This window comes from Anas acuta, chromosome 26, assembly GCF_963932015.1.
Source record: "Anas acuta chromosome 26, bAnaAcu1.1, whole genome shotgun sequence".
Taxonomy (NCBI): domain Eukaryota; kingdom Metazoa; phylum Chordata; class Aves; order Anseriformes; family Anatidae; genus Anas; species Anas acuta.
The window spans coordinates 422,646-484,589 of NC_089004.1; the positions used below are offsets into that span (position 1 = coordinate 422,646).

The window sequence follows — 61,944 nt, forward strand, 5'->3', positions numbered from 1 at the left end:
TTGGGAGCACTTTTTGATGGGAGAAAGTGGCACCATACGTTTTTTAGGGTCTAACTAAGGTTCGGCTTATTCTTTTGCTTAAGTTACATTTAGTGTTATTTAGAAATAGAGAAAGTGCAGAGTCCTCCTGTTCTGTGTGGGGTTGCAAAAGGCTCCCCAAGTGAATTCAGGTGTACCCAAAGGCTTCCCTTGGGAGCACTTTTTGATGGGAGAAAATGGTGCCATACGTGTTTTTTAGGGTCCTAATTACACTTAGGTTTAGGGTTATGTTTAGGGTTGTTTGGAACAAGAGAAGGCGCAGTCGTGTTGTGTGTGGGGTTGCGTAAAGGCTCCCAAAGGGAGTTCAGGTGTACCCAAAGGCTTCCCTTGGGAGCACTTTTTGATGGGAGAAAATGGCGCCATACATGTTTTTTAGGGTCTTAATTAGTGTTCGGCTTAGTGTTCCTGTTAGGGTTACGTTTAGTGTTGTTTGGAAAGAGAGAAGGTGCAGAGTCCTGTAGCATGTGGGGTTGTGTAAAGGCTCTCCAAGGGTTTCAGGTGTACTCAAAGGCTTTTGCTTTCCTTTGGCCATCTCAGAATTTTTCTGTTGCTGCCATACATAGCTTATTGTAGGATAGTTGTGCTGAGTCAGTCTCTGGAGTTGCCCCTTTCTCCCTGTTGCCCATAGGCCACTACACTGACCTTGAAAATTTAGCCTACACGTGTTATTCCAAGGTGGTTAAGATTAGGGGAGAGACATCCTGAGCAGGGAGTAAATTCTGAGTCAATTAATCAAATGCAAAAGCATTTTACATTGAAATTTAATTCCCTTGGAGTTTTACTGATGTGAATAACGTGTTTCTAAGGCTATTTATACAGATCACTTATTCTCATTACCAGTCTTTTTCTTTTTTTTTTTACGTTGGTTAAAACTTGGTCACACACATAGTGCCCATATTTAAATTTTCAGTGTTGAGTGCCTCAGTCTAATGGATTTTGATAAGACATTGCTAAAATGACTCAGGTGCTTGATATAATAAATTTACCCAAAATTCATTGTTTTCATTAAAGATATATACAATTTATTTTTAGTTTACTGCAGACATAAAAAAAATGCTTAAAATTAGTCATACTTGAAAAGCTACACTAAAAAAAATAACATTGTAAAGCTGACATTGCGTTTAGACCTAGGTGCCTAGGGGGCTACATGGCCTGTGTGAAAGAATATTTTTCATTTATCATGTAATAAATAACTACATTGCAATGCACAAACAGAAAGGGTTGATAGCTTTTAAATTCTTTAAATAAATTCTAAGAAATATTCCTTAAAATAGGTTCTTGTGGCTGTAATCATTTCTAAGAGGCTATATTTGATATTTAGAACAAAGCTCACAATGGTAGAATTATTAATCATTAATCTTTATCAATTTGATGGCAGGATGACAAATTAATAAAAATCAAAACAAAAGAAATGAGGAAACATAAATTTTGAAGGCTTTAAGAATGGAAAAAAATGTTGAAATTGAATATATATGCAAGAAAAATGACTGACCTTTGTCTGACGTAAGGAGTAAGCCAGACTTGGGAAAATGTAGGTTGGAGGACGATGGGGGGACATTGAGAACAGAATCAAGTTTATTTTCATGCAGTGTTGTTTGCTTGCAATAACAGTAAGAAACAATGTCTTTACATTCAAGCCCCGTGAGTCTTTAACTCCAATGCTCTCACAATTTGGTTTCCTCAAAGCAATGTTCTGAGCACTTATTAGCAATATTGTTCAATTTCTACCAGTGATTTATCCTTTTCTTCCATTCCAGATACAAAATCTTATTCTTACAGCTCATATTGGACATTAACTTTTATCTAAAAATTGATTAAAATTTAAAAATAGATAATTTTCCATTTGGGCTGTTACATGAATGAATAAAAAGAATAAGCAACCAATTTAAAATGAACTTGAACTGGAATGTAGTCGCTTTCCTGCTTCAAATCTGTTCTTAAAACTCATCTCTTCAGCTAGCATTCCCTTCTTAATCTCCATTCTTATGCTACTCAGTGAAACTGACTGCTTTTGATCATACTGAATTGTTAAACAAAAGATCAAGTAAGCAAAGACTCAAACATTCTCAGAAGTTAACCTAAGGTAACAAGTTGAACGATCCAAGTACTAAACTTCTGTGTGCATAAAAAAAAGGAGGGAATGGTTGATCACTTTCTTTCTCTTTGACTTGTATTATCACTTCATTTTCTTCCCCTAGGGTATGATTCATTTATCCATGCCATGTAAAATATATGTGCATGGTGTGAGGCTAGATATTTAGCTGAAAGGCATCACCACGGAGTGACATCCAGTCCTGACAGATGAAATCATCTCTTTCTCTTTTCATCAGCTGTAGAGGGAACATAAAACTAAAATTTAGATTCCATATTTAATTTTTAGTTTAATAAAATTAGGTGAAATGAATCTCATGCATACTGTTGAGATTAATTGTTTGGAGATAATTCTGATTCTTTTGAGTTGAGAACCTTATTTTCTTATCTGTGGTGCATCATAATTCAGCAATGGCAAACACCTCAGAACAGTCTATGCAGTAATTAGCGCTTTGCTTAGTATTGCTTCATTCAGGAACCTCAGTCACTTTAAAGTGAAGAACAGATACGTAATGCACGTGTGGGAGACCAGATTTTCACTTGGGTAGCAGTGTAGTTTACAACTCTTACAACAGAAGAGATTTCAGGACAGAGAAGGGTACATATTTTTGCTTAAGGGTTAGTCTCTTTTTAATTGAATATCCATGGATTCTTACAGAAACATACAAAGCAAAAAATAATACATATTTAACGGCAATCTATGTCTTCTAGCATAAACCATCTAATTACAAACACTTTAGAAAAATGACAGTTCACACATTTTTACGTGTAGGTTTGGGTTAAAAGGTCCCACTACAAAGGAAAAAAAACTGAGATAGATTATCTTATATTGCCATGGTGACTTTTTAAAATTCACTTTATCAGTAGCATGCTGTATTTTTGACTGTCAGTAAATATGGAATTACAAAAGAGAAAACATGTGCTTTTGTTTTACAGCAATTTTGCCTGTATTTTTCATCTGCTGCCAGGCCAATCTGAGTTAAATGCCACCAGCATTTTATTAACTCTTTCCTTTTTTAATTCCTAGATATGTAAAATAAAGAATGTGTTGCTTTTAAAACCATTGCCACTTAGGTTTTCTTATACACATGTATATATACCTGGAACCAAATAATCTTTGGAAAAAGTAGATGGAAAAATTGCAATGAGGTATACTCTAACCACTCACATTTCCACAGTACTGTACATAAGAAATTATATTAACTATCCAACTTGAATATAGAGAGCAGCATCTCAGTTTTATTTCCTATGTCTTCCTTGTGAATCAAAATGAAAATTATTGGTCAATTCCAAAACTTGGTGATTTGTAAATATGCCAAAACAAAGTGGTTTGACTGTATAAATATGATGGTTGCTGCATAATATGTTGAAAAGTGCTCACATTTCAGAAGGCTAGACTGACCTCTGTTACTACCTTAAAGAGATGGGAAGGTATTTCCTAGTCTGTTATTAATATAGGAAGGACTCCGATTTTTCTTCCTGTAGGTTGATGCTGGGAGGATGCTGAAATTGTTATTAATTAGACTGTGAATAAGAATACAATGATTTTTGTGAATATGCCATCATAGGGATAAAATCAATTTTCTGCAGCCAAAATATTGCTATATATGGATTCACTGTTAGAACTAAGTAAATCTCATGAAAGGTAAAATCCAAGGCAAGAAAAATGTTGATAATACCTGCTGTTTGATATAATACAGTGCATTAATTAGTCAAAATATTTATCCTTCAGAGATGTTTTCATGAGACAGAAACAACGTCTGGTCTACATTTGGAACATTGACTAGTATACCAATGTTGCAATTTATTTCATTTTATTTTTTAGACATACGACTGGCAAAAGTCCTACTGTAAATGCACTTGTAAATGCACTTTCACTAGCAAAAGTTTTTGCTGGTACAGCATATTTTCTTTGAAGATCTTTTATAAAATGCATCTGATTTTGCTTGAAGCCCATGCTAGTCTATCAGACTCAAACTTAGATATCTTGCTGCATGATCAGTAAAGGGACACTGCCAACATGATCACTGTGTTTCTTTCAAAGAATTTGCAGCTACTTTGGTTTCAAGTAGCATCCAAAATCACTGTCCGAAATAAGTTAATGATGCTTTTCTTTGTTGCTATAAAAACACACTTTTTACTTTTAGCTATATTTTATCAATCATGGGTTCAAAGTTCTTTTCTATGTTGAAAAAACTTATAGCCATCCAGGAATAAAAATAATTACACACTCATAAAGATTTTTTACAAATTAAAACATAGTGCATACTATTTAGAGTGCTCTATCAGAAAGTGCACTTTTTGAAAAATTATTTCAAAGAAGTTACAAATTGACTTTTGTATTCAAACTCCTACCTTCATAGGAATTACACAGTTATAAAATTATAATGAAATCGGTGATAGGTACATTTTCACAAGTGAACTATTAACTTTGGCCTGAAGGAATTACTTGAGCAAATAGGAAGTTACGTCTCCAGGTCTTATTATTCTGTAGTTTGTTTGTTTGTTTGTTTGTTAAATGTAGACACAGTGTCTTTTCTTTGGAAAGGAAAAAAAAAAATCTTCTGGTATGGCTACTGCTCAGGATCAAGAAGTAGTCTGTTTCTTCAGGTCCCAATGCTAAATCTAATCTGGATTTCTTATTCTCCATGTCCACATGTTCCATAACAGCAGTATTTTCTATTATGTTATGAACATTTTTCACTGAAGTGTTCAGAAACTAAAGATGCAAAAAAGATTTTGAGCTGTACTTTGAAACACTATTAAATGTCCTACTAATTTTGTTCACTATATAATTGTAGATTCCCTTTTCAGTGTCTAATTGCATGGCATTCTTTTTTGGAAAGCATAGCAATTGCATTTTGTCTAAATGCATAAAAACAGTCTCAAAAGGAAAATCTAGCTTTAAGTATTACCAATGGGAGATAGTGAATTCACATACTCTGTGCTACAAAGAGATCTGTGATTATTTATAGTCTGAGCTAAAATTTGTTTGATCAGAATAGGCCTTTCTTCATTTTTTGTTTGAGTTTGTTGAGTCCATCTGACAGACTCTATGAAAAAGGCTGCCCGGCTTTGCAGATCAATTTAACATATGAAGATTTCAAAATTTCTGACTCCTACTTCTGTCTTGAAATGTATGTCTGCTGTCTGGAAGGCTTACTACAGAATGTTTTTTGATGGGCATAAAACATAAACTCCAAAAGTGCTGTTTTTTCCTTGTAGCATGGAATTCACATTGCCAATAATGGGCTCATAATAAAATTTCTAGAAAGCCTTGTCAGTTGATGCTTGTTTGGTGCTTATTATAAACATGCCAGTGAAACAGAATATCAAGTTTTCATCTTCAGCATCAAGGGTTAATGTTAAGGGTGCAGTTCTCTCTTTTTCATGTAAAGGCCTGTTTGGTAAATACATCTATGACCGAAGAATATGGGAAAAAAAAAAAAAAACATATATGTACATTAAATGAGAAGTAAAGTTAGCAAACATATTTGGTGCTTCTTTGTAGCATTCAGGAAAATAAAGATCTCATCTGCAACAGTATTATGCACTGAGAAGAAAAAAGACAATTTTTAGGAATACAGAGAAGCCATCACTATGTTGAAGAAAACCTTGCTTTGCCAGAATTGTCCTCTGGGGGATTTCACAGCAGAGTGAAGTTAATTTTAAATAGCCGTGGATTGAGGTTGCCAGCCTGAAATATTCTTTAAGTGGTGAAACCTGCAGATAATTCTTCATCTTCATTTGTCTGCAAGGGGTAGATACAACAGATTATGTATGCTGGCTTTGATGAAATCAGGAGTTTCCAGATGATTTTGCCAGTTGGTTGTTTCCTAAATTTTCTTCTCTCTTTGGTTAAAGAATCCTCATGGGTCCGAACAACAATTTTCAGAGTCTCAATATCACATCTGCATCTCTTGGATAACTGAGAAGCTAACCCAGATACAATGTCCTGCAGCATTCTCCACCCAGGTTTTTCCCAGGCATGTATATTAATAGATGAGACCCTCATTACCCAGGGACAGAAAGTAGGAAATTTCAAACGTTTAGCAGCTTGACTCTGCAATAGGAGGTATTAATACTGAATGATTGTCCGATGTCATGAAATCAATATAAAGACAAGGCATGAAAGACTTCCCTGTCCATAAGGCTCCTTCTTAAAACATGTGTGCATGTGTGCATTGACTTTAGCAGATGCTCATAAAAAGGTTCTGTCATATGGGACCCTTTTTAAAATTACCAGTGCCTTGCAAACCGAGACAGAACAAATAAGAAAAATCATGGCATTTACTCATAGGAAAGGTTCACTATGAGTTAATCAGAGAAACTGTCAATAGATTAACTGAGGAGGTCAAGGCTGGAAGAAATGTATAGACCAGAGCACTTGGGATTTATGGGAAGAAACATACAGTGAATAGAGGAAGGAAGAAAATGTACTTTTTTCATTTCCTGCTTTAGGTATTTCCTGGGGCAATGGCTGTTGTAACACCTGTGTAGAGGAAACTGGGTGTACAGTTTAAAGAAAAATGTCTCAGTGCTGGCCAGCAGCAAGTTAGGGGAAGGGTTTATAATTTAAACAAAAAACGTTTCTTTTCCATGCTGATAGCTAATGGGCTACAGGATGCCCTTAACTTACTTACAGGAAATATGTTACCTATTTGCACTACTTAGAGCTCTCCACAGACCATTGTTGAACACACTGGAACCTGACCTGAAAAGTGCTATTCTCTGCTTTGTTTATCTGTTCTTTCTTCTTGTTGTTTAAAGCAAAATGTTTCCAAAATTTTGAAGAACTTGGCATCTTGGAGATGGGGGAGGCACGCTCCATGATCTTTCAGAACTCAGAATAAGATGATGACAAGGTCTTATACCAAAAGGTCATTTACATGGGTGACTGCCAGACCACATCATTCTTCTGCTCCATTTGTTCAACTGTCCTTTGATTCATGACATACTGTGAAGGAACAGAAATAGAGAGTTATTCTTAGAAAGCAAATTGCAGTAAAAAATTTCTTATCCCCGTAATATCTAAAAATATGAGTATGTTTGGATGTAATCCTCTACCAAATACTATCAGGGCCAAAGATAAAGCCATTCATAGTTTTAATGGGCAATCATCTTCTCTGAGTATATAGGTCCATGAAGAAGTTACTGTAGGGTAATGGAAGGCAGCTCTGCAGTAACTTCCCGTGCACACATGTTTATCATGTGGCAAATGCCAGGTAATTTACTCCTTTTATTGAGAGGCAGCTTTCCCCAAGTGACTGCGTAGTCGTTGCAGTTCTGACAAGTCAGTGCTTTGGGGCAAGCTGCAGTCTGTGGTTGTGGTTGCAACTGCAACCACATTGCAGTGGGGGTGAAGGTGTTAACAGCTTCCTGATTTGTACACGTCTGCTGCAAAATGGATGATGCCTCTGTTGTGTTTGGTGAATGGCACTGGGCTAAAGAGGTCTTGTGTTTAGCTCAGTCTTGCCTTTCCTGTTAAAGCATTACAAATGCAACGGAATCCATCCCATAGCAGAGAAAAGACAAACAAAAGAGTGAGGTACTAGTCAAACCTGGTTTCTGGATCCTCTGCAGAGGGCACAGTCCTGCTTGGAAGAAAACCATCAAAGCAGTAAGTGAATCTCCACCACAAATTTATCATCCTGTCTTTTGGTCCTGAGGTCCCATGTGGTTCTTTGGAACAATTCAGATTGCTCAAATGGACCTTGGCAAATTTGATCAAAGCTCCTGCTTCTCTGCGAAGAGAACAGCAGAAATATCCACTGTTCCCCCTCAGGAGCTAGTTAGACAGAATAACGAAGACAGGCTATGTCAGCAGCAGAGCCGAAATCAAGCCAAATTATCCTGGCATGGCATTTTGACAGTGTTTTCAAAACCTTCCTAGTATTTTCCTTCCCATCTAATGTTACAGTCTTGTATCTAGCCTTTATGTACACCCAAGATGTGCTTGACAGCGGTATTTGGCCCTCTGCATTGCTCCAATGTGCAAATGCAAAAACTGAGTGTCAGGAAAATGTTCTACAGTGCCGCTGGCTCTGTTCCATGACCCAGTGGATTTGCCAGCTTTATGGAGGTTAAAAGCAGAGTCAGGAATCCATTCACATAAATAAAGGTCAATAACTAAGTAACAAAACAAAAGTAGGGCTCTCTGTGATCACAGAAGTGATGGCACAGTGAGATCTTAGGGAAAAGAGAGGGTTTATCAATTCCCAAGTACTTCAGAAATACCCTGTTGGGTCCAAACATCTCCTGAGAGTGGAGAGCCTGGCTCTCCAGAAGGTGATGCCAAGCAGTAAGACCATTCTTGTGACAAAAGATTGTTCCAGGTATTTTGTAAGTGAAGGATATGAAATATATCCTTAGGATATGAAATATATCCTAATATGTTTCATATAAAATAAAAAAGAATAGTTACCTTTCCTTTTCAGCCATGTCTTGTTTGTCTTCTGCCCTGCAAAAACAAATTACATTTAAAGCCTATCATCTAGGGTTTAGCAGTGTGAAAGAGTGGAGTATCTAAGGCCTTTGTAGGGAGATAGCTGGTACTCAGAGTTTCACATCTGTTTAGAAATGTCTGCATTAGCTTCTCCACAGAATCATCTAGGTTGGAAGAGACCTCCAAGATCACCTAGTCCAACCTCTGACCTAACACTAACCAGTCCTCCACTAAACTTTTTGCCGAGGCGATCGGCTCCAGGGCAGATGCGTTCTGCAGCGGAGCGGGGATTTGGGCCAGGCAGGGCTATTTTTTCCAGCATCGAGCCTACTTGCGGGAGCCGCCAGGACCCGGCAGCCCTCGTGAGGGAGGCTGACGAGGCGTAGGCGGAGCCAGCAGCGCTCCCTCCCCAGCCATTCAAAAACTGCCCCTAGGGAGCACGGCAACCAGGACGGACAAACAGGGCGTGGCGCGGCAGTTAGCGCAGGCAGGGCGAGCAGGAAGGCCAGAGCGTTTCCCCCTCCCATACGAACACCTCCTTAACAACAGCCATCAGCTAGGTGATAATGGTCTCCACCAGGCACGGTGCGCTCTCCAGGAAGTCGGTAAACACTCAGACCGACTACCCGTTAAAAAATGCAGCAGTTCAGGTCACCGGGTGCGGGGAGTGTCTGAGCCTGTTGCTGCCATCGGCGGGAGGCAGAGAAACTGCGTGCATGAGGTGCGAGCAGGTGGATGACCTGGTCCGCATGGTGGCGGAGCTCAAGGAGGAGGTGGAGAGGTTGAGGGATATCAGGGAGTGTGAGAGGGAGATAGACTTGTGGAGTAACACCCTGCAGGGCCTCAAGGAGAGGTATCGAGGTGAGACACCCCAAATGGGGGTGGACCCCCTGCCCTGTCGCCGTTGGGCAGAGGGAGGGGATGGAGAGTTGAGGAGGAATGGAAACAGGTCCCTGCTCGACATTGCAGGCGATTCCCTCCCCTTCCAGCCCCACCTTCCCAGGTGCCCTTACGCAACAGGTTTGAGGAGCTCGAGAGACCAGTGGGTGAGGATGAGGTAGCAAGTGTTCCCAGGAGGATGCCGAGGGTGAGGAGGTCAACTCCACGCCTCAGGACTGCCTCCACCAAGACAGAAAGAAGGGTTATTGTTGTGGGAGACTCTCTTCTTAGGGGAACAGAGGGCCCTATTTGTCGGCCTGACCTTACCCGTAGGGAAGTCTGCTGCCTCCCTGGGGCCAGGGTCAGGGATGTTGTCAGGAAGCTTCCCAACCTGGTTCGCCCCTCTGACTATTATCCTGTTTTGATAGTCCAGGCAGGTAGTGACGACATCGAAGAGAGAAGCCTGAAGACTATCAAACAAGACTTTAGGGGGCTGGGACGGTTAGTGGATGGAGCAGGAGTGCAGGTGGTGTTTTCATCCATCCCTACAGTGGCAGGGAGGGGTACAGAGATGACACGGAAAGCCCACCTGTTAAACACGTGGCTCAGGGGCTGGTACCAACGCAGAAATCTTGGGTTTTTCGACCATGGGGCACTTTACTCGGCACCCGGCCTGATGGCCGCAGACGGGTCCCTATCTTTTAGGGGAAAAAGGATCCTGGGCCAGGAGCTGGCAGGGCTCATTGAGAGGGCTTTAAACGAGATAAGAAGGGGGATGGGGCTGAAGCAAGGATTGTTGGAGCTGTGCCAGGGGGAACAATAGCAAGGTTGGGGGACAAGGCAATGGCCCAGCTGAAGTGCATCTACACCAATGCACGCAGCATGGGTAACAAACAGCAGGAGTTGGAAGCCATCATGCGGCAGGCAGGCTACGACTTGGTTGCCATCATGGAGACATGGTGGGACCAGTCTCATGACTGGAGTGCTGCAATGACTAGCTATAAGCTCTTCAGAAGGGACAGGCAGCACAGAAGGGGTGGTGGTGTGGCTCTCTATATTAGAGAGTCTTTAGATGTTGTAGAACTCGAGGCTGGGAATGACAAGGTCGAGTCCCTTTGGGTTAGGATCGGCAGGGACAACAAGGCTAGCGTCCTGGTCGGGGTCTGTTATAGTCCGCCAAACCAGGATGAGGAGACGGATGAGGAGTTCTACAGGCAGCTGACAGAAGTTGCGAAATCTTCAGCGCTTGTTCTTGTGGGGGACTTCAACTTCCCTGACATATCCTGGAAGCACAACACAGCCCAGAGAAAGCAGTCTAGGAGGTTTCTAGAGAATGTGGAAGATAGCTTCCTGACGCAGCTGGTTAGTGAGCCTACCAGGAGTGGCGCCCTGCTAGACCTCCTCTCCACAAACAGAGAAGGACTGGTGGAGGATGTGATTGTCGGGAGCTGTCTTGGGCAGAGTGACCACGAAATGATGGAGTTCTCTATTCTTGGCGAGGCCAGGAAGGGGACCAGTAAAACTGCTGTATTGGACTTCTGGAGGGCTGACTTTGTGCTGCTGAGGACACTGGTTGGTAGAGTCCCTTGGGAGGCGGTTCTGAAGGGCAGAGGAGTCCAGGAAGGCTGGGCGCTCTTCAAGAAGGAAATCTTAATGGCGCAGGAACCGTCTGTCCCCACGTGCCCAAAGATGAGCTGGCGGGGAAGAAGACCAGCCAGGCTGAACAGAGAATTGTGGCGTGATCTTAGGAGAAAAAAGAGGGTTTATAATCTTTGGAAAAGTGGGTGGGCCACTCAGGAGGACTATAAGGATGTTGCGAGGCTGTGCAGGGACAAAATTAGAAAGGCCAAAGCTCATCTGGAGCTCAATCTGGCTACTGCTGTTAAAGATAACAGAAAATGTTTTTATAAATACATCAGCACAAAAAGGAGGACTAAGGAGAATCTCCATCCTTTACTGGATGTGAGGAGAAACTTATTTACAAGAGATGAGGAAAAGGCGGAGGTGCTTAATGCCTTCTTCACCTCAGTCTTTAGCGGCAATACCGGTTGTTCTCTGGATACTCAGTACCCTGAGCTGGTGGAAGGGGATGGGGAGTAGGATGTGGCCCTCACTATCCACGAAGAACTGGTTGGTGACCTGGTACGGCACTTAGATGTGCACAAGTCGATGGGGCTGGATGGGATCCACCCAAGGGTACTGAGAGAACTGGTGGAGGAGCTGGCCAAGCTGCTTTCCATCATTTATCGGCAGTCCTGGCTATCAGGGGAGGTCCCAGTCAACTGGCAGTTAGCAAACATGACGCCCATCTACAAGAAGGGCCAGAGGGCAGACCCGGGAAACTAGAGGCCTGTCAGTTTGACCTCAGTGCCAGGGAAGCTCATGGAGTAGATTCTCTTGAGAGTCATCACGCAGCACTTGCAGGGCCAGCAGGTGATCAAGCCCAGTCAGCATGGGTTTATGAAAGGCAGGTCCTGCTTGACAAATCTGATCTCCTTCTATGACAAACTGATGTGCTCAGTGGATGAGGGAAAGGCTGTGGATGTGGTCTACCTTGTCTTCAGTAAGGCTTTTGACACCGTCTCCCACAGCATTCTCCTCAAGAAACTGGCTGCTCTTGGCTTGGACTGGCGCACGCTTCGTTGGGTTAGAAACTGGCTGGATAGCCGGGCCCAAAGAGTCGTGGTGAATGGAGTCAAGTCCAGTTGGAGGCAAGTCACTAGTGGAGTCCCCCAGGGCTCAGTACTCGGGCCGGTCCTCTTTAATATCTTCATCAATGATCTGGATGAGGGCATTGAGTGCACCCTTAGTATGTTTGCAGATGACACCAAGTTAGGTGCGTGTGTAGATCTGCTTGAGGGTAGGAAGGCTAGGCAGGAGGATCTGGATAGGCTGCACCGATGGGCTGAGGTCAACTGCATGAAGTTTAACAAGGCCAAGTGCCGGGTCCTCCACCTGGGGTGCAATAACCCCAAGCAGAGCTACAGGCTGGGAGATGAGTGGTTGGAGAGCTGCCTGGCAGAGAAGGACCTGGGAGCGATGGTTGATAGTCGGCTGAATATGAGCCAGCAGTGTGCTCAGGTGGCCAAGAAGGCCAACGGCATCCTGGCTTGCATAAGAAACAGTGTGACCAGCAGGGCTAGGGAGGTGATCGTCCCCCTGTACTCGGCTCTGGTGAGGCCGCACCTCGAGTACTATGTTCAGTTTTGGGCCCCTCGCTACAAGAAGGACATCGAGGTGCTTGCGCGGGTCCAGAGAAGGGACACACGCACCTAACTTGGTGTCATCTGCAAACATACTAAGGGTGCACTCAATGCCCTCATCCAGATCATTGATGAAGATATTAAAGAGGACCGGCCCCAGTACTGAGCCCTGGGGGACTCCACTAGTGACTGGCCTCCAACTGGACTTGACTCCATTCACCACGACTCTTTGGGCCCAGCTATCCAGCCAGTTTCTAACCCAACAAAGCGTGCACCAGTCCAAGCCAAGAGCAGCCAGTTTCTTGAGGAGAATGCTGTGGGAGACGGTGTCAAAAGCCTTACTGAAGACAAGGTAGACCACATCCACAGCCTTTCCCTCATCCACTGAGCACATCAGTTTGTCATAGAAGGAGATCAGATTTGTCAAGCAGGACCTGCCTTTCATAAACCCATGCTGACTGGGCTTGATCACCTGCTGGCCCTGCAAGTGCTGCGTGATGACTCTCAAGAGAATCTACTCCATGAGCTTCCCTGGCACTGAGGTCAAACTGACAGGCCTCTAGTTTCCCGGGTCTGCCCTCTGGCCCTTCTTGTAGATGGGCGTCATGTTTGCTAACTGCCAGTTGACTGGGACCTCCCCTGATAGCCAGGACTGCCGATAAATGATGGAAAGCAGCTTGGCCAGCTCCTCCACCAGTTCTCTCAGTACCCTTGGGTGGATCCCATCCAGCCCTGTCAACTTGCGTATATCCAAGTGCTGTAGCAGGTTGCCAACCATTTCGTCATAGATTATGAGGGCCACATTCTGTTCCCCATCCCCCTCCACCAGCTCAGGGTACTGAGTATCCAGAGAACAACTGGTCTTGCTGCTAAAGACTGAGGCACAGAAGGCATTAAGCACCTCAGCATTTTCCTCATCTCCTGTCACTAGGTTTCCCCCCACATCCAGTAAAGGATGGAGATTCTCATTAGTCCTCCTTTTCATGTTAATGTATTTATAAAAACATTTTCTGTTATCTTTAACAGCAGTAGACAGATTGAGCTCCAGATGAGCTTTGGCCTTTCTAATTTTGTTCCTGCACATCCTTACAACATTCTTATAGTCCTCCTGAGTGGCCCGCCCTCTTTTCCAAAAATCATAAACCCTCTTTTTTTTCTATGCTCTAGCCACAACTCTCTGTTCAGCCAGGCCGGTCTTCTGCGCTGACTTGTCTTTGGGCACGTGGGGACAGACCACTCCTAAGCCATTAAGATTTCCTTCTTGAAGAGTACCCAGCCCTACCATAGAATCATAGAATATCCCGAGTTGGAAGGGATCCATAAGGATCATCATGTCCAACTCCTGGCACCACACAGGTCTACCTAAAATTTTAGACCACGTGACTAAGTGCACAGTCCAATCGCTTCTTAAATTCAGACAGGCTTGGTGTGGTGACTACTTTACTGGGGAGCCTGTTCCAGTGTGCGACCACCTTCTCAGTGAAGAACCTTTTCCTGATGTCCAGCCTTAACTTCCCCTGCCTCAGCTTAACACGGTTCCCACCGGTCCTATCACTGGTGGTTACGAAGAATAGGTCACCTGCCTCTCCACCTCCCCTCATGAGGAAGTTGTAGACCACAATGAGGTGTCCACTCAGCCTCCTCTTCTCCAGGCTGAACAGGCCCAGTGACCTCAGCTGCTCCTCATGTTTTCCCCTCTAGGCCCTTCACCTGAACAGGCCTAGTGACCTCAGCTGCTCTTCATGTTTTCCCCTCTAGGCCCTTCACCATCTTTGTCGCCCTCCTCTGGACACTCTCCAACAATTTAACGTCCTTTTTGTACTGGGGTGCCCAGAACTGCACACAGTACTCGAGGTGTGGCCGCACCAGTGCAGAGTAGAGCAGGACAATGTCATGCTTGATGCATGCCAAGATACGGTTGGCTCTCCTGGCTGCCATGACATACTGCTGGCTCATATTCAAGTTGCTCTCAACCACAACCCCCAGATCGGAGCCTTCTTGGACTCCTCTGCCCTTCAGAACTGCCTTGTCCCTGTAATATGCAGCCTTAATAATTATAACGCTCTTGGTATACTCCTGTTGGTCCCATAAGGTGGTAGCTGAATGATTTTGGCTGGGTGACTTGTTTTTCAGCAGCTAATGCTGAACTGAATGGAATCCCCCAAACTGGCATCTCACATTCAATTCACCAGCTTAAGGATGGTGAATTGAATGTGAGATGCCAGTTTGGGGGACTCTATCTGGATGATGCAGTTACCAAACCACTTTTTGTCATAATTGAAAAGTCATGGCAGTCAAGAGTGAAGTTCCCAGTAACTGGAAAAAGGGAAACAGCTATTTTAAAAAGGGTAGAAAGGAAGACCCTGGGAACTACAGGCTGGTGATCCTCACCTCCATGCCTGAGAAAGATCATGGAATGAATCCTCCTTGAAACTGTGCTAAGGCACGTGAAGATGACTCAAGACAGCCAACATAGCTTCACCAAGGGGAAATTGTGCCAGACCAAGCTAGTAGCCTTTTATGTTGGTGTGACTACATCAGTGGACAAGGGAAGAACTGATGTCATCTACCCAGACTTCTGTAAGGCTTTTGACATGCTTTCATGAAACATTCTTGTCTCTAAAGTGGAGAAAGATGGAATTGAAAGGTGGACAACTTGGTGGATTAGGAATTGGCAGGATGGCAGCATCCAAAGAGTTGTGGTCAATGACTCAACGTGTAGGTGGAGATCAGAGACAAGTGGTATACATCAGGGGTCTGTATCAGAACTGGTGCTGTTTAATATGACATAAAGAGCAGAATCAAGTCACCCTCAGCAAGTTTATGGATGACACTGAACTGAGTGGAGGAACTGACACAAGAGAATGAATGGATACCATCCAGAGAGACCTGGATGGGCTTGTGAAATGGGGCCCAGGTGAACCTCATGCACATCAACAAGGCTGTGTTCAAGGTGCTGCACCTGGGACAGGGCAATTGCAAACATCAGCACAGACTGGGGGATGAATATCTGGAGAGCATGTAGTGACAGGACAAGGGGTAGTGGTTTTAAACTAAAAGACGGTAGGTTTAAATTAGATATGAAGAAAAAATTCCTCCGTCTAAGGGCAGTGAGGCCCTGGCACAAGCTGCCCAGAGGTGCTGTGGGTGTCCCATTCCTGGCAGTGCCCAAGGCCTGGCTGGATGGGGCTGGGGGCAGCCTGGGCTGATGGAGGGGTTGTGCCTATGGCAGGGGTGGGACTGGGTGGGCTTTGAGGTCCCTTCCAACCCAAACTATTTGATGATTCTCTGAGCCCGTGATGTGGACTCATGGAGTTAAGAGGAACAATTCTATGGATAAATAACCTTTTAATCAAGCTTTTTCTTCCTCCTATAGCTTTTTCTTATTTTGAGAAAATAAATAGAAAATAAATGTAGACTGTGTGGAATAGGCTAGGAGGAACACAGGATTGACTGGTTATAATGCATAAATAACCATGTGAGACAGCAAAAAGGCAACAATATTCTGACAAAACAAACCAACCCTCCTTCCACCCAATAAATTAATTTTACCTTTCCTTTCTGGCCTTGATCCTCTCTTCTTCATATCTGCAATGAACAGGAAACATTATTTAAATGTTACCCAGCCAAAACTGTTCTCATTCAATAAAATGCAGTGTTTGCTCTAAAGATGACAGAAACTGCAAGTTAGCAGTTTGCAGGCTTTTTCTTGGCACAAGTGTGTGACTCAGATATGGTTTGCCCCAGGATCTGTGTTTTCTGTGCATGGATTTTGATTCAATATAATATTCTGCTACACAGGATTTTTGTCCTGGGCCTGCTGAGATCTATATGTGTTCCAGGGTCCCTGTAATACTTACTGTAAGACACAGTCTGGAATTTGTACATGCTCCATTGGGATAAGCTGCTCCAATTCCTCCAAGCTGTGAACATACTGGATCTTACTGATAAACTTCACACTGGCAAAGAAAGGGAAAGAGTATGCGCTTGAGGCCTTGTTTTGATTTCCTCTCCGTAGGAAGTCAGACTTTTCCTGATGGGAACAGGGAGTTTTGCATCTCTGTATCCTCTGCAGTCTTAGTGCACTTATATCCTGCCAGTGCTAATGTGCTGATGACTAAGAACTATGGTGAGATACTACATCACTGTACCTCTCAATATCTGCAATGTGTTTTACAGGAGGGGCCCAGGACCACCATTCCTGCACTTCCCAGTAAATTTGGTCTCTTTCAGTGTTCTTTATACACTACCCACTGGGACAAAGTCTGCTCTGTATCCAGATCACCATACTGTCTCCTAAAACCATCTTTAGAGTTGTCCTTGGAAGTATTAGACACAGGACAAGTGATGAAGTTTCACCGTGGTCCCTACTATTTAAAAGATCTGATTAAAGAGGTCAAATTTCCCTTCCAAAACCAGCTGAGTATGGGAATACATTATATTTACCTGATGAAGGGCCTTGATATAGCCAGCACTGTCCGGATGAACCATGAAGGATGCACAATTATCAAGGCTTTGAGGTTTTTACGCAGCCTGTGGAAAAGTCATGGGACAGAAAGTCAAACTTGAATTATCTTTTCTTAAACTCACCTGTAATCTGTCTGGGCTCTGAGGGCAAACTTAGACTTTAATAATGCTCAGCAGCCACACCTCGGGGTCTCCAGCCGAAAGCCCTGACCTATTTAAGCTCAGGGCTGGGCAGTTGCAGGAGTACTGCTTTTCTTGCTTGAGTGCTGTATTAGTCAGATGTCTGTGAAGGGAGCATGTCAGGGAGAAGAGGAGATGAAGTCAGAGAGCTGTGACAGAGGAAGAAATTATAGAATCTGGAACTGGTGGGAAAGGCTTAGAGAAAGCAGTGGAAGAAATGTGGAAAGAGGATAGAGAAGAAAAAAAAAAAAAAAAAAAGAGGCAATACCAATAGGATTCTCACCTTCTGTCTATCATTTGATAGCATTTCTTTAGCCAGCCAAGGCCTGGCATCCTCCTCCGGGGTGTTGCTCCATTTAGGTACACAATCATGTAGTCCTCAGCCACCAGCAGCTCCAGACTACTGATCACATATCTGTTGGGTGATCAGAAGCAATGGGGACATAAGACTCGGAAAAAGTACCTTGACGTTTCTTAAGGTATCTTTGTATGAACCTCAAAGTACTCCAGGTCTTTTCTTTGTACACCTTATAATATGTTTCAAGCTCTCTTGGCATCTCTGCAGAATGCAGAGGGTGTTTCTCAGGGTTTGCCTGCACTTGTTAGCATAGAGTGTACATTGATGGACCAATTCCTGCACCATTTTTCTGCCTAGTAGTAGTATCTGCAGGCTGTTCAGCATTGTATACATACGGTCTAGCCTGATTGTGAGTCCACTGCTGGCATAATTAACACCAAATATTTGAATGCTTTGGCTTATTAGACTTGTTTGTGAATGCGGTGGACAGTGATGTTCACTCCAGTTTGCAGCTTGCAGCTGCACACTAGAGATATTTGGCCTGGATTCAAACTCTTTCCAGCTGAGGTTTCTGATGCAATGGGTACATGGAAACTAGTTCCCCAGGACCCAAGTTACCTTCCTTGCCCTCCTCTCCCTCATAGACCTTGGCCAGACACTTACAAGAAGAGGTTCTCCATTATGTAGTGGTAATCATCCAGGTTACTGTCTGGGAGATAGCAGGCAGCAAAGACAATGATGGCATTGAGACCTTCTCCATAATATCCTGGGAAAGTAAGACAGGCAGCATCAGTGACTCTTTCCAGAGGGAGACACAAGAGTTCATGCAAAAATGCAAAGATGCATTGCTAAGTGTGGGCCTGTACTGCTTTTTGTGCCTCTCTTCTGCTCTAGGTAAGTATTTGTCCCTTTTTACGTATCTTTTTCACAACTGGATTTGCTTCTTTTCCTGGTTTTCCCAGTAACATGTACGTGGGGTTCAGAGAAGGAATACATGTGTGTCAAAGCACAGAGCTAAGAGTTTTGCCCTGGGTCTTTGTTTGTCTATGGTCAAATTTCAGAAATGGTCACCAACTGTGGGCATCTTAGCCTTTAGATATGCATCCAGAGACAGCTCAGATGCTAATTTATGGAGGGATTAAGCAGCTGCAGTCACTTCAGCATTGGCAATGTAGCTGCAGCATTAGCCTGCAGCTGAAGAAGAGGCTCAAGATGTATTTGTGCTCACTCAGAGCCAGTCTTATTATTGAGTTTGTTTATTGAAACCTTTCTATTGTGGCTATCTCTTCTTTAGCATAAGCAGGGTGCTTTTTGTGCTTGTCTGCCACATAAAAGTATGAAAGGAATAGCAAATTTTCCCTAAAGACAGCCAAAACTGTCAGGTCATCCCTTCCAGCTTGACAAAGATACTGCAAGAAATCTGCCTGGCTAGGATTAGGCCTCACCTCCATGTGTCACCACTCTCATGTAAGGTTTGATCATCTGGAGGTCAATACGATGCTCCTGCTCTCCGATGATGACTGTCCTCCAGAGCCGTCCATTGGTAGCACTCCCATCTTCTGTCCCACCATCCCCGAAGAGATCTGCACTGTCCCCAGGCATGTTCTTGGCTGTAGCTACAGGAGTGTCATCTAGGAAAAAGGACAATATTTCTGCCACTAATAACGTGTATGAAGAGGCTCTGCGATAGCTTTGGTGTTCAGTAACATCCACAGACAGGATGATCTCTTTCATGTGCTGTTTTGATTTGTGTATGTTTATGGATCTTATTTTTTTTCAATTGTCAAATTGTAATAGAAATAAGTTTAACATCTCACGCCTGCAGTCACAGGTAGTTCACAGGACTTTTTGCTGGATCTTCCTTCAGATCCATTTATACTGACTGAAGAGAGCACTACCTATATCAGGGGATCTCTTCTGATCTGCTACCAGAGCTGCTTGAGTGAGTCCTTCTTAGCACAATTCAGTCAAAATCATCCAGGTTAGCAAAGACCAAGTTATTCAAGTTGTTTAAACCAATCTGGTTTGGTTTGAGCATTCACATGACAGCTCAGCCTGCAGAGCTGAGTAGGTAACACCTTCCAGCCTGGGGTTGTGGCCCAGGTACTGCTGGAAGGGAATGTATGTACAGAGCCTTACGCTTTATCCTGAATTGTGGTTAGACTGGTGTTTGATTGAACTACTTCTGCCCACACTGTCCACTGGTGGAAATGTTGAGAGAGCACTCCTGGACTGTTGCTGGTGTCTTGGTGGGGCAGATATTGTACGGAAGATGGGCTGTGGTTGTATGTGCTGTGCTTTGCTGCTGTCAGTCCACAGCTGCTGCTGATAAGTGTTATCAGAAGTGGTTAAAATCAGTGTTAAAAAAAAAAAAAAAAAAAAAAAGCCCTAGCCCCTGTAGAAGTCCACCCAAAGTTATCCTTTTACCTTCCCATTCCAGTTCATTCCCATTTCCCAGGAATTCAAGGGAATCTGTTTCATCAGGAGTTTCAATGTCATCCACATTAATATCCAAGTCATCTGGTGTGTCCAAGAAGTCATCAGAGAGAATGGAGCCTTCACTCTGGTCCAGGGAAATGTTGATTTCAGGTGCAACAAGTGTCTTCCGTTTACGATGCGACCCATTAAAGTTTAAAGTATTTGGGGGAGCTGGAGTTAAAAGGAAAATAACTGACAGATTGTCCTTGTACTGTATCCTTAGTGCAAGAGATGGTGGTTTCCTTATTTTTATTTCAGGATATGGTCTTGGAAGCTAAGGGTGGTGGGCAGTATCTAACACATGCAGGTATGGCTGGATAAAAGTGCCTACACTTCCAAGATCCCCATTTCCTCCCCCAGCCTCTTGCAAAAGATTAGCAAATTCAGATCTCTGTGGCTTCTTCTTCCATATTAGAGTTTTTGTGGAGACTCCAAGGGAACTGAGTTTTGCCCTAACTGCATGCTGTCACTCTCTTAGGCTTGTTTTCCTTTGAACTCCTGATAAGGCAGGCTGGTACTTACAGGATGTATTCTCATCTTCTGTAGGGCTGCCCAGTGACTCCATTCCTGTCTCTTCTGGGAGAGGTCTGCAGGCAAGCCAAGATGTGGATGTAAAAGATGGGAAACAAGTGATATTTAGAAGAAAGTCACACATGACAGACATGAGAGAAGTGAGGATGTCAGGGAAAAACATACAACTCTATGTGTGCGCTTCCCTTTTCCTTTTGTCTGTGAGCATCAGCCTGGTTATAACGTCAGGAGATTTACCCAGGAGCAACCCAATAGCTGTGCTTTCTCACTGGAGAACAGTGCAATCCCAATAAATTTCCAAACTATCCCCCCAGTATGTCTCTTATCCTGCCATTCAACCAAAAGTCTGGAAAATCTAGCCAGTGACACTGGAACAAATACTGTCCTTGGGGAAAAAAAAAAAAAAAAAAATGAAACACCCTCCTTTTCTCCATATTATCCCCATTTTGATCTCCATCAAAAAGTTGAGAGGCAGTGCCAAACTCTAGGGCTCCTCATCAAGAATACCAGTGAACATCTGCAGCTGGTACTTTGATACTGAACCCTGCATAGTGTAGGCAATGCAGTGGGCTGTAAAATCTGCATTTGGCTGTTTACAAGCTCAGAACGGAATGCTCTGATCCCAGTAGCAGGTGAGCTAGCAGAGATGCTTAGAACAGGAGCATTTGCCACTGTCCACCAATGTTTTCTAAACAGTGCATCCTGCCTTTAGGCACTGGCCATGGCTGAAGTGGAGAAACGTTTTTTTCAAAGCACCCTCCACAACCACCTCTTGTGAAAGGCCATTGCCTCCTTAGTCTGTCATGACTTTGCTCTTTTAGTTGTTTTCTTGGTGTTCAAGGCAAGAATTCTAAACCTTAGGTGTGATCACAGAATCATTCCCCCATCCTCACCTCAGTCCCCACTTGGCAATAGATGACAGTGATACCCAAACCCTACTGAGGTCTGGAAGCAGGTTCATTCTGAGCTAAGATCCAGGTTTGAGCACTCAAACCAGTATCTTGGATCCAAAGGCTAACCCACCGCTCTCTTCCTTGGGCTCCATGTCAGAGGCCAGGATTTTCATCTTCATCCCCTTGGTATAAATAACCATGACAGTAGCTGGAGGCTTAGAAATGTCAACTGAATTAAAAGTTTGGCTTTCCTTTACAGATGTTAATGCCAGATCTCACTATGTGGCTGTTGCCCTTTGCAAACTGGTAAAGTTGCTCCCAGCTCATAGGGGTAAGTGAAGTAAGAATCTGCCCCCAGTTCTGTTGTGAGTAACCCTAGCTGGCAGTACTGAACAGCACACTGCCCACCCTGAGCTGGACACTTTTCTCATTAATTTGAGCTATAATTTGTGCCTTTCCCTGGCATTAGCTAGGGGAGGCAGTTTGAAACTTTCCACACACCATGACCAAATCCCACCAACCCCATGGCATATTCATGATGTCAACAAACAGTTTAAAAAACAACCAAAAAAAGCAACCTTCTAAACTATCCTTGTTTTACCTGCCCATTGCTGAAAGCTTCCCCACAACAGGGAAACTGGCCAGGCATTCAGGTATAAAATCCTGGGTTCTGGGATGGCCCTGGGGTGAAACATGGAGGAAAACCCACCAGTTTTAAGGCAGTAAAGTAAGAATTGGGATGGGACCACAGGGTTGCTTTCTAGCAGCTGCTGGTGTTAGTCTGACCATGACAGGGAGAGAGCTGATAGGGACTGGTATCTCTGAGTTGGCAGAAGGATGCTGTTTGGCTCTGCCCTACAAAGGCTTCTCTTTGTGCAGCCCTAACACCAGAGCTACCAGCCAAATGAAACCACATATATATTTAGATTAAGGGATAATCCTCTCCGAGCTGGTTGTTGTATATTTATGAGAGCTAGAGACCTGATCAAAGGTGCTTGGTCCTTGCTCATTTGGGCAGCCCTCTATATTCCTGAGCAGTCAGACCCAAGGGCCTTCTGCCCCCTTCCAGCCTCTCCTCCTCCCTTTTGCTTTCACCTTGAATAGAGCCTGTCTGGTTCTTTATCTGGCTGTGAGCCTGGCACAACTTCGTGACACAGCATCAAAAGGAGGGGGGGAAGGCCCAGCTGTACCCAAGTTTGTGCTGCAGTGAGGCACTCTGCTCTTTGATTTTAGGATTTATTAAAGAGAAGCAATTCAAAAGTCTGAGGCAAAGAAAAGGTCTTTCTTACCTTCCCAAAGGAAACTTGAATCACTACCTCCCAGTCTCCCGTGTAAATCTTCCTTCCCACACGCAGCTAGACCTAGATGCCAAATTTTCTGAATGAAGCCGCTTTTCTAAGGGTTAGGTGCCACAATTTTTCTCTCTGCTGATAGTGTGATGCCCAGCTTCCCTGTATCTCAGGCCCCAACCAGCCCAAGCCTTCTCTGACTGTAATCTGATGGAAGTGTGACGGAGTGAGCATGCTCCTGCACCCCCCCTGCTGCAACGCTACAGCATCATTGCAGGAGGACACTTGCACAAACAGCTGAGACAGACTGTCAGCAAGAGACTCAGCCTTCAGGGAGCAGCAGGAAGGGGGGGGGGGGGGGGGCTTTCCTCTCTGCTTCCTCGCTGCTTGATCTCTCTAGGAGATGTCTCAGTGTGTTGGCTTTACACCCTTGCAGCAGAAAAAGGCAGAAGTTTGTTCTGCAAAGGAGCTTCTTGGGGAGGGATGGGAATGTCCCCTTGTTTTCTTAATAAGGAGATCAGTTCCTCAGCCAAGATCTTTGTCTGGGGTATATATTTTTTGTAGCAAGATTGGTTAATCACAGATAAGCAAAAATAGCTATGCAGCAAATCATCTGGTAGAGAGCTACTGTCCCTCATGCAGTAGCCTCTGTCCTGTTATTTTAATGCTTCTAGGGGGGAATTAATTGATTTTTTTATATTTTTTTTTATTTTTTTAATGCAAGTGAAACACAGCTGGTATTAGTGGATATTTGGGTTGTATTTCACTTGCATCATTCCTGATTTAATCCTTCTGCAGCAGTCTAGTAGCAGGCTGTGGAGCTAGTTCTCTGGGCTTTGGCCTTGTCCCTGCCACTGACTTGCTGCCCAGCCATGGTCACATTACTTTGCCTCTCCCTGGGCTGTGTTTGCCAGTCAGGAGTGATGATGCCCATGTTACGTGGGCACAGGGGCTCTGCAGAGCCCCCTTGAAGGTTTGACTGTTGCTAGGGTACGTTTGCTGGTTGTACAGCAAGTGCAAAACAGCCTGACTCCTGCTCCAGCATACTGCACGGGTGTCCAGGTGCTAGGCCAGCTTTATCCCCAGATTTTCTAGGGAGCATTGGGTGTATAATTTATTTCTATACCTTACTTTCCATTCCACTCAACTGAAAGCTTGTCAACGCAACACTCTAAAGGAGCTTTATGTCGGCAGAGGTCTGTCAGCCCAAAGCTTTGGCTAGCCCTGCTTTCAGAGGAAAGAAAAATCTGCACTAGAAGCCCAAGGCTTGGCTGAGCGCTCTTCTGGGGCCAGTGGAAGGACAAGTGATGTCCTAGGAGCCGGGTGCTGGGCTGGCAGACAGAGGTGCTTAGATTAGCACTGCAGCTGGGCCTGGGGTAAACAGAGCTAAGCTCATCCACCGGTGCCAAGGGACACAGGAGACCCTTTCTAGTATGGCAAGGGTTTGTGTGTGCCTACCCACAGAGCACACTGAGCCACTGTCCTGCAAACACGGGGACCCTGTGGGTTGCTGTGGGGGATTCAGCTGCAGCTGGGATGGGGTGAAACAGCCCTGAAAAGCCCCTCAACTTCCCAGGCCCCTGTGCGCCTGGGGCTGGCTGTGCAGGCTGCAGCAAGGCTTGGTGTTGTCTGCACTGTGTGCCTCAGCAAGCTGCTGCTGGGTGATGGGCTTTAGTCCTGGATGTCTGGGGCAATGCTTGAGTGGCTGCAGGAAGTTAAGTGCTCACTGAGCTTACAAAGATTTTTGTCAGTTCTCTGTGCAGTTAATAAGGTGTCTGTGAAGTTGAAAGCTGTCACCTTGGCACCTTTTCTTGCCCACACATCATTTCCTGCAAGGTTTGCAACCACAGTTGCGACCAGTGCTCTATTGTCTCAGGCATGAGAAAAGCAAAAACCAGGTTGCCCATGTGGGTGGAACAGTCTATATCTACCCTGTCCTGGAACAGGTAATTATTTTCGGGACTGAGAAGCTGTCCAGGGAGAAGGGAGAAGGAAAAGAGCAGTGTTATGCTCATTTATTCATTCATCCAAGCAGCTGGCCCATGGTAGGGCAAGATACTGCCATTCAGCATGTCAGTGCCAGTGGTCATTGTATCCCAGTGACTTTGGGTCCTGTGGCAAAGCATTGTTGCTTTTTTTGGGGAGACACCGCTTTATGCAGAGACTGAGATCCAATAGCCTTTCCTTCCATCCATCCATCCCTATAGGTATGTATTTATCCTTGTTAATCTCTCTCTGTCCTCTGCACCCTGTTCCTTACCCTCCTTGGCATGCTTACAGAGTGCTGCCAGAAACCACCTAAACTTTTCTAATCATTGAAAGTAGCCTTGCTACAGAAGCCCTGCTTTCTGGCCAGAGTCATTCTGCTGGAGTCAAGGTTTCTGTTGCCTTTGGGGCTGGTAGGAGGGACCAGAATGCGCCATGCTTTGCTGGTTTCTTACAGGAAGAAATAAAGCTTTCCCTGTATTGTCTTGATTTTTTTTAATATTTTTTTTTTCAGGGAACGAACCTGGGGAAGTCCTCATCTTGCCATTCCTCCTTCACATCCATGTTCTCCATCCGCAGAGTGGCTTCTGTGGTTCCCATTGTGCTCAGAGATGGTCTGGATGCACAGTGTTTTCCTCGAGGAAGGGCTCAGGCTGGAAAATGTAAGGCAGAGGGGCTGGCACTGAGCATCACTACAGGGGAGCATCTAATCCAAGCAGGTTCAGAGCAGGTATGCTAATACCAATCTCGACAGAGAATCAGTGAGATAGCTGCTTGTTGCGCAAAAGGGATAAGACAAGAACATGGAGGTTTGTGGCCTCTTGACACATTTTGGACAAGAAAAGAGGAGGTGAGGCTGGCCTTGAGTCAAAGCAACAGGTATATCTCTGAACAGTTGTGGTCTTAGCTCTTCTCCCTGTAAATAAATACCTTCTGGGCTGACACCCTCCTATTTTCCTTTACTACCTTTCTTGCCATAGTAATCTCAACATTAACCTACACCTCTGCTGAGGGAAATTAAGTGTGGCTTAAAGGGAAGAGAAGAGCTCCTCCCAGGCTGTTTTCAGGTTGGTGATGCAGTAGCACCATTTTCCATTTTACTGGCTTGAACAGAAGCTAATGGCTTAGGTTTTGCAAAGAAATTCCCAAATGCTTCTGCCTGATCTATGCTCCATCCCCATGCTTGTCCCTGTACCAAGAGAGAAATGGGAGAGGGTGATGAGACCTTCACAGGGTTGTTGAATGTCCTTTCACACCCCTGAAGAGTTCGCTCTCTACCTTGCTCTTAGGTAAATAAAAAAAAAAATAATTAAAAAAAAAAAAAAAATGGAGCACCTCAGATGGAGGCAAGGCAGATGTGCTGTTCCCAGGCCGGGGTTTCATCTGCACTGGTAAGAGCAGGAGAGATTCAGATCCAGGGGCCTTGTTCTCACATATACTAACACCCTGGTAGCGCCAGGGGCCCTTTAGACTACAAATATTGTTACCTTCATGAGAAGATTCCTACACTGCCAGCCAGCAAAAATCAGACTTTTCTACCTATTTCCCAGGGACTACATCTGTGTTTGGTGTGTAAGTGCAACCCCTTACAAAGTCCAGCTGAGGGAATGGGACCGGTCCTTGCAGAACCAGCTCCAGTTGGCAAGAGCAGAAATGGTTCTCTCAGCTGGCTACTGCTGCAGATGTGCTCAGTAGTACCTGAGCCCAAAGGGGACAAGGGCAGGCCTTATGTTATACAGAACATGCTCAGGTGAAATCAGCGCAAATGGTGGGCGCAGCATTAACCTGTCTGCTGCAGCACAATTTTGAATGTTCTTCCTGAGCTCAGCCCTTGTGCTCAACCCATTGCTATAAGGCTCTTCTAGAGAGCCAGTGCTTTTTCTGCTTCCTTGGAGGCTTGTATTTAAAGAAGGTGTCACTGGTAATGAACTGGGGAAAAGTAAATCTGCCTGTGTGTATCTACTTTGAAGGAATTAAGTTGTGTAGAGGCCTGAGTAAATCAGGCATCCATCTTTATTACAGGCACTGACAGAGATAGGAATCAGAGCAAAGAGCTATCTGTGAGGGTTGCAGGGCTTTCTCGCTGACCAGCATCTCTGAGCCTTTCCTCACAGGGTGCACATTTTGTATTCTGGCCTTAACCACCGCGCCTGGATGCATGCAATGCCCATGACATGTCATACGTGTCCCCGTTTTTATATTCCAACTTGCAGGCAAGGGAGATACCTTGGGGCTCAGAGAGACTCCACCTTCCCTCCCTGCTCCCCATAGCTGTCATCTGCTTTCTGCTAGCCCTTGAAAGCATCATGGAGGGAGAAAGAGAAGGAGAAGAAATTGAAACGAGTCCCAGGGTGGAGCCTGATGTTTCTTAATATCAGACATTGCCTGGCAGTATGGAAGCCCAGATGACGCAGTACTCACCGATGCTTGTGGCTAACGAAGAACAAAGAAGATCCTGCCTGTATCCCAGCTGCGCATTCTTCCCAGTGCAGTCGGGCTGCTCAGGAGATTCAGTGCCTGGATCTGGATGCAGACGTGTGGTGCTTTCTCAGTGAATGACTGTGTGGTTGCATCTAGGTCTGCCTTTCTCGCAGGAGACAGTGCTTTGTGATGTGGATTTCACTGGGAGGGAATTGGGAGCTGTTATTTGTATTCTTGCGTGGTGATCGCTTTCTCAGCTGCCTCTCTCCCTTCCTATTTCACTATTTTCCTCTTGCAGCTGGCTAAGCATCAGCTCTCTTAAGTCAGCTAATTGCACTGCTTTTGTGTGTGAGGAGGATGGTGGTAGTGATGGGGGCGGGCGGGGGGGGGGGATGGAGGGGGTGGTTTATGGGAGGATGGGTGGAGAGAAGAGCTGAAAGCACCCCCTCTCGGTGCCACCTCTCCTCCAATTGGCTGAGAGGTACCAAATATCTCCCATCACTCTTGCTTGGGATGAATGATGCTGCCAGGGACTAAGCACACCACCTCCTTGCTGTTTTCAGTGGAAGTGAGAGATGCCCCTCATCCAACAGGATCTGTTCCCTGAGAAGCCATGGAGCCGGCAAGGGATGGGTAGGAAGAGGAGGGCTTTTTAATGCAGTGCATCATTCACTGAGAAAGAAAAACGTGGTTTGAGCATGTGTTAGAATGCAAGGGAGCTTGTCTGTATCAGTGTTAAAGGTCCATCTTGCCTGGCACATACAGAGCTGATCTGTACTTAAAACTCAGGCACAGGTCTCACTTCTGGTGCCAAGTACTGTACAAATAGATCTGAGTTGTTCCTATTCCAGGGCTTCAGCTCCTGTTACTTGCTTCCAGGATGTCAGTAACAGCATTAGCCTGAGGCCTTTGCAAGTTTCTTTGCAAGTATAAATTTTTAAAGTGAATGAAGTAGCAGTATTTTTCAGAGGTTCTGATTTCTGCCTTCTGATTCTTGGGCTCCAGCAAACAGCATTACCTCCAGTTCAGGCCAAATACTCAACCCAGCTTCTGTTAGAGGCCCTGGTGTTAGCTTGATGATGTCTACTGTCAAAAATCCCCTTCAGGCTTGCACAGAGCAGACAACTTGCTTGGTGCTGTACTAAGATGAAGGTAGGTCATCTTTGTCTTTAGATCCCCCAGTGAAGGAAACAAAAATGGTTTTTCTTCTGAGTCTTAGCAGAAATGGTCTGAGAGAGGCTATTTCTTCTACTATATCAATAGATAGAGCAGGGCTGTGAACTCCACATTTGCCTGCTGCACTAGGATTTTCTTATTACCACCTCTTAAAGATGCATTTGATTTTTTGGAGGGCTGTTCCATGGACAGAGGGACTGCAATGATCTAGAGAGCAGGCCAGGGTGGGGAGATGAAGGAATGGGATATGGTGGAAGCAGGATTCTACTTATTGCACCTCTTTTTTTCTGTTGCAATAAGAATAGGAGTCTTGTGGTCGTCTTGGCTCCCATGAAGTAGCAGTATGATGCTGGGGGGCTCTACCAGCACTTTTGGTCAACACTGGCAAGGTCAGCAGGCTGAGGAGAAGGGCTGATGTGCTATGTTGCTGGCTAAGTTACAACATCATGAGGCCCTGCTCTGGAGGGCTCTTAGTCCTACTCTTCCACCTAGGAAATGCCTCTTCCATCACCTCAGCCATTTCATTCTTCTGTAACCACATGTACCTGCTAGGTGCTCCCATTCTCACCTGTTGGGAACTGGGACCTTGGGTTCATCAGCAGGGAGGCAGGCCTTACACAAGTGGCATAGCTCCATGCTGACATTGCTTTCTTAGAATCAGCAGCTCCTACAGGACGAGATGCTGAGGGCAATATTTCCTCAGTGGTAGCTAAGCACTAGCAGCTTGTAGCCATGTGCATCTACCAGCCATGTGTCTGGTGGATCCTGGATCATACCTCAGAGGAATGGTGCGGTATCCCTAATTAACATCTCGCTGGGCATCTCTGTGGTCCAGGATACACAAGATTCTTAGTGATGCTTTAGAGAGGCATTATATTTCTTTAAGGCTTAAGAAGCAGCCAGAAGATCAATGGTGAGTGAAAGAGATGCCAGAAAGTCTGTAACACCTGACAGCTGCAAAGTTGCTTATCAAAGTCAGCAGGCTAAGTTTAATATTTGCATTTTACCTTCACTTTTATATGAGAAATGCTATCCTCCATGTTTTCCAAGACAGTTTAAACCTAATAGCATACATATACATAATATAACCCTGTATGAATGCCATCTACTGGTTGTGGTCCTTGGACTTGGAGCAAGTGTACTGCTTCTAAATGTGAGAAACAAAATTGTGTTTTTGTAGTAGAGAATTACTTTTCTGTATTCCAAGGTAGTTGTGTAGTCATAATAAGGAGAAATGCTAAGTAGATAAGTGGACAGTAGAAGGCCTCACTGTTCCAAAATAAGGTAGAAGCTTGAGAAAAACAGGATGAGTAGTGTGAGAAAAGTAAAACAAAGATCACAAGTTCTCAAAACATGAGAAAGGAGAAATTAAAGGGTTGGGGGGGGGGTGGAAGGAAAAAAAAAAGTGTACATATATGGTATAGAGAAGCATTGTGAACCTGTAGTACTCAGCCAATGAGGAAACAGGGGAGGTGATCAAGCATCAGGTAATAGGGAATAAAAGTTTAGGATTTGTTTACTAAAATGCTCTCCTGATTGACAGGACACCCACCATTGCAATCGCAAATAGAATAGCTTCACAGAACATCCTGTCTGAAGAAAATTATTTGAGATTTTTCTTGCATAAACCCTACCAGGCACTGCTTGTATGTTGCTGAGCTGATTTACAGCATGAAAGGTTGAGTTAGTCCATCTCCACTTGCCAGCCCAAATGTTTTTTTCGGAGTACGTTTTGTTTTGGTATACTGATACATAAAAAGTGAACACTTCACTGAACTAATTTTCCAGCACTGCAATTCCTCCAAGAATTCTCCTGTGCCTCCAACTGCCGAGCACAACTCCTGCAGAGTTCCACTGACTTGGAGGAGGCAAGGAAATGCATTGTGTGGGATCAGGACCTTCCCTATACTGTTTGTATTTTTCTCCAGAGCACCTAGAATAGCAGGTTTTTAAGTTACTTGGTAGCTTTTTTCACTTCCATCAGCTGATGGGGACTTTGTAGTCCTGCCGGTCACCAGCAGTCCAGAGGCTCTAGCTGACTTTCTTAAATGTGTGAGCCTATAATATAAATTATTGGCATTTTCGAAACTGCTGATATTATCGCTATTACATCAAATCCAGCTGTTTCTCTATACTGATGGAAATCGAACACTGAGAAACCTCAGACTTTCTGCGAAGTTTTGGAGTCGGCCACAGGAGGGCAGTGGATCCAGCCCAACCTGCAAAGAAATCTGTCTCTTCTGGCTGAAATACGACATACACAAAGCAGACTGTAGAGGTCACTTTGCACCAAGAGATGGTTGGGTCTGAGGCGTGAGTGTCCCGCTGGCTTTCCCCAAGAGGAAAACAGTCGGTAAGTTTGACCCCTAGGTAAGTTCGATGGCTCACTAAAAATGGGCTGAGATGCTTTTCCAAAAGCCACTATTGAAAAGATCCTGCCACTGCCCCGAGGTGAGGTTCTGCTGGAAGAAAACAGACGAGAGATGCTCACTCTGTTCTTCTAATGACAGCCAAACTCAAAACTGCCCCAAATGCAAGGGACTGCTTTGGACAAGCTGCTGGAGCTGAGAACTCAGTGCTGTGTGTGCACCACAGGGTTGTGGATTGCTCACGTGTGTATGCATTTGTGTGTGTGTGCACATTCTAGGAATCTTATAAAAATTAAGGGCACTTTAAATGTTTTTCTTATTGGCCGGGATATTAAAATATTTGAGTCCAGCTGAACAACACCAGAGATGGAGTGCGGTTCAGGCTTTGGTGATGAAAGGGGTCCGAGATTTCCGTACTCATAGATCTCTTTCTCCAGTCACATTCCCATCTCCTGACCCCAACAGGTGGAGTTGACCAGAGACTCTGACAGTCCAAAAGCCCAGATGTGAAACATCCATAGGATGTTTACTCTTCTTTCCATCTCTTTTTAACAAACTTGGACACTTCCCAAATTTTCAAGAAGTCACTGGCTTTTTATTAATCCTGCAGTGTGGCAATGACTGAGGTGATGGTGCCCAGCTTAGCACTGAGCAAATTCCCTGATGCAAAGCTGGTAGGAGCCCATCTGAGCTGTGACTGCTGCTGTGATGAGCAAGGCTGTTTGTGACACTGTGTCTGCCTGTCTGTTTTCCCTACCAGCTTTAGTACTGAGTGACCACTTTCAGTTCAAGCTGTCAGGGGGCTCAAACTCATGGGGATATCAGACTCTTATGTGAGGTGGCCAGGAAAATAATGTGAGCCCCTAATGAATTATATAGTCCAGCGTGAGCTCTTCTTCTTCACATTAAGATCCAGTGAATCTATGCAGGAACATTTGAATACGCAGCTATGGGAGAAGCTTTCCAGAGTTTACACCTTACTGTTGCCTTCAGGGGGCAGTGGCGACCTGGTTCAGGAACGGCACGGCGGCCAACCCCAGGCCGCTCGGTCCATCGGCTCACAGACACCAATGTGGTGGATGGCAAATGGCGTTTATTGTCGAGTCACATGGGCTTATATACCCGAGGCCCATAGCGTCACTTCCGCTTGCTTACATCACAGGCCACACGCTACTGTCCATCAAGGGAGGGGCTCCACCTTTCCGTACATCACGACATCTTCCAGCCGCCAGACCCTAACTACCCACATTTCCCCCCTCCCTATGCACAACCAAATTAGCTAAAATATAACAATCTTAAGATGTAGACATCATAACTTAACTAAAAAACATAAGGCACAATAACCAGGAGAAAACTAAGAGGTAACTGGTAACCCTGAGTAAATACACTCTTAAAGTAGTTGTTGGTGTTCTACCAACATAATGTTAACTTTCTCTAACCAACTTTTAACAAACAACACAAGCATATTTAGTATACAAGGTCCAAAGATAAGATCACACAAAGGCATTGCAGCCCCCCACCCACGGAGGTTGCTTCGCTGTTGTCTGGATTCTGCCAGTGTGGAACTCTCAGGCTTAGACAGGACGCTTGCTGACTTATTGTCTTCTCTCGTCACCGGGGTATACAGATTACGGGGGTGCCCGATGATCCATTCCTGTGAACAGAAACTCAGTTTTCATTAGTTTTGTTCTGAAGTTGGGGTGTCGGCTGTTTGGAGCTTCTCTGGCCGCACGAGTTGCCATACCTTCGTGGGCCCTCAGGCCCTGGACTTGCGCCTGGGGGGTGATCACTGTTGGGTCCGTACCCATTAGCCGCTGCAGGCTAGAGCCATACAGTGTGTGATCCGTCCCAGTTACTTGGGCCTGTTGTCTCATACAGTTGTCCCCCCATTCTCGTTTAAAAATGATCATCCCACCCCCGTCAAAGATCAGTCTACAATTTTGTTTTATATCAAACGGGAGCATGTCGTCTCCCCTGAAAACACCATCTATGAGGGTGGAGACCATTGCAGAATGAAGCCCTTTATCCACAATGGCTTTAACAATCGCTTGTACATCCTTAGGGTTTGTTGGTGAGTGAACCCTCTGCCCCCCGTCTGTCACCCAGACCAGGAACGCTAGCATGGCCGATAGAGCCAAGATGGTGCACGCAATCTTATTTTTCCTCCAATCTGTGAGAGGAATTTCTCCGCTTCGCGGCGCAGCTTTATTTCGGATGGGGATATTTTTGTTATCTGTCCCCATTTCCTCCTCCGAATTTGAATCGGTATCTGATCCGGAGTCGGAGCTCGGCTGACTGCTCACCTCCGAGTTCCGGTCCCCTCCCATCGAGTTCCGGCCCCGCCCCCCACCCCTGCGGTCGGGCCGCTCCCTGCCTCGTGGCTCGCCCCGCCGCCATCTCAGCGAGGCGTTTGCCCCACAGGAGCGTTTTTTCGGATGGCCGTTCCGATCGGCTCTCTGCCCCTCTCTCACGCTTCTACCTCCTCCCCGGTCGTCCCCGCAACCGTTCTCTTTTTCGCATTTCCACTTGTTAGTAAAACCTAACACTTCATCCCCGTTCCCGCCGGAGGCTTCTTCACCCAATTCTTCGTCTTCTAGTTCAGCACCGTACTGGGGCGCACATGGCCGTGGTCTCTCCCAGATTTCCCCAGGCTCTGGGTCCCCACCGGCATCCCTGGCTTCCTCAGCCGAGCCACCCCACAGCTTCCACAACTTTGATACGACCTTCACAAGGGTTTCCATCTTCCTTGTTGGTCCGGGAGCTTCCTCCCCGCCGGGCTGGTCCCGCCGCTCCGGCCGCCGTTCACCCGAATCAGGAGTTTTCCCGGGTTTCGGCACCACTTGTTGCCTTCAGGGGGCAGTGGCGACCTGGTTCAGGAACGGCACGGCGACCAACCCCAGGCCGCTCGGTCCATCGGCTCACAGACACCAATGTGGTGGATGGCAAATGGCGTTTATTGTCGAGTCACATGGGCTTATATACCCGAGGCCCATAGCGTCACTTCCGCTTGCTTACATCACAGGCCACACGCTACTGTCCATCAAGGGAGGGGCTCCACCTTTCCGTACATCGCGACATCTTCCGGCCGCCAGACCCTAACTACCCACACCTTACGAGGCACCAGAGAACCCAAGCAGGATGTGTAAGGTCCAGAGAAATCCAGCTTGCTCAAACTGCTTGAGGAATGGCTGATTCTAAATGCCTGTGGGTTTCTCTTTTACAAATCTGCCTTCTATTTTTCTCCCTTGCAGTTCAGGCAGAGGTTACAGGTTTTCTCTTCATTTACAAGGGTAAGAAATGCATATTTTATTTTAAACAGTCAATTATAATATCTCAGGAACTGGAACTTAAAAATATCATGAAGCTCTGTGTGACTCTCAAACTCGGCAGGGCTGGTGATGCCACAACTTGCAGTGGTTCAATGGGCCTGGTGTATGTCTGTGAATCTTCAGAGAGGTGACTGCAGGACCTGGATACTTCCCTTTCCAGTTTGTGATAAAATGAGAAGGATTAAGCCTGGAAGGCACCTCCAGACATCACCTAATACAACCCTCTTCTCAAAGCAGAATCAGTTAGGGGGTTGCTCAGGGCTATGTCTAGTTGGGTTTTGATTATCTCCAAGAGACTCCACAGCTTCTCTGCACAACCTGTTCCAGGGTTTGGCTACCCTACAGTAAAAATAATAATTTTTCTCTTCTATTTAAAAGGAATTGTATTTCAATTCATGGACATTGCCTCTTGTCCATTTACTGGGCACCACTGAGAAAAGTCTGGCTCCAATCACTTTAAGCTAGCCTGGCTGAAATTAAGATGAAACATTTGTTTGTAGGAAAAATAAAAAGTTATTTTGGTTCCTTTGACATTATTTACAACTTTGGTTCAAGTTTGAAATGAAAAAATAAAGAGTATTTTCGGGATGAAAAACTGCAGGCTTTGTTTAAGATATGCTTGAAATTAAACTCTTTAAATTTTTATTGCACTGTGACATTTGAAATTTGCCTGCCTTTAATTAAAAAGGAGGGGACCACAAGTGCCTTCAAACATGCATTTGAAAACAGAGAAATGCCTTATTTTGGGGAGAACAAAATGTTTTCATTGTCTTCACTTAAAGAAAAAAAAAATATATAGTTTTGCTGCAACTAATAGAAAGGTTTCATTTTGGGTTGACCTAAAGAGAAAATGTTTTCCTCTTTCTAATTTGTTTTGATTTTTAAAGGATAGACCGGCTATTTGCATGTCTAAGCTTCACCTCTAGGAATCTAATGAGGAGCAGGGGAAGGAGGCTTCCATTGGGATCTGGCAGGTTTCTGAAATGGGAGGTTGGATAGGACTTAGTTCTGTTGAACAACAGTTGTCACAGATCTGAAATCTCCTTTGTAAATTTGCTTATTTTTTTTTAACTATGCCTTTTGTGGGGTGTTTCAACTGTGTGTGGGAGCATTGTGTGAGGATCAAGCTGGTTTATTGTGGTGCAGGGTGTGATCGATTGTTTTGGGATGGAGGTGCTTCCATGATGGGTCTCAGCAGGAAGGTCTTGGAGGACTGCTCAGTAGGAGGAGGGATCAGGAGTGAAAGAGAAGGTGAGCAGAGGATGGCATGTGTGCAGCTGGATCCTTAGACAGCTAGAGGCCTCCCTTACCGTCGATGGGTTTCATAAATCTTGCTTGCTGCAACAGCTAAAAGATGTGCAGCGATTCCTTACTGGGAGGCCAGAGGGGTGAACTGGAAGCACCCAGGATGCTGGTATGATAACAAAGCAGAACTATCAGGTTCTGCCCTTGTCTAGGGCCCATCAAGGTAATTTCTGTTAAAGGCAAAACAGGACTGGCTGGGACTGGGGTGGGCTTGGATGCGTGTAGGACAGCTCAATCTCAACGTGAGCAGTGCTGCCAGGCATGGCTGTACTCTGCACTTGCTGCTGCTGAGATCAGCTCAGTCTTGGGATAGCTGATAGAATAAATATGTGGAAACCCCTACACCCTCACCTTGCAGTGTCTTCCAGTTTTTCTTGGGAGGTTTGTCTTCTCCATTTTAGGTTTTTATAGGACAGTTGCTGCAGTTTCCAGTCTGGAGACAACAGCGCCCAAAGCTGTTGGCAGCAAAAGCCTGTTGGGGCAGTGGTGTGAAATAAGTGAGTGGGGCTGTGATGCACATCCCACCGCCCTGAGGATCTATGCCTGTTCCCATTGCATCAGGCCCTTTGCTTCAGGGCTTTTCATGTTTGGAAGGGCCAGGTACCATTAGTGTTTTGGACTGCGCTGGACCAGAGCATGTTGACTGCAGGTTTTAGAGCAGCAGAAGCCTCTGCCTCTCCTCCTAACTGCTTCCTTCTGCACTCTGCATTCTTCAGAACAATGGTGCTGCTGTGCACTCTCACAGAAGTCGGATCTGTGGGTCCAGATGTATGAGCAAGCATGAATCCTAGGAGCTGTAAAGGGCATGGAGAATGCAGTGTGAAGGAACAATCCATTCAGGTGGGCACCATCTGCATCAATAAGGTCACACATTTTCCAGTCTCAAAGGAAAAAGAAAGTGCCCACATGTCTCTGGAAAAAAAAAAAAAAAAAAGAAGAAGAAAAAAAAAAAAGCATTCCCAGTTGAGACTACTGGCAGTACCTTTCATCCTCTCCTATGAAGCGACATTCAATGTATTGAGCAACATTACTGGGCCATCATAGGGTTGCAGTGGGAATTGGCACCCATGGGTCCCACCAGCCTCCTATGAAGGAAGAGGCAACATGGAAAAAGAGAGAGGGGAGGCTGGTTCTTCCCCAGCTGCAGGTTTTCTTTTTGAAGGCAGTGCCCTGTGGTGGAGTGCAGCCTGGGCTGTGTCAGTCAGAGGTTACACACGTTTGCTCCAAGGAGGCTGCTAGGTTACAGGGCCCCAAGGACTCAGCTGGAAGGAGCTCTAGTATAGGCAGAGGCAGCTGTAAGGAAAGCATGGCCCAAACCCAGCATCACTGGGTTTTGCTGACAGGCCCCATCACTTCATGTGGCTATTGAACCTCTCTGGAGAGGCTTTAGGGGGCAAATCCAGCAGAGCTAGTGCTGCTTGGGAAAGTGGAAAGATGGAGAGAGTTGCACCAGATATTTGTGGCATAGAATGAAGAGAGCCCTGACAGAAGGCTGGCATTTTCCTACTCAAATCATGTTGGTATTTTTAAGGCATTTAAATGAGAAAATGGTGTTTATCACACGGTGGTTTTCATGAGTAAACCATGAAAGCAAGCATCCTGTGCTCGCTCACTGACATGGTGGGGACTTGCAACCTTCTGCAGAGAGCCAGGCTGCCTCATTCCTGCCAGTTGACACTTGGTACTTGTGCAGGTGATGAGAGCATCACCACTGGACTGTCATCCTTCCTGGAGAAGCACCTATGGTTCTTGCCACATGTAGTTTCCCTGCATGGAAAAGGCTTTCAGCCTGGCAGTAGTGTGATGAATCACAGCCCAAAGCAGTGGAGCAACTCCAGCCGGGCCAAACTAGGGCTGCAGCTTTTTGCAAACCTGCTCATGGCAGAGGAAGCAGCATGTGTGCCTGGGCTCCAGTGCCTGAGCATGTCAAGATGTTGTGTGTGACAGGACATTCATTAGTCTTATATAAATACTTGTCACGTTGGAATGGGCTTTGTGGGACAAGCTCATTTGTGATGGGGATGGAGTGTGGGGAAACAGAGACCTTGACTGGCAGGTTGGTTATGCTCCCTGACAATCTGAGGGCTTCTGGCTACCTCCCAAAAAGCTCTCTGGGGCAGCAGCCCCAGGCCAATCCTCTTCCTAGGCTCTGCACCAGGGTAAAAACTCATTGTCTTCCACTGCAGTGCCATTCTGCAAACTCCAGCACCAGGGGAAGATATTTGGGGGTAGAAATTAGATGCTGTAGAAGGATGAAAGTGGATGAGGTTATTTCATCCCCCATTCTCCCACCTAAGGTCTGAACCCTTAGTTCAGGTCCATCACAAAGGACAAAAGTATCTGGGAGAGATTATGGCCCTGGTGTGGGTGCTGCTGTTAAGCTCAACAAAATGGTTGGTGGTAAGAGGGCATTGTGTGGATGGACCTTGCTGGACTTGTGTAGGTCTCATAAAATGCAAAATTTTACTCGCATCCTCTGCCCTGATTATTAGCTGCAAATCCTTCCTCCTCTGTTTGCCTGCTTGTCTCCTTGAGTACGAAAACATCATGCAGAAAGGTGTAAACAGTGCTGTCCAGTGACATGCTTTATTTTATTTTATTTTATTTTATTTTATTTTATTTTATTTTATTTTATTTTATTTTATTTTATTTTATTTTATTTTATTTTATTTTATTTTATTTTATTTTATTTTATTTTATTTTATTTTATTTTATTTTATTTTATTTTTTGTTTTATTTAGCTGAACTGTGGCTGGCCCTGCCTTGGGGATTGGACTGTTTAGTGTTGAAGTAGCTGTGATTCAAAGCATCCTGGGCCTTAACTGCATTCACACCTGTTTGGCTGGGTGGGATCTTCTTCAACTGAGTGCATCAGGCTGTAGTGTTTGGAAGTTCCTTGCTGGTTTTAGTTTCTCTGGGATGAATCTGTCCCTTCTAGATTATGTTCATTTCCCAGTGCCTTGCAAGAGAGGGAAACAGCATCTGATGGCCCAGGCAGCTGCTCAAAGGTTGCATGGTCAGGAGAACAGAGGCAGCAATGATGTCTGATCTTGCTGACAGGCAAGGAAGTCCTCCAGAGCCGGAAAGAACAATGTTAAAAGACATTGCTGGATCTCAACCCCACAACCTTGTTGTCAAAGGAGTCTGTGGATGCTAAAATTTTACATAGATTTAAGAGGACACTGGGCAATTGCATGCAATTGAAATTGCTGAGTACTAAGTATATCTGGCTCAAGAGTTCCTCTGATTTGGGAACAGCTGGAGACTGAGAGGGGACTTGCAGTAATATCATATGTGCTTGTCTTATTCTCATATTTCTCTGGGCATCTTACTGCTAGAGAGAAGCAAACTGAGCCCTTGGCCTGACCTGGTGGGGCTGTTTGTGTGAGGACCTTGTCTCTTGACTCTTGTTTACAGGGTCATTTTTGGCTGTTTTGGCAATGCTTTGAACTACCTCTCCAGGGAACTGATGTTGGACTCTGCTCCTGGCCAAGCTGTGAACCAGTGAAACCATTTCTTAGAGCTGCTCTAGATGAACTGGGAGCCTAAGTTGTTTCCATCTCAGCACAGCATGAGAAGAGAAGTATGACTTGATCCTGCTCAGGTACAGGAGGGATAAAGGGAGATGGATGGCTGAGGTGACCCTTCCTCCTGCTCTGATTCATTTATCTTCAAGGCTTCTCTTACGCTCCTTCAAACTCTGTCCCTCCCTTTCCCTGTATAGTGCCCTCACTATTCTGCTTCTCTCCTTCCTTTATTATCCTGCATCCTCTTTCCAGCTTCATTCTGCCCCATTCTTATCCTTTGATTCAATGTGTGAAAAAGATCCCAGCCTGCCAGCAAAGATACAAAAAAGTAGAGTTTGACAGTAACTGGAGTTGTTGAGGAGGGGAAAATGAAGCAAACAAGTAAATGGGCCATGAAGACCAATATCACTCAAGAACGCAGCATTTTAAATCTGGTGATGGGCTAATATCTGTAGTGACAGCTCCATGGAGGCTTTTCTCCTCTGCTTTAAAATAGAAGATTGGTTTATTTATTTATTTATTTGTGTGTGCGTGAGTGTGTTCTGCAGTAAATCTCACAATCAGAACTGCTTAGCAGCAGAGGAATGTCATGGGTCAGTGGCAGAGAAAACTGATCGTTTCTTTTTCAGGATGTAAGTTGATTCAAATGGATGGATTGGTGTGATTCATGCAGAGGTTTTTAATCTGTTTAGAATTATCCCCCCAGCCTTGCCCATCCAAAAGAAGCTGCAAGTGATGGACTTTCAGGGTGAGCTTCATGGCATATTGTCTGCTGAGGAAGGCTTTGCACCTGCCTGGTTCTTGGATCCATCCCCACTTCAAAGCAGGTGAACTCTCTTTCACCAGACATCTCACAGTGAAAAGGAATGGCAGAATGGGGCAGAGGTTGTCTTTCATTTGATCTTGATGTAGTTCATCAGTGCCAGCTACATCCATACTTGGATTTTGTGTGGATTAGCATTAAGGTAAAATGCACAGCAGCTCATCTTGGGTGTCTCATTGGGAGGTTTAGCTGGAAATAAAAGCATAACCTCTTCCACCCAGGAAGGCAATGCCTTCTGTTTGCATGTCCAAGTGCTAGTTCTGCCGCAGTCCTGTAATAGCCAGGCTTAGTAGGGCCTGTCCTGGAACCTGGGAGAGGCTGTTCCCTTGCCATAGCCATTGAGGGAGCTGCCTTCTATTTTCAGGTTGTATTTTACTGTGAACAAATTCATTTCACCATGCAGGGATATGTTCTTGTGCCAATGTTTGGCCTTAGCTTTGTCAGCTTTTGTCCCTTCCTAGCAAGGAACTGATGGGAATGAAGACATTTGGATAGGGGGAACCAGGGAATACACCCTGGATGAAATCAAGGGGGCATGGCCTTATCCTGATGCTTCCAGGACAACAGCTGCGGAGTAGTCATTGGTACTATGTATTTTGTGAAGGCTTGAGTCTAGAACAGTGGGGCTTGATTGTTTACCATGGGAAAAGAATCAGCCACTGTGTTGGAGAAGAGCTAGTATGGGAGATTGCTTCTGAAGGACTTGGATTTTTGTTCTTGTTGGGAAGCTGTTGATGTGAACTACTTGAAAACACCTGGTACAAAGTGATTTCCCTTGGAGATGCTTAAACTCCTATTGAATTTGGAGCCCATAGAGAAAGCAGTTAACTCTTGTATTTTATTATCTAATAATAAACATTTATTATTGCTGTTATTCACAAATGGGTGCATTAGTACAGCAAGTCCTCAAGTGGTGACAGGAGCATAATAAATTTTGCTACCGGTTCATGCCCTGTTCAGTGGAGAGCATTTTTTGCTTTTGGATTCCCAAGCTGTTGACAGCTGACATCTAGGTACAGGCTGCCCCAGTGAAACACCCTGTGACCTTGACATTCACATGTGAAGGGTTAATAAGGGCTTTGCTTTGCCTCCACATTCACATCTGCTGATTAATTCCAGCCAGGTGTCTATGGTTCAGGTCTTAAAACAACAATTGCCAAAGTGTCAGGGAACACTTCTTTAGGTTTCACTCTGCAATTCCAAGTATGGATAAATATTTGCACCTCTGTGGCTGCAAGACACCCTTGAGATATGAAGGCAATTACTGTAGGAGTTCTTTACAAGACAAAAAGACTGATTTGCTGGGGAGCAGTGGTGGTTCAGAGGCAGACAAGACTTGTGGGCTCTATTTGCAGTTCTTTCTGGGTGGTCTTGGGGAAGGTCACGGGGCAGTTGGGTTTGGGTGCTGGAGGGATTGTCATTCTACAGCACCTCTAAGGGAATTGAAACATGCTTCCACCTCCCACTGATTTTTGGCTTTACATTTTCTGGGCCATGGTTCCCCCCCGTGATCTATTTTACATGGGAGAATGAGGAGGAGAAATGCAGACATGGAATCCACAAGCATGTGCAAAGCCTTGAGACACTTCAAGGAAAGACCCTGTATGGCTTAAAGATACTGGAAAATACATTTAATTTTGGTGATTTCCTGTTCCCATCTAGGAGTAGTTCAATAGTTGTAGTATTCTGATTCTTTCCATTGAAGAAATCAGTGCTTTGTGGGGATCCAATCCTGCAACTCTTAATTTCTGGCTTTCAACAGCATGCTATTCTGTAACGTGTTCAAGGGTAAAAGAAAAAAATAGTGTCTGCCTTCTGATGAGGGCAATTCTGCTTATCTGCATCTCACTGGATATCTGGGGACCTCAAATTATATGCTCTTCTAAATATGTTTATGATGGCCCTGCTGTTGCACCTCTGACCATTTTTGACATCTCTTTTTTTCTGGGTTTTGGTTTGGTGAGGCTGCACCTCAAGTACTGTGTTCAGTTTTGGGCCCCTCACTACAAGAAAGACATTGAGGCCCTGGAGTGTGTCCAGAGAAGGGCAACAAAACTGGTGAGGGGTCTGGAGCACAAGTCTTATAAGAAGAGGCTGAGGGAGCTGGGATTGTTTGGTCTGGAGAAGAGGAGCCTCAGGGGAGACCTCATTGCATTCTACAACTTCCTAAAGGGACACTGTGATGAGGAAGGGGTCAGCCTTTTCTCTCAGATAACTAATGATAGGACTCAAGGAAATGGCCACAAGTTGCACCTGGGGAGATTTAGAACAGATATGAGGAAAAACTTTCTCTCAAAGAGTGGCCAGGCACTGGAATGGCCTGCCAGGGAGGTGGTGGAGTCACCATGCCTCGTGGTGTTCAAGAAGCACCTGGACAAGGTGCTATGAGATATGATTTAGTAGCTTAGTGGGTAGTATTGGTGATAGGAGGATGGTTGGACTAGATGATCTTGTAAGTCCTTTCCAACCATGTGTTTCTATGACACAAAGGAACCACTCTATGGCAATTCTATGACAATTCTATAACATAAAGGAAATCGCATTGTGACTTGTGGGCTTAAGCCATTTGGGCTGAATCAATGTCTTGCTCTGGCCAGCAATACATGTAACCCTCCTGAACTGGAGTGTAAATTAAAACTCACCTCCGACATTGTCATTGACTGAATTCAGAGACATATATGGGCTACAGAATCTTTATTATTTGGCCAAGTAAATGGCTTCTCAAGAGAGCTCTTTCATCCAGCGTTTGATGGAATTGCTTTGTATCTTGCTATCCATACTGCTGAGGAGTCTGTGATGTATTAAAGTTATTATAATAACTTCATGGGCATTTCCACATTCAAGTGATCATAATAATGCTCATAAAGTACACTCCAGCATGAAGCATTTATGAATTATTCTACTTAAGGTGGAAAAAGAAAAGGAAAATAAAAAAATATATATATAAAAAAAAAAAAAAAAGGAAGAAGAAAAGACCTGGGCTGAATTAATAACTCTGAAAGAACCATAAATTTAGAGGAATCATATTGCAGAGGGTTATTTTGTGTGTGCAATAAATGGAACATTTATGGCGTTAGTACATAAATTTGGTTTGAATGTTTTTGAAGCAAAGACCTTTGAAATAACTTTTAACTTTTTTCCTTTCATTTTAATGTTGCCTTAAAGAGAAACACCAGGCATTTTGGTGCTATGTACAAGGGCAAGCAAAGAAGAAGGTTAAAAAGAGCACAGTTAACTCGGCCTCTTGTCTTCAGTGATGACCTGAAGCAGGTGAGGAGCATGAAGGTGAACAGGAGGCTGCTCCTGGGGCCCTAAGGGAGATGGTCAGCCCTGGGAGGCTAGCTTCCTCTGAGCTACACTGGGGTTTGGTGGCCACATGTCTCCCATTCACTGCTATGGCAATAAATATATGTGGTCCCAAACCCCTTGCTAGTAATCACCTTGTCTGGAGGCAGTTCTGGAAGCCGTTCATACGCTGCAATGAGACAGACAGCTGTGAGATTTGTCTTCCCTCATTTCCCAACTTGATGGCGATGGTTTTACAGGGAGATGAAGGGGAGAGAGCTGCAGGGAAGGGGGCAGGGAGGCAGCATGCAAGGAGTAAGCATTCCTGCCATACATCAGGATTAATGCCAGGCTTGTGTTTATCCTGAAATGGAAAGAAGGCAGATTCTGCCCTTGAGCAAACTGGGGCTAAAGCATTTGCCACATCCCTTGAGAGATGATCGCAAGTGATGGGGAAGACCTCCAATCACCTCCTTCCTACAGAAGAGGTGGGAGAGTGGACCTGTTTTAGGACATGGCTCTCTGGGATGCCAGTGACAGTTCTTAGCACATGAGAGCAGAGACAACCTCCTCCATCCTGTCCTTTCCTGAGTCCCTGGAGCTTGTGAGGGGTAGGGAGGGAGCTGGAGCTGCCAGGAAACATATATGATTCAAGCAGCAAGAATGCAGACACCATCGCTCCTTCTTTTTTTTTTTTTTTGGTTGTTTGGTTTGGTTTGGTTCATTTTGGTTTTGGCTTTTGTGTTGTTTTTTTTTTTTTGCTCCTGTGCTAATTACCAGGATTAGGCTTTGATTAGATTTGTGACCTGAAGCAAAGCCCCAGCTCGTACATCCTCACTGCTGCCAGGACCTGGAGGGTTTTTTTCCCTCTATCAAACTGAGTAATCAAACCCCCTCAAACACATTTTTAACTGGGTAACTGAAGGCTGTAACCTTCCTTCTGGGGACATCTGCCATGGGCTTGTGCAGGCAGTAGGGAGACGCTGGCTCCCATTCCCTGGTGTGAGTGACGCCAACCAGCAGCCTTCTTCAACCTGGAAGCACTTAGGACTCTGGGCATCTGCTAGAGACATGGCACCCACATGGGAGTGATTTGGGGAGATGCCTGCAAAGCAGTGCCAGCCTAGGGCCAGAGCTGGCAAAGTTGGTGACTGCATAGCAGCTGTGGGGTACTGGTGTGCTGTCCTCTCCCTGTTAAAGCATCACAGGTGAGGAGCAATTAATGACTGAATAGTTGTGAGACTGTGCTAGAAATCATGGGATTTCAACTGAATCTGCTAGAATAAATTACCTGGGTAAGGCAACTTGTCTCCTTGCTTTGAACTCATGAGTTGTGCAAGCTGTGAGTTCAAAAGGAAAGGACCACAATGTCCTTGACCCATCCTGGCTCCCCCTGCCCAGCCAGACCATTCTCCTCTCTGCTCCCTGGTTCCCACAACAGCTTCTCGGTCTCTCACTGGGGCAGAGCCAGGGTCCTACCAGGACCTTCCCTCAAGGCAAGATGGAAGAGAGACATCTTGTGCTGAGAGAGTGCGGAGACGCTTGTCTTGATCTGCAGCAGAAGGATATTACCAGAAATCCTGCAATACTTGATTTCTATCTCTGCCAAGATGGTTATCATTTATTGTACTACCTCTAGCTGTACCTGACATCCACAGAAATGTCTAATCCTGTTTTGGAGCTAGCTACATGCTTGGCCTCTCTACCTTGTCCTTTCTATGCAAACTTTCCCTTCCTTTCACTCAGAGAGTGGTGAGGCACTGAAACAGGTTGCCCAGAGAGGTTGTGGGTGCCCCCCTCCCTGGAGGTGTTCAAGGCCAGGTTGGATGGGACCCTGGCAAATGTGATCTAGTGGGTGACATCCATGCCTACGGCAGGGGGGCTGAAACTAGATGATCTTTAAGGTCCCTTCCAACCCAAGCCATTTCATGATTCTATGATTCCAGATGACTGGGCTGTGCTAGAAATCCATGTTCCAATCAAAAAACCTGTAGAGAGGTTTCTTGGATGGCTGGGTAGGAGACTTTGCAATGGAAGCCTGTTATGACACTGGTGCAGGGCAGATGCTGCAGCATTCTGTGTCCTGGTGCTGACAGCACAGGCTGTATGTGAATGTGCCTTCCCTCAGCTGCTGGCCAAGCCCCTGTGGGCTGAGGCGAGTGATGATGAATGCCTGTTTTTCTGAAGATACTGGCACAATGATGGATTTGCAGGTAGAGATTACATCTCTGACTTATAATATTGAGGAAATAGAGAGAAATAGAGAAACTGATTAAAGAGGTGGATGTAGTTTTGATGGAAAAGCTGTTACCCCCCTTCATGGGCTGGTTTTCTCTGATGTTGGAAAAGTGTCAAGACCTGAGGATGTCCCTGTCCCTGAATCTCCTTGTCTCCCTGCTGAGAGCCAGAGGGTGCCAGACTCACGGACACATTAGTGCAAAGGCATGCCAACAGCAGCAAGTCTGACATCTCCTGCATCTGTAACAGGACAGAAAGCAACCCTAACTTTAAAGAAATTAAGAGACTGAAAGAAGAGATCCTTGTTAATTAGCATTTTACTAGTCTAAGTGCTGAAAAACCTCCAAACTATGGCAGTTTTGTGTGCAGGATCTGCAACTTCCCATTAAGCCTGTGCGGTTTCTTTCTGTAACAGTGGTGCCTGATGGACTGCCCTGCTGGGAGGCAGAAAAATCATAGAATCATAGAATCATAGAATATCCTGAGTTGGAAGGGACCCTTAAGGATCATCAAGTCCAACTCTTGACAGCGCACAGGTCTACCCAAAAGTTCAGACCATGTGCCTAAGTGCACAGTCCAATCTCTTCTTAAATTCATTCAGGCTCGGTGCAGTGACCACTTCCCTGGGGAGCCTGTTCCAGTGTGCAACCACCCTCACTGTGAAGAACCCCCTCCTAATGTCAAGCCTAAATTTCCCCTGCCTCAGCTTAACCCCGTTCCTGCGGGTCCTGTCGCTGGTGTTAATGGAGAAAAGGTCTCCTGCCTCTCGACACCCCCTTACGAGGAAGTTGTAGACTGTGATGAGGTCTCCCCTCAGCCTCCTCTTCTCCAGGCTGAACAGGCCCAGTGCCCTCAGCCACTCCTCGTACGTCTTCCCCTCCAGGCCTTTCACCATCTTCGTAGCCCTCCTCTGGACACCCTCCAACAGTTTCATGTCCTCTCCAACCTATCCAGATCCCTCTGCAAGGCCTTTCCACCCTCATTCGAGTCCACAACTCCTCCAAGTTTGGTGTCATCAGCAAACTTGCTCAAAAGACCTTCTATTCCTACATCCAGATCGTTTATAAAAATATTGAAAAGTACCGGCCCTAAAATGGAGCCTTGAGGGACCCCACTGGTGACCGCCCGCCAGCCTGACGCAGCCCCATTTACCACAACCCTTTGGGCCCTGCCTGTTAGCCAATTGCTCACCCATCGTATGATGTTTTTATTTAGCTGTATGGTGGACATTTTGTCCAGTAGGATCCTATGGGAAACTGTGTCAAAAGCCTTGCTGAAGTCCAAAAAAATCACATCAGCTGGTTTCCCTTGGTCCACCATACGGGTGATCTTATCATAAAAGGAAATCAGGTTAGTTAGGCAGGACCTACCCTTCACAAACCCATGCTGGCTGGGACCAATGACTGCTTTGTCCCCCAGGTGCGCCTCAATAAGTTCAAGAACCATCTTCTCCATGATTTTACCAGGCACTGACGTGAGACTGACAGGCCTGTAATTGCTAGGGTCTTCTTTCTGACCCTTCTTGAAAATCAGCACAACATTTGCCAGCTTCCAGTCTACCGGGACCTCTCCAAATTCCCAGGATCGTTGAAAAATAATTGAGAGAGGTTCCGCGATGACATCTGCCAGCTCTTTCAGCACCCGGGGATGAATCCCATCCGGACCCATGGACTTGTAGGGATCCAGGTGGAGTAGCAAATCCCACACACGTTCAGGGTCGGTTGGGAGTTTGTCATCCCCACCGTCCTGGTCCTCAAGCTCAGGGCACCCTGGGTCCCGAAGCCCATCATCAGCATTGAAGACAGAGGCAAAGAAGGCGTTAAGCGTCTCTGCTTTGCCTATGTCATTGTCTGTGAGGAGACCTTCCCTAAAGGAAACCTTCTCTAAAGGAGACCTTCCCTAAATCTTAAATGAAAGTCTTCAATAGCTAATTGCAAAGGGTGCCCTGCTTTGTTTCCTGTTTTAGAGGAAGCAGGAAGCTACTGCATAAATGTTGGTTCAGGGTTGTTTATCACAGCAAGGCATTTTTCACAGGCAATGTGCATTTCTGAACTGTTTTGTACATTCAGGATGCAAAGCACAGCAAACCAAAGGACAGCAGATAATTAAAGGGCACTTTTCTTATTGACCCTGGCTGGAATCAGATCTGTAGTATGCCTTTGAGTGGTTTTAGGGAGGCTCTGAAGCTGCAGTTCTCTGTTCAGCCACCATCTAGGGTGGTTTCTGCAGCCCTTGCAGTGGCTGTTCCACACCTGCATGGGTGTAAAGTTCACTTCTCAAGCCCATAAATTTAAATAGCTCAGGAGACAGCTGGAGTCTAATCCAAAGCAGTAGGACAGTGTGAAATAGCTTCCTGGAGTGCCTTCCTGCTATGCTGGATGTAGATCTGAGGTATTCTGCACAGGGCAGTCTGCCGGCAGCAAACGGGATCCCACATCCTGGAGGATCCAGGGGTTGTCTGTACATGTAGGTCTCTGCTCAGATGGCGAATGTTCCTTTCTGCTACTGCCACACAGGACACTGGGCACCAGAGGGGCTTGTGCCTCTCTGCACCCTTGGAAGCCTCCTTTGCTGGTCACTGGCACCTAGAGCCAAGAGAAGGTTGTGCTGCCTGGATGAAATTTTGGGAGGGGATGTTATGGGGTGGCTGGGAGAATATAGTTTGCTCCCTGTAGTTGTCATCACGTCCCTTTGGTCCATTTGTCCCTGGGTCTCCAAGCAAGCAAAGTGCTAGGATCAGCTGGGGCCAGCCTGAGAAAAGGAGAATGCTAATGTAAAACCCATCAGCTGCACTGAGACACATGAATACCTTTCTCTGTCCCCTCCAGGCTGGATTAACAGGTCTTTTCTTTTTATTCTTGTAGGAAAATGTTACTCCCCCTGCATTTGTTTCAGAGCTGAGTCCTGGTTCAGACATGTTCCCTGTGGGAACTATGGTGGGAAAGAGCCATGAAACGTCAGACATTAGATGTTCAATGTGCACGGATTGAGGATATCACTCCCTGGGGGCTGCAAAGAGACACCTGAGCAGAGAAATGCAGGTGTAACAAGCCAAAGGCCCTCTTCAGACCCTAAGCCCCAGAGTGCTTGGTGTGCCCTAGCATGTGGGGCTGGTTCCTGCCTCACTCAGACCTGTTCCTGCCAGGAGATCTCAAGGCCCCAGGGGAGTCCCTGCCAAGAATCCCAGCCCTGACTGTGAATTTTGAGTGCTTTGAGGGGTGAGGCAGTGTTTGCATTTCAGGGAAGTGGGATCTGTGTCGAGATGGGGTTTCCAGACACATCTCTGAGGTAGCTGGGTATCGCCAGAAACAGTCTCTTTCAATAGCACTGCTGTGCGTTCACTTAGCTGATGTGTTTATCCATTGATCTTCCAGATCAATGGCCTCCCAGAAGCCTTTTCACTTAACATTTTAAAGGACCTTGTGATGTGTAGCCTGAAACTGATGGGTTTTGGGGGAATTAACCTGTTGTCCAATCCCTTAACTGGACTGTGACCTCGAGAACAGCCTGGAAAATTGGACATGAGCTTGCAGCACACACTTGCAGCCCAGAAAGCCAGTGGTACCCTGGGCTGCATCAAAAGCAGCATGGGCAGCAGGGCAAAGGAGATAATTCTCCCCCTCTACTCTTCCCTCATGAGACCCCACCTGCAATGCTGTGTTCAACTCTGGGCTACCCTAAACAAGAAAGAAATGGACCTGTTCAAGCAGGTCCAGAGGATAGCCACAAAGATGACTGAAAGGCTGGAGCACCTCTCCTACAACTCTCATACAAAGAAGGGCTGGGAGAGTTAGGGATGTGAGAAGTGAAGGCTCCAGGGAGACATTATTGCAGTGTTTCGATCATTAAAGGGGGCCTATAAGAAAGATGGAGAGAGAGTTTTTAAACGGGCATATAGTGACAGGACAAGGGGTAATTGTTTTAAACTGAAAGAGGGTAGATCTCGATTAGAGATAAGGAAGAAATTATTCACTATAAGGGTGGCGAGACCCTGGCCCTGGCTGCCCAGAGGAGCTGTGGGTGCCCCATCCCTGCCAGTGCCCAAGCCCAGGCTGGATGGGGCTGGGGGCAGCCTGGGCTGGCAGGAGGGATCATGCCCATGGCAGGGGGTGGAACCAGATGAGCTTTAAGTTCCTTTCAACCCAAACCATGATATGATTCTAATTTAGAATTTTTACATAAAGCAAGGCTGGACCTGCTGTGAATCCTGCATGGATTCACTAATAAGAAGAACAAAAATAAACATAAGGCAAGTTGATTCTTTATTGCTGCTGTTGGATAAGGTTTAGCTTGGAAGACTTTTTAACCTTAAAACAGAGATCTTCAGATCTGGGCTAAATTATGCTTCCATGGGCTGTCATTATAACATAAAAAGAGCAGGTTAGTTTAAAATTTTTGAACAATTGCCCAGATTAAGTTTGTTAAAGAATAAACCTCTGTGAGTGTTCCTGGATGCACAGAAGAAACCAGGACTAGAATGTTCTGATTTATGAGTGGTGCTGGGGATGCCCAGGAATGAGCAAGCCCTTGGGCAGCCTATACAGAAGAGCAGGAGGCTTAAAAGACCTGCTAAAATGTTTTGCAATCTGAGGATCTTGCTGCTGTACCAATTTATCTCTGATTATCAGAAATACCACAAATTCCTTCCTGATGACATGCAAGTGAGTGTGTTACTGGAAGAGCCAGCTGATGAATTCAGGTCGGAAGAATACAGAAGAAGGCCCCTTGTTTTTGAAGGAGGGTTTGTGTTCCTTTGGTTGCAGATGTAACTCATGGAGGTTTCCACAGCCTGCAGAGCTCATGATGCTGTTTTGTGCTAATGGATATATGGCCACTCAGACAGAAGGCATTTTATAGAGGTTAAATAGCATCCTTGTCTGACTGGTGATGCATTTTGCAAAATAGCCATATCCTCTGGACAGGAACAGAAAAACCCCAAACCAGTCCCAAACGACAGCCCTGTAAGCAGCACATCGTGAAGACAATGCTATTTATAACTCTTCATTCTTTGACAGTTTCAATAAAATAAAATAAAATAAAATAAAATAAATCCTGCACTGTCTTGTTCTCCAAGTTACCCAAATTTTTATCCAACAGTAAAACCTCACTCTTTCTGAGTGAGGTTCAGGACCTGAACCTGCATAGCCCATACCCAGCAGCAGTGGATGCCAGCAGGAGAAGCACCTCGGTCATGTTTTGGGAGTGCAAACAGCAGCACAGGCTGTGCAGAATCAGGCTTGGGCTGGTGCTGGGACCTCACTCTGCTCCCACTGACGTCAGGCAGGAACGCCCGGGGAGCTGGAGCTGAGTTAGAAACACCCTTGCTGGTGTGAATTAGGTTACAGCATGATCCCAGGAGAAAGAGGGAATTCATTAAACCACCACCACATGTGGAGTGAGGTTATAATTGATTTTAAGTGAGTGCAGCTGACAAGCTGAAAATATATCTTGCCCTCCAAAGAGTTTTTATTCTTTCAGCTCTGCCTTGCTGCAGCCTTCCAATACCACAGATGTACTTATGGGCAATGGTTTGATATTTGTATGAGCTTTTCCCAGTAGCGATACAGAGCAGACCGAGGCACTATCAATTATAGTAAGCTATTTAAAGAAGGATGCTGCTTTTCTATTGCTCTGCTCTTTGCGCATGTTCCCACTCCCACTCTGTGGGAGGTAAGTGGCATTTTCCAGCTTTTGCATTAAACATTTCTTTTCTTTTTAGTTTTGTGTTGCTTCACTGTTGGATTATTTAGGAGTAGCCTAATGAAAAACCACGCCAGCTCCAAGCAAGCAACATAAATTCAATTCCAGGACCTGCAGGATTGCCCTTTGGAGATGCTCTTCAGATGCAGATATATAGGCACGTCCTAAAGTTTAACTTCAGATTGCTGAATGTGCATGTCCTTGGCCAGTTTGGGTGATGTGTTTTAGCATAACCCAGCTCTGATCTTAGGAAAGCCACAGTGGTTACCCTTGCTCAACTGCCACTGAGGAGCCCAACTTGCTCTGATTATGTTCTTGGATCTCTGAGCCCAATCAGCTCTTTTTTTGCTTTAGCTTTGATCCCAGCAAAGCAAGGTGGCACAACTACATCAAAACTTTAAATCTGGATGATGGTGCCAAATCTCCCTCTTCTCTGTGCTCCAGGTACCATCACATAGGTCCTTTCTTATGGGAGAGTCCAGCTAGGAGCAGGAGGCCCTTCCTGTGGCATCCCAGAGAATCCACACTGGCTTCTCTCTCCCACCACTTCCACCCGAACTGCTAGGGAGAGAGGATCTTCCTTCCCAGGATGAAAAACATATTTTTGTGGCCACTGCAGTATTTTTTGTTGTTGCTGTTGTTTTTAAGGGTTGTGAAATACTCCCACTGAAACCTACTTGTGTGTGTTTGGTGGAAGACACGCTAAAAAGTCAAGCCAACCAAACCCATTACAATGCCCCTCCTCCTGTGACTGCCTCAGCCTCTCTGATGGTGGGGAGAATTTTCAGGTGGGATGGGTTCCCCTTGCTGTGATTTAGGGCTCATCTCCCTGTGAAGCTCTTGCTGAGCCAAGCAGGGTGCAGATCCTGCATTCTCTTTGTTATTCTGCAAAACAGCTGCTTATTTCTGCTTAATCCCTTTCCAAACAGATATGCCTAAATCAGAAAAGTTTGGTGTTATGCCAGCCCATGCAAGAAGCTGTCCTGAATTATATTTTCAGGCAAATGGACTCTTGTGGGGCTTTAAAATGCTGAACACCTTCTTGGCAGAGTCTCATTGAATAAAAGTGAGTAAAAAATTGGCCCAGCCTATAGAGGAAGGGGGATCTTGGCCCGGCTTTCTCCTAACAGTGCTGCAGCAGTGCCGTGGCAAAGGGCATGCAGCTCTACTGAAGGAGGGAAGAAGAAAAAGTGTCCTCAATATTTAGACTGATGAAGTAAGAGGTGTTTTTCTGAAGAGGACAGCCCCACATAGTATTTCTGTGCACTGGGCAATTGCACGTGTTTCCACTGCTGGTTGAGGTGTCTAGTGCCAAGATCCAGCCTGGGTTCTCTTATAGGGCCAGTGTCCCCTGGCAGTCAGGACAGCTTGTTTGCCCAGAAGTCGCAGGGAGGCTGGGAGAGATAAACACCTATGCAACCGATGCTGCCTGCATAAGCAGGGACCCACTGTGTTGGGACTGCTGGAGGCTCAGCCAGGGCTAAGTCCTCAGCTGCAAGGACCATAGTGGAGCATTAGGAGGGGTCACAGCTCCATGGGGGACATCAGAGACATCTCTCCAGCTTGGGGTTAAAGCTTTGATGTTGCCTTGGCCATGTGAAAGCAAGGCCAAACCTGGCTTGACTCAGTTCCTAGATGGGTGACTATTTGAAACAGCCACCCAGGTACTATGTTATCCTTGTGGAGAACATCAGTCTGTAGCAATTTGGATCCACAGCTGCAGATACAGTTGAAACTTTAAAGAGTCTGTCAATAAGGTGACACTTTAAATAATTTATTTTTTTTCCTTTCCTCCCTCCCTTCCTGTCTTCCTTTCTTTCACAGGTCAAGAACCTCATGAATTTCCCTCAATAAAACAAATGTACAACAAAATCAGAGCTTTGGGTTACCTCATTGAAGCAGAGTTGTTGAAGGCTGACCATGAGCTGTGGTAGAGCAACCAGCATGCAAATGGCTCTGCTGCAGAACAGGATCCCCACAAGGCAGCATGGCCTGTTGGAGCTGATGGAGGAGAACTCCTCAACATGTCAGTACTGGTTTGGGTGGCTGCCAGGGCAGGGCTGGGAGAAGGAGGGCTGGTGAACCACAGGTGTCATGGATAGGATTGCAGATGTCAGGTCTGGGGAGAAGTGTACACATGTGCAACAACCAGCAGATTCATGTGCATGCATGCATTTGTACCAGAGTGGGTACCCTGTCTCCAACCTTGTATATACACACTCCTTGAACACAAGAGTGAATGCACACTTGCCTGTACACACTCAGCAACCCCTCCAGGCACAAGAACCCTGCTCATCCTTGTCTGGTCCCAGTTGCATTTTTCCACCTTCCCCTTTGCACAGTCTCACAGACATGTCTATGTCTGTTAACGGGGCTGGGAATCCATAGTCCAATTGCAGTCCTGTCAAGCCTTTGCCTCTGGAGGGTCCTGGAGGGAAAAGTTTGGAGGAAATAAGACTGGAAGGCCTTTCTGGCAGTGAGGGCTAAGTGCTGGCAGCAGGAGAGAAAACATGGAAGGAAGTGAGTCTCTGCTAGGGAAGTAAGTCTCTGCTTACTTCCAGCAGTACTGAAATATCAGGAGGATACCTGTGTCAGCTGTAGACATGGCACCATGCCCTGCTGCCCTGACCCTACTGATTTCCTCCAAAATGGCCCTCCTAGCTGCTGGAGTTTTACAGTCCCCCAACCTTTCCCAAGGGAAAACAACCATGTGCAGACATTTTCTGGCCATCTCTTGTACTTCCAGGAGGGATGTCTTTGCCTGGCAAGTGTTTGACATCATGCAGAGGGGATGCTTGTATGTCCAGGATGTTCCAGAACTCAGACCCAATGCAGGCACCAAAAATAGGAGAAGACAAAAATAATTTCAAATAAAGCTTGACTCTTAAAAGCAATAAATAACCTTGAACAGATGCTAGCTTGCTCTTAATCTAATTATCTATCAGCAGGCCTGTGCAGTGCTGGGAGGAAAGACACACCAACCCCATCTTGTTGGAAAATGGGGCTTCAGCTTCTTCTGGCTTTTGGATTCCAACTGTGCCCCAAATTCAGCAGAGCTCTCCAGAAACATGATGTCTGCAGGCAGGTCAGAAGCATGGGTGAGCTCCCTATCCAAAGGCATGCTCGACAACCTGAGGGCACTGGTTGTGACCTGTCTCATGCATGGTTCAAAGCACTTGGATGGTGACATTTAGCTATAAAGTATAAGGTCTTGAATTTCTTTGGCCCAAAGCTGCTGCAATGTTTTCTTTTGGAGTTCTGTGGTGCAGGCTCTTGGGGAAGAGCCTCCTACAGTCCAGCATGCTTATTTTACAGCCTCTTTCCCTGTCCAGAGTATTGCAGGGCTTTGCGTCATGGCCAGGACGTGACTTTTGGGGTGCCACAGCCTTTGGGGTACCCCAAAGGCAGAGCAAGCTGGACTGTCTGCCTGTCCACCCCACTGTGCCTGAGGAGAAACCTCTCGGGAGGTGGATGAACAGAGCAGGCTTTGGTCTCCTTACAGCAGACCAGCAGGCTTTGGTCTACTTCAGGCTATTTGGCCGCCTGACCATGTGGACTTGCTGTGAGAGGCTCAACTAAGCTACACTGTCAGAATCCCAAGCAAGTGGCCACTGTTGGGTCTCATGTCTCAGCATCCCTGGACAGCAGTGGGAAAGCTGACAGAAGGCAAGCCCTATCCACTCACTGCAATGGCCGTTAAAGTATTTCTGGAGGAGTGCCCTTTCCAGAGTAAATTGTTGGCAACCACGCACTAATTCTCTTTTCATAAACAAAGCAAAGGAGATAAAAGCAGCAGTCTCGTCTGCCTCTGCCTTCTCCCTCTAGCGCAGTGCCTCATGCCCTTGCACACCCAGTCCTGCATCTGGAGCTCATTGTGCACAGCTGCTGGGAAGAGGCAGATGGGAACCAGCTGAGTCTCCCTTCACGCTGCCGCCAGGTCCAAGTATGGTCCACATGAGGGAATGTGTGAACAGGGCCCCACTTGGGCCAGGGACCTTGGTTCAGATTGATGGTGGTAGCTGAAGCATTGAAAAGCTGGGTGGTTCAGTCAACCTGTAAGCAGAAAAGCGAATGCAATGCACTGCCAAGGTGGCTGCAGTCTATTTGTAATAGACAAATAAAATCTGAGGCCAGAACAGCCTCAGATTTGCTCTGTCCCATTCCTCCCTCTCAACCAGCAGTGGCCAATTGTTCATAAACATCCTGTCTGGGAGATCTTTTTGTGTGTGCCCCGACTTTTGTCTTATCCCTAATGCAAACCTGTCATGGGCAACATGACCAGGGTGTTTCTCTCAGACCCTGCAATGATGTGGTCAATTTGGGAGCTGAAACCTTAAGCTTTGGTTTTGGGAAGTTATTAGAAAGGCTGATTTGAACCCTTTTTGCAGTCAAGGGTCATTGCAGTTGGATATCTCCACACAGGAAGATTTTAGTGTGTGTGGGGGGGGGGGGGGGGAAGGGGGTGGAAATACGACCACAATGGAAATATTTGCATTTTTCCCTTTGCAAGAGAAACATGTTCCACTTGGGGATTGGAAGTCACTTCTGTTTAGAAACTTGAGGACAGTATAGTACAATGTGAAAATAAACAGCAAAGTAGCCCAAGTCACTGCAGCCCAAAATGAAACATTGCCAAATAAATGAAACAGAGCCTCCTGATTGGCCCAAGAGAACCGGAATAAACACCTTAGCTGATCCCAGGCTCCACCAGAGCTTTTTCAGGGCATCTCCCAGGGAATTCTGCCACTGTTTCGGGGCACGATATTTTGGGGGGAGTGGGAACACCCATGGTACTCACTTGGACTTGTCAACCCTTTAGAGAAATGGTGTTTAGATGTAGAGCTTAGGGATATGGTTTAGTGGGGACTGTTAGTGTTAGGTTAGAGGTTGGACTCGATGATCTTGAGGTCTCTTCCAACCTAGAAATTCTGTGATTCTGTGATTCTGTGTGTTTTAACTAAGTCTGAATATGAGAGATGGCAGCTGGGAGCTGGTCTCTCCTGGCATGGGAGCGTGCCTGCCCAGACCCAGCTCCCCTAATTAATCCTGCCTCATCAGAGTTTATTCTGTGCTTTCCTGACAAGCCCTAGCTAGGGTGCTGGTTTTCATTAGCTGCAGGCAGGTGGTTCACTGCCTCATTCCTTCTTCCATCCTTAGGAAAACCTCAAGGAAATTACTCGAGTCGACCACACTCTGGGAACTCCTAAATGATCCTCTCTGCAGGAGTCAAATTATAGAGCACTGTGTCCTGGATTACTTTTTGCAATCTGAGACCTGCGGTACTTCAGCTACACCTTTACTTATCTAGATTCCCTCTGAAACCAGAGATGTGTCGCTAGCATGATCCCCATTATAATTTGATTAGTTACATTTTCAGCGAGTTGCCTATTACATTTTCTCATTCTAGTTCCTCTTTTTGCCTTTTCTTGGAAAAAACAGATATTGTGCATATGGGGGGTCATTGCCGAATCTTATTTCTTCTGGCAGCCCAAGTGTGCAGCTGGAGACCTGGATTCAACTGCAAGCAGGCTGTCTCCAGGGTACAGTCCAGCCTTTTCAAAGGATGCTTTGCAAGGGTGTGTCCAGCATCTGGTAAAACCCAATCTTCGTCTTCTCCATTTTAGGCTGTTATCTTACGTGTGGGTAGCTGTGACTTGTCTTTGCAACCCCACCCCACCCCCAAAACACTTGGGATCCTGACTGCACAGTGGCTAAGGTAGAGCCACTGGGTGTGAAGGAGCTTGGGGAGCTAATGTGAGCTGCACGTGCTGCAGTGGAAGAGATGGTGAGTTAGCGCTGGAGGTAACCTCTATTAACCTCTCCCACTCCAGACTGACAGTGTGTCTGCCCATCAGCCCATACGTGGTACCTGGACCCACATCCAAACCTCAACTATAAAAGGAACAACTGTGTATTTTCCCTTCCTTGCATGCTAAATGATTTTCATCTGTTGGGTTTTCTTCCTTTCTTTTTTCTTTTCTTTTTTTTTTTTTTTTATTTCCACAGAACCATAGCAGACAAGTGACAAATCACCCTTAATCCACCTGAACTGCTAAATCTCTTGGTAATCCCTTCTTCAGCACATCTCCTGTGCTGCTCCCCTACAACAGACTTTCTTGGTACCATTAATCAGTGACTCTGGCTCCTGCCTGCCTCATGGTACGTGCCTATGCAGGGAGACTCTCTCATTTATAAAACTTGGGGACCTCCCACAGTTTCCCATTCCCCATGACCTTGGCAAAGGGGTCAGTGCACAGAATAAACTGGTTGAGAGGGAAGGTCCTAATATTTATATGGGAAGCCATTAGCAGGCAATATCTTATCTACCTTCTGTTTTGAAGTGGAGGCTGAGAGTGATAGCATTGGAGCTGCCTCTGAATGCCCTGACATGCTCTGTTTTGCCATCCATGCTCAGCTGGGTTATAGCATGTTCTTATTGTTGCAGGAAGAGAGTGATGGGTACAGGAGGATTTCAGAGAGGGAAAAAAAAAAAAAAAAAAAAAGAGAGAGCTCAGATCCCTAAGTGCTGAATTTTAAAGCCAAACAAATGTTCCCAAATCTATCCTGATAGATAGATTTGACAATGGACAAATGTGTTTTGTCCATCTTGGACAATGTGTTTTAGCCAGCTGGTCCCTGTGTAGATGATGTGCTGTTGTACAATGAAGCAGGCCTAGCTAGAGGATGGAGTGATCTTTCCTGGTCTTAGAACATATTAACCTATGAAATAGATATAGTCTTGTAAGCTCTCCTGAGCCTTCCCCAGATATTGAGCATAGCTTTGAATGCAGAGGTGGTCAAATGTTTTCTCCAGCAGAAAATGTCTGGGGAAAACACAGCAAGAGTGAGGGAAAACAGACATCACCACGTAGTTCACCAGTCTGAGAAAAGTTAATTCCCAGAGTCAACGGAATGGTTGCTTCTCCTTTCCACTCTTTTCTGAAAGCCCAGCATGGGATGGGTTCACATGGAACAGAAAAAAATACATTTTGTAAACCAGAAAGTTCCCTCTTGGCAGCGTTTTGATTACATATATGCTTTTAAAAATCAGGCTGTCCTGCACCCATGAGGGATGTTTCTATGTTCCTTTGTAGCTTTTGTTCTAGTTTAGTATCCGGATCTGTCTATTTGGATTGTTTGTACCAAGATTGATTTCTGAGGTGTTACTATTTGTAGTTGCTGAAATTCTACCCTGACACCATCACATGCTGATTATTAAATGCTGAGAAATGTAAGATCTTGGCTCTTAACCTAGGAAAGACACTTGATGACTTCAAGGAACAGGCAGGCCGGGGACAGATCGGGGGGAGGTGGTACACCACATGTTGGCCTGCTGCTGAACCAGGGAAGGAAGCATAAATTGTCAGAGAGAACACAAGGTTTTGCCTAAGTTACAGATGCCCATTTGCTGGATGGTCCAGATCAAACATGAGTTCATTGATGTGATAAACCAGGGCTCTGCTCATGTAACTGGGGAAGGGCCTGGTGTGGAGTAGCTGCATGGGGAAATAATCTTCATGTGGGCCAAATCTGCTTCTTTGTGCACCCAGAAAGATGTTGGAGACACACAGCATGTCAGGTTCCCAAAGTTGGTGGTAAACACCCCTCATTTCCTCCCAAGAAGGATGCTGGAGCCTTTCAGCACCACATGTGAACATGGCCCAGGCAAGTGGGGACACTGGAACTGGCATCTGGCATGGTTCAACTCTGAGTGCAGCACACACAGTTGTCATTTTGTTCTTCTAAAATGAAATAGTACATTCTTGGGAATGCAAACAGTTCATAACCTTCCTACACCACTCCCTGCCACTCTCCTGTAGGCTGGATCCTGTGGGTAAGGCTGTGGGCCCAGGCTCCCCCAAGGAGTTAGACCCATGCCAAAGGTGCTGCTCTCCAGAAGGAGCTGTGGTCCCAGTGAGTGTGCAAAAGTGGTGATACAATATAGGTAGGGCAAAACATGGAGCCGTCTGACAGACAGTGGTAACACACTTGGCCATCCAAGGAGGCAGGTGACTAAGGGGGTGCAGGGTTTTGGGGACTGTTGATGTTAAGGGCTGGCTGCCAACCTCATGCTTCCACCCCATTTTCTCTGCTGACACCAAAGGGCTCTGGATCAGGTATAGTTAAATTCATTCTCAGTGGCTATATCTTTTCACTCCGCTGGTACCAATCTGTGCCATGAGATGGGTTTGGCCTAGATGATCAGAAACCCTTTGTTGTATGCCAACCAGGGCATGGGGTTATTATGGTGAGGCACAAAAAACATGCTCAGCATCTGAGGACCTGTTGTACATTTAGGACTGGAAGCCTCCCATCTCCCTGATCCTCCACCCTTACACTGGAAACCCACATGAGAAATTTGTCACAGTGAGAGTGCCTACTGGTACTTCTTTTATGTCTGTGCAGGCAAAAATCTGAGGGTGATGGAGGACAGCACCAACAGTCATTGTGTTTGGACAGGACCTACCCATCCTACCTGCTGAGGCCCAGCTGCATGTTTGGGACTACCACTGGAGCCACGCTGGTATTTGCCTGTTGATGATCATATCCCAAAACATTTTTGTTCCTGTAAAGCCTTGAGAAAATGTTCTGCAGGAGATGTACAGGGAGCAGCTAAGAACTGCAGTTGTGAGTGCCCTAGGCAGAGTTTCCCAGTGAGATTTTCTGAAGGAATTCTGCATTCCTCCTGCTGCTTTGCCCTGATTGTACACTTTGCAGTCAGCTGAAAGTGACTGGAGCAAAGAGATATAGTGTTGTTACATGGTAGACTCTGCAGGAGCTTTTCAAAGGAATTGGAGGTACATGAAGACCTTTTTCCAATTGTTTTTACTGTGACCATTTAATGCCTTGTCTTAAATGCCGTGGTTCTAGCAGAGGTATATTGCTGATGTGACTGTGAGACACAGGTCATGTCCTCTTGGAGTCTCTATCTTGGGACAAGGTGTCTGGTTGGAGAAATGCCTCCAAGAACTCATCTCTTGTCTTCCGATGCTACATATGCAATGGGAAACTAAATGGAGACAGGGCGTAGATCTACACATTGTCTTGTTATTGTCTGTACTGCACAAACCTTGACAAAATTCCAAAAAGTGCTCTTCAAACACCATACAGACATGGTCCAAGGATAGTCCAGGGCCAGGACCATTCCCAGCAAACAGCCTGAATGTGGCTGCAGTGGTCTGGGAGAAAGCAGTGGGGATGGAAGCCAAGCTGGGTCACTTGGCCTCGGGGACAAAAAATACTCTCTGTCCCATTTGTTCAGTAATGTAGATTAATCCAGTGTATTTTCAAATCCGTTGCTGTGTATTATCTGCTGTGGACTAACTGTACTAGGTGACCTCTTTGAAGGCAAATGATCTTAACTGTTCACCTTCTCACATCTCTGGGTAAGTAACACAATTTGCCCCACAAAGAGTTCAACCCTCACATTTTCCTGTACTCACCTGGGTGAGTGCTCAGTATTCAATGCTCTGCAGTTGCTTGCTAGGTCAAGATAGGACACTAACCAGGAAACTTCTCTAAAACACGGCCTTATTTGTCTTCAGATGTAGGGATTGCTGGGAGTGTGAATCATGTAGCAATAAAGTCATGTTTGGTCATGCCAATTCTATTACCTAAACGACCTTTGTTCTGTCTGTGTTACAGCCTCACATCACCTTCTGGAGTTAAGTGATCTGTCACAGCACTACATGTGTGCCACTCAGAACAATTCTCCATTCACAGCTTCATGACTTGTTTTCCATAGCTTCCCCACATGTGCTCATCTGTTTAATTTACATTGACTGCTCCTGCTAATTCAAGTTCCTTGTGGCCCTGTTTTTCAGGGGTACAAAGGTCTTGAATTTTCTATCTGTCTGAAGCTTCTCGTCTGATGCTACAGGATCCTTCGACGCAGAGCATTCTACAGTGCATGAAAATTCAAATCTTTCTCCTCCACAGCCCTGAATAAAACTGCATCTGGGGACATCTGTGTATGCAGGAGTCTGCATTTGTGCTGCAGGGTGCAGAACTCATATACTCTCAGCAAGAAATCTGACTAGTGCCTGAACATCATGACTACACCTGCCCTTGTAGGACAAGCCTGGTATCCTGAGGCTAACCAGTATGGCTGGGCTTGGCTAATACTAAAAAAATCCTTTTGCCATCAAGGAGTATCCATATGCAAACTACCTGTAGGGAATGCTTGCTTGCTATTGTAATTCCCAAACAGCACCTGAGTCATGTCTGGCATAGTGCTAGCTAGATCAGGCCATACTTGAACCATGGACCGTTCCAAATTTTAGCCTCTGGATGAATTTAATCCAGAGCCTGTGCCCTCATGCTGTATGATTTACTAGTATAGGTGTAGCCTTTGTCATAGGCAAAGGGCAAGAAGTCACAGTCCCTCATGTGTGGAGTTCTAGGCAGAGAAGTTGAATGGCTAGTGCCTTCTTGGGCCTAGATGAGGAGCTGTAAAACCTCAGGGTGAGCAAACCATGAGTTATGTCCCCCATCCTCATGCCATGGTATATTTTTTGCTCTTATCTGTGCTGGAGTGCACCCAGGCCTGCAGGAGGAACCTGGACACACTTCAGGGGACTTCCAGCTCTGTCCCAGGAAACACACACCTACTAATAGAACTGTAAAATCTTCCACAATCCCCTACTGCCCAACTGCCCATTTGCAATCCCCTTGACCACCCAAAACACCCCAAACTTTCATTAAAACTCTTTCTGTGAATTTCATCCTCAACCAACTATCCATGTTTACTGTTGACTATACTTAAACCTGATAATAACACATAATGGCTTTTTTTTGTTCCAGCCAAGTGCAGTGAAGCTCGATGCTAGATCAATTCACTCTGGCCATAGTGAACAAACAGCCTTTCCATGTCCACAGACCGTGATGTACAATGCATATTCACCTGGGCTGGAGACACTCCAAAGCAAGGCCTGTGCTGCTGAACACAGGAGGGATCCCCTAGCCAGTCTGGATCAGGTGCTCTTCTCTGAA

At 45.6% G+C, this 61,944-nt stretch overlaps 1 protein-coding gene and 2 long non-coding RNA genes across 6 annotated transcripts; 2 read left to right on the forward strand and 1 right to left on the reverse strand.

Moving 5' to 3' along the window:
• Window positions 1-2,735: 2,735 nt before the first annotated feature.
• ATCAY (ATCAY kinesin light chain interacting caytaxin) lies at window positions 2,736-27,579 on the reverse strand. 4 transcript variants are annotated; one of them, XM_068661623.1, is made up of 13 exons: window positions 27,201-27,579; window positions 25,303-25,432; window positions 20,603-20,667; window positions 20,030-20,251; window positions 19,048-19,233; window positions 18,266-18,368; window positions 17,588-17,719; window positions 17,104-17,190; window positions 16,518-16,616; window positions 16,210-16,245; window positions 8,555-8,590; window positions 7,692-7,724; window positions 2,736-7,087 (listed from the first exon to the last, which is right to left on the reverse strand). In XM_068661623.1, exons 2-13 carry the CDS (start codon window positions 25,377-25,379, stop codon window positions 7,078-7,080), a joined length of 1,086 nt encoding a protein of 361 aa, XP_068517724.1. In that variant the 5' UTR covers window positions 25,380-25,432; window positions 27,201-27,579; the 3' UTR covers window positions 2,736-7,077. The 4 variants fall into 4 exon arrangements, with proteins under 4 accessions (XP_068517724.1, XP_068517722.1, XP_068517725.1 ...); XM_068661621.1 differs by having other exon boundaries at window positions 7,692-7,727; XM_068661624.1 differs by lacking the exon at window positions 7,692-7,724.
• Window positions 27,580-27,674: 95 nt separating this feature from the next.
• Window positions 27,675-38,997, forward strand: LOC137845059 (uncharacterized). Its single transcript, XR_011090086.1, has 3 exons — window positions 27,675-27,833; window positions 30,498-30,729; window positions 38,797-38,997. It is a non-coding gene; the product is annotated as an uncharacterized lncRNA (long non-coding RNA).
• Window positions 38,998-50,501: 11,504 nt separating this feature from the next.
• Window positions 50,502-53,345, forward strand: LOC137845058 (uncharacterized). The gene is made up of 3 exons (XR_011090085.1): window positions 50,502-50,922; window positions 51,882-52,018; window positions 52,777-53,345. It is a non-coding gene; the product is annotated as an uncharacterized lncRNA (long non-coding RNA).
• Window positions 53,346-61,944: the final 8,599 nt, after the last annotated feature.

What these genes read in the sequence shown, in the direction of transcription:
- ATCAY (XM_068661621.1), bottom strand. Translation starts at nt 25,379, where the DNA reads ATGGGAACCACAGAAGCCACTCTGCGGATGGAGAACATGGATGTGAAG. An exon ending in CAAGATGAGGACTTCCCCAG is followed by an intron (nt 20,668 to 25,302) that starts GTTCGTTCCCTG and finishes GCTTGCCTGCAG; the next exon opens with ACCTCTCCCAGAAGAGACAG. An exon ending in ATTCCAGACTGTGTCTTACA is followed by an intron (nt 16,246 to 16,517) that starts GTAAGTATTACA and finishes TGTTCATTGCAG; the next exon opens with ATATGAAGAAGAGAGGATCA.